Raw genomic sequence first — 72089 nt, 5'->3', positions numbered from 1 at the left:
GCTGGCCGTGCTTGCCGAGGCCGCCGCCGCCGCCGGTGTTGGCTGCTTTTCGCCTGGGTTTGGGGATTTGTTTTCTATTTTGCAGTTGTTGTTGTTGTTGGGGGGTAGGGGGTGCCCGAAGGTTCGGTGTGCGTTGGATTGGGGTGGTGGTTGGTGGTAAAATGCTTTTTCAAAAAAGGCGGGGAGGGGGGCGCAGGAGGGCGGGCAGGCGGGCGGGAGAGCGGGGAGAATGTGTCACCGCGCTGGGAAAGTTCAAGGTTACAGCCCCAAGCACTGCGGCAGGATCCCGGAGTGGTGATCGCAGGCGAAACTTTGCCGCGAGCCGACCATGTGTGTGCGCGAGGGGCAGCGTGAGCGAGTGCGCGCGGGTGGCGGAGCGCGCGCGGGAGAGGGCCGGGGTGGGGGCGGGGTGGGGTGGGGGAGAAGGGAGAGGCCGGGGTGAGGGAGGGGGCGCGAGCGCTGATCTCCGGGGCGGAGGAGGCTCGCGGCGCGTGGTCCCCGGCTGCAGCCGCCGCCGCTGCCGCCCGCACCGGGTCTTCGGCGCCCGGCCGCCCGCCCGCCCACCTCGCCCCGCGTCTGACCCGGCCGAGCGTGGAGGCTGCTGTTGCCGCCGCTGCCCAGAGCCCAGGGGTATCAAAACGATCTCCTGAAAAATTCCAAACGATAAATCCCGCTCTCCCGCTCGGCTCCAAACTCCTCTCTTTTCTGCTCTGAGCTCTTTTTTTTCCCTCCCTCTCTTGCTTTCTTTCGTTGCAAAACTTGGAAGTTGAAAAATTCACCGGTTCCACCCTCTGGACCCCGCTCGAGCTCTCTCCAAATCAGACTTAAGGATTGTTTTATTATTTAATTACACAATCATCGCTTTACTCCTCCTCCTGCAAACGCGCATTCCTTTTGCACCAGCCTCTCCACACCCCCCGCCCCCCACCTTCCTCCTCCTCCTCCTTCTTCTCCTTCTCTCCCCCCCCACCTCTCCCTCATTTGTTAAAGGTATCCTACCGGTGCCACAGAAACATGACTTTTTTTTTTCCAAAATAGCTCTTCTTTCCGCTGCCCTCCCCACACCGGCACACACATACACACCCCCGAAAACCCGCCCTGGAAGAGGTATTTCGGTGCTCGCTGCGGACTCTTTAAGCCGCGGGAACATCCGAGTGGGAGAAGCACTGAACCGGTCTGAGCCCTAGAAAGGAACGAGTGGAAAATTCCCTCACACCCAGGCCGCCCCCGGGCCGGGGCTGGGGCGCCGACACTCGCACCCGGGGCGGGCTCAGTCCGCAGAGCCTGCGGCTGCAGGGAAGAAGGGGAAGCGGAGCAGGCGGGGGCCTGAGCGAACTTGAGCCCAAGTAGTTGGGGCGCGCCGGCGCGGACCTGGGGGGCGCGGCGCCCAGCCCCCGACGGCCCCGCCCGGAGTCCGGGTTCGCGGGTAGGGAGGGGGTGCGGGGTCGTCCCGGGTCTCCCCACCACGGGCCCGCGCCCGAGGCAGTCGCGGCGTGCGGCGCTTCGCCGCGGTTTGCCGCCCTCTTCGGGGGTGCCCCGTGCACGTGGCCTCACTCTGAGCGGGAGGACCCGGCCGAGCCGCCGCCGCCTCCTGCTCCCTCCTCCTCCTCCCAGCGCCAGGCTTCGCTCTCCTCCTCCTCCTCCTGCAGTCCCGCTGGCTGGCTCCCAATCCCCACCCCCCGGGGCCCGGGGCGCCGGCGGAAAGCGTCTCCCTACCCGCCCGGGTGCAAGCGGGGCGGGGCCGCGGCGCGCCCGGGGCTGCGGGGCGGGCGGGCGGGCCGGCGGACGCGCGCGCGCGCGCGCAGGGTGCGTGTGCCGCTGCAGCCCTCCAGAGGCGGCCGGCCCGGAGCCGCTCGGCGCCCGCGCCGGCTCCCCACCGCGGCGCTGCCCCGCCCCCACCTCGCCGCCAGTGCAGGCTCCGAGTGAATGAACTTGATTCCGGGGATTTTGAAGGAGGCGGTTCGCGTTGCACCCTTTCTGCAACCCCCCCTCCTACACACACACACATACACACACCGCCCCCCCCAAATCTGGTTTTCTGCTTGGGGTGGATCGGGAAGAGGTGGAAGCAAAGGCCGCCCAGACAATGGAGGGAGGAAAAAGTGAGCGCCTGGGGCTCCGAGTCTACCTAGCTGGGGGCTGCGGGGGCGCTGGGGCTACCGGGTCCTCGCGGGTCCATCCCCAGGGCGGGGCCGCCCCGCTTCCATGGGTACTGCTGGGGCGTTTTGAGGCTCGCCCCCGATTGCCCTGTCCTTTTTCCACCGCTTCCCAGCTCTTGATTTGTCCCCTCAACTTTAGCCCCTCACACTCCCTCTGGTTTCTGCCCACCGTCCCCTCTTCCTTCCCCCAGCGGACCTGGAGGAACCAGTGACTTTTTCCTTCACCAAGCGGGAGTTATCCACATCAAGCATTTCACAACGACACATCAAGAAAAGTAGGCAGGTTCAAGTCAACCATGAAATGGTCACTTTTTAACCCCGTCCTGTCCTCATTAGGGAAATGCTCAAACACAGTCCGTTTTCAAAGAGCGCTCTTAATGAGGCGAGCTTGCCAAGTTTACCAGCTGCAGCCCCCGAAAACCCAGAGCCCAAAGAAGAAAGGCGCTGGGGGGTGGGGAGTTCGGGAGGCCGGGGAGGGGGTGCTGCTGGGGCTGGGGAAACAGGTAAAGTCGAGGAAATCGCGCGGACCCCTGCGAGTTAACCCTTTCGGCCACACGCTCTGGGAGCGGCCTCCCTGCGGTCCCCGCCCCTGCCCCTGCCCCGGCAAATCCTGGAGTCAGCGTTCTGACAACGTTAGTTTCCTTTGTGCGGGTCATTTCTTCTTTTTGAAAAGCTGGGATAAAGTTGGCAGTCTTTATGGATGAAAGAAATGAGGTGACTGTCAGGTTAATCCAGCAAATACTCATTTATCTCAGAAATTTTAGGCAACCTCATCTTACACACACACAAACCACCAGCACGAAAGCATCACTTTGTATTGCACATTACACTGCATCCCTTTTCTCACCCTCACCAGATTCTGAGGGGAGGAGGCGGGGAAGCTCTACTGATAATACCAGCTTTAACTACTGGAGTTTCCCTTTGAACAAATATTCAATTTAACTGGAGTTAATTTACCATAAAAGACATTCCCCTTGGCAGGAATGCACTAATGTCCTTGAACACACCTCTTTGAATGCCTGGACTCTCACAGAAGCCATTATTTCGGGGTCTCTTTAAAAATCGAGCGCCCATCTCTCCTTCTCTCCCTCCCTCCCTTCATCCCTCCCTCCTCACCACACCACCCCCAGTGAAATCCTGGCACCCAGAGAGCACTCCTTTCAGCCTGAGAGCCCAGAACCAGCCGTTGTCCCCTGGCAAAAAGAGGCCCAGTGCTGAGCCCTGGGCAAGTGTCTCCCGACATCGCCACCCCTCCTCCCTTTATTAGTTTCCCTTCCCAACAGAAACCATCTCCTTCTGCCACCAAAACTAGGTTGCATCCAAAAGTTTTTCACAAGCTTAAAAAAGAAAGAGGAAAAATTGACAAGTATTACACAGAAGAGCCCACAAAAGCTTCAGCAGCACCAGGGGCGAAGAAGCAGCGTCAGACCCAGGTAAGTCCCCAGAGAAGTGAAGATGTCTGGGGCCTCCCAGGCCCATCACTTAGGGGTTCAAATCTCTTTCTATTGCCCCACGTTTAAGGGTGCTTATGGCTGGTTGCACTTTGATGACCATGGAGGATGCTTGATAGTTTTTGCTTTTGATTTGTCTCCCAGAAAAAAGAAAATGAGATGGGAGTATGGTGAGGAGAGGAAAACCAAAAAGGAATGAAGAGTGAGCAACAGAGACTTCCTGAAAAAGAAGGTTTATGGGGGTGCTCAGTTTCTATGGCTTTGACTGTCTTCTCAGGCCTTGCAGCTATGTGCAGAATGGCTGACACCCCCCAAAACACTGCTGCTTGTCCAGCCAATGCCAAGGTCATTGCAGGCCTTCCCTGAAAGAACTCTAGGGAAGGGAATCCTTTGGAAAGAGGGGCTGGTGGATTTGGTTGCATGGGACACCTGGCTTCTCTTAGCACAACACTTGTCCATCACCTTTGGTTTGAAAATCTCAATCTTTTAAATCTGAGGTAGAAGGAGGAACTGAGAAAGTGCATGTATTGTATTCACTTTCCCTTTTTTGTAGCACGTCTGTGTCATGGTATTAAGAGTGGAAATATCTCTGAAAAGCTTCTGATAGTATCAAAGTGGGCCAAACACTTCTCAAACTTTGGTACTTACCACTCCTAAACTCCATCTCTCCCTCCTACACTGAGAGGGTTAAAAGCACTGGTGTGACAGGCCACTTTCATTCACCCCAAAACCTGGCTAAGGAGGTAAAGTGAATGATTCTCTCAGCAACAGGAAACTCTGTTATTTCATTATTCTTAAAGATCTCCTCAGTAGATCTCCTTGCTACCTTATAAGGGGGAAAAAAAAGTTTCCTTTCTAACTAACAGAAAGTTTATTGATTTCTAAATAGAATGCCAGTGCTTCAGCTCACTGGATTTTTCAAAACCCAGTTGTATATTTGAAATAAGCAATGCTACCACATTTGAGCCTTTCACTACAGATCTCCAGAGAGGAGCTTGACATCTCAAGTATCTAATATTGTTTTTCTTTTAACCATTTCCTTCCTAAAGAAACTGCAGCGACAGGTTGCAAATCCTGAGCAGTTTAATGAAAGATTTCTTGGAGCTTAACAAAGCTGTCATTTCCAATACACCCAATGACTTTTTTTTTTAGCTCTTGCATGTGATTTGCAAGAAGGTTCAACAGTTCCACACACCCTGGCTGCATCGCCAATATCAATATTTAAAAACTAAATACGAAAGAGACAGATGACCTCCTGACCCCAGAAAGCAGGCCTGCAAAACTGCAAGTATCTACTGCACCATGCCCAGGGATCTTTCCTTTTTCCAAATGAACCATAAAAATCATACATGTGTACTCTGGAAAATCAAATTTATATCCACAAGGAGAAACAGCAAAAATCCACTCATAAATGCAGATATAAACAACCAACAAGTATTGAAAGTGCCTGTACTTGATGAGAATTGCAAAATCAATTTTACCAGCTCAGGTAATCAAATTACTCAGCTCTTAAACTACTCCTGAGTACTACTACTACTGTCTACTACTCTTAAACAAAAAACAAAATCATACCCAGCCTTTAAAGTACTACTGTCAAATTAGAGAAGTAATTTTTTCCCCACCAGAGAATTCACAACTGGTTAGTTTCCCCACCCCCATTGCTAGCCCTTTGCCTTTCACTGAAATGAATAAATAAATATTCTTGGACCTTTTTCTCCTCCTCTGGGAGCTGTTTGGTGTCCCCTGAGGACAAAAGTAAATGAGAAAAATGACGTTGTTAATAATATCACTTCTGAAATGCCTCTAATCCATTGTTTTTTTAAAAAAAAAAGTGTCCCACTAAGTGTGTCTATATTTCTAGCATATTTACAAGTTATAATACAGTTCTGATCTCAACACCACCTGGGCCAGATTCCTCCATTAAGGTTAGCTGGTTTTCACTTCTCAACAGAGATGAGGCCAGTTCATCAACAGAGATTCCCAACATTGGAAGACATTTGCTCTACAGATTACAGAGTCAGCAGTTGCCCTGTAACTTTTGCACGATGTATTTTAAACTTTGAAAATAGAGGTAATAGTTGCCTCGCTTCATCCACAATGTTAACAAAGGTTCCATATACTCTCTCACACAATGTCTCTTGTCTGCTGATATTGAGAGTTGCAGTTACTGCTCTTTTTCAAAACAGCTGACCTATAAAGTAAAACTATATGATCATTTTATTTCTACATGTAAACTGGCTTCTATTACCCATATACACATGCCTTGTAACACAGGAAAACAGATGGGTTTTTAAGACAGGTATAGAAAGCTCTGTCCAAAATGGCTAAGTAGTCTTTACATTCTGTATTAAGTATAAAAAGTGCATAGCAGAACAACTCAAACTTTCTGCACCCCTTTCTCTCATTTCTTCTTTAAAAACTGCATAACAATGCATAAACAACAGAATTTCAAAATCAAAACAATGCATAACAACAGAATTGTGCATTTTAATTTTCAAATTAAAATTTAAGAAACAATTACATAATTACAACGAAAAAATACAAACAATTGGGCCTAAACAAAATATATGTTCAGTAAACTTTATCTCTGAATGTATCTGAAATTTTAACTATACAAGCCAATGAATCTCAAAGCGGTAATATCAAATTGTGTAATGTCAAAAACTCCAAAAACAAAGTTACAGATGTTCGTGACATCACATTCACTCAAAATTATGCTGCTGCCATATTAAAATTAAATGGATGCCTATGTCTGCTAAAGAATAAAAATTTATTTTGGACCTCAAACAATGAAACTGTCACCATTTATTATATGGAACACTCAGCTAATCAATTTCCTATTAAAATAGCTTTCAACAATACTTGGCTTTAAAATTCATCAGGGCCAGTAAAAACGTTTTCCCAGTGCACAAGAATGCAGTCCCAACCACCGATGATAATTACCGTTCTAATAATTTTATTGCCCAAGCACTTTTTCCTGTGTTCCTCATCACTTAGGCAGGAATCTGTAGTATATTGCATCAGTGAGTTGGAGTGCTTGACCTTTGCCCACATATGATTTAATAGGGACTTTTCAGCGCTAGAGCTTTCTCCATCTCTCATACCATTAAATGAAAACATCAAACCTCAAATGTAAAACTGGAAACCACAGCGTTTTGTGTTTCACAAACTCTTTGCAGTTTTTACTTAGGATGCTTAAAGGTCAGTTTCTTTGACTCACAATGCTTTTCTTCATATCGTAAATGCACTGGAAAGTCACACTAATTCTGATTTTGATTAAATCTTGAACTCCTCAGTCATATACACACATACACTCTGCTTATTTACACGTGCATTCTTTTCTAACCACATAAGCATGCGTATGTTACTTTCTGGACTTATTCCATTTTAGGGCTGATTTAAATGTCTGTTCAAGTGTGGGATCAAAAGTTAACTTTTTCCCACCTATTGGAAGTTAAAGTTACAAGGATGGTGCTATAAGATCCATTCAAAGAAAGTCAGAGTTAATCTTGTGTATTTTGGCGCCTTTTCCCTGCCAGCTACTGTACTGGGGGCGGGGCGGGGGGGAGAATACTTGGAGATCTTGTCTGTCCCGTCTCAAGTTCAATGGCAGTTCTTCCAACCCGAGCAGAAGATGGCCATGTTCACAGCCCTAATAATAATTCTGATCACGCCACTTCAGCATCTTGTGTCAAAGTCGAAACTGGCTTCCCCGCCCCCTTCAACCTGAAAGCTGCCAAGTCCTCACACACTTCACATTCAACCACAACTTAATGGATGGGATATTGTGCATTAAAATGTGTCCCAGACGTATTGGCGAAAAGAGGACACAGGGAACGAGAGATAGAGACACACACAGACTTAGGCAGAGGAAAAAAATCTGCAGCAAAAATAGCGGGGTTGCAGGGGGAAGTATTAACAGGAGTGGAAAGAAATCCATCATAATCTGTTGTAAAAAGTTGGTGGGGGGTGCGGAAGAAAGGCTAACAATACGATGCCACAAATTCAGGGATGAGGGATGGGAATTAGGACTAAACTTTAGAATGAATACTGATTTTAAACATTCCAACACACCAATCAGAGTTAAATAGTACTTCTTTCACTTAAAAATGTATTTTTAAATGAGAATATCTGTGAATTAAAATGGAGAAAAGAATGCTTCAAGAGGAGAGAATGGCCTACAAGGTAGAACTAAAGTACCATTTGAACAGTAATGTTTTTCCACCACTGAGGGGAGAGGGGGATAAAGTAGAGAGTTAAAGCAGAAAAAAAATGCTAGATTCTGTACCGTTTGGACTCACAATGTTACTCACTGATTTCCACCATAAGAGTGTGTCACATGTACTAAAGTTGCCAACGCTAAATAGTAAGAATACATATTTGCAAATTAGTTCTGCAAATGCAGCACTATAGCTCACAACCTGTAAAGCAGAAATGACATTTAGGAAAGGGGTAAAACAGCCACTTTGCAATCCACAAACAGGAAAAGAAAAACTGTGCCAGGGGTAGGAGGGGGTGCAAGGAACGAATAAAAGAAGCAAACAAAACCCATCATTTCAAAGCCACATACCATCGCACTGTATTGCATTAAATAAAAGAGATCTTGAGTCTGTAACAGAACCCTGGGCCGCTGACTTGACGTGTCTCAGGTACAGATTTGTGGATTTTCTCAGGGGTTGTTTTGGTGTCGCTTTTTGTTTAGTTTAAAAAAAAAAAAAAAAAAGCAAATCCGGGAGTAGTCTTATATATTTTTTAATTGTAATTTCTGCACTGCCACAATTCTTGACCCGAGAAGAAAAGGCGGTCAAAGTCAAGTTTAAAAGCAGGCAGCCCTTCGGTCTGTCTGGATTTCCAGCTTTCTTTCCTCTCCCTTGCAGAAGGCTGTTTCTCGTGGTTGACTTGAACGCCGTCCAGGATGGTGTGTGTGTGTCCGCCCGCGTGTGCGTGTGTGCATGTGTGTGTGTGTTTGGTGGGTTTTATTGTTGTTTTAGCAAGGCTGCTCCAGGAGTGGAGGCTGCGCCGGTCAGACGCAGCCGGCACGGCCCCGGGGTCGCGCGATCGCCCCTTCCCCGCCCTCGGATTGGCCTGGCCCGCGGCGGGGCTGCCCCGGAACCGCCACCCAGCAGCGCACCCTTCCGTGCCCGGCCCGCGCGCCTCCTGCAGTCGCCTCTCTGGCTTTCTCTTTCTCCGGCTCGCGGCCCGCCCCGCCCCGCCCCGCCCCACCCCACCCCGGCCGGCCTGGGCGCGCGGGAAGCGCGGCTCTTCGCTTCCGCCTGGCGGCGGGAAGGAAACCGAAAGGAGGAGCCGGGGGCGGGCGCGCGGCGATGCATATTCATCAGGGCGCCCGGGGCCGGGGAGGCGGGAGCGGGCCCGAGTGGGTGTGGCGGCCTGCGCCGCGCGGCGCCCCTCGCGAGCGTGGGGGGGTGCGTGGGTGGTCGTGGGGGTCTGGTCTTTGTGCGGCCGCGTGGGGCCGGAGAGCTGCGAGGGCGTGACCGTCTCGGGGGCTCCTGCCCGGGCTCCCGGCGCCTTTGTGCTCCCGGACTGTGTGTCTGCGGCGCGCCGCGGGCGTGGGGCCCCTCGCGGGCCTTCTGGAGCGGGAACCTGGCCGAAAACGCCGCGCAAAGACTCTAAAACAACAATAATGATAAAGAGTAAGGAATTGCTGTTACTTCCTCACTTCCCGCCACGTTGCTGGCTTTAACTTCTCCAGGCCACTTTTGTTTCCGTGTAAGAGGACTCCCGAAATATTCCTGGCTGTGCAGCGTTATCATTAAAGCAAAAAGGCCAAAAAGAGCGCACTTTGACTTATAGGTAGTCACGCGAATATCAAAAAAATAGATCAGTAATTTAGAAGTGGGTGAAACAACCAACACCAAAGAGATACACAACCCCGGAGTTCCCAGAAGTAAACACTCTAGAGGAGGTTGGATAGTGAGTTAATGTTCATAAAGAAAGCAGTTTTGATCAGCATTTTGGAAACAAATATATGTGGGGGGATTTTTTTTTCTTAGTTTTTGAGTAATCCAATTCTCTTCATGTTAAGTATCTGTAGTTAAGTGGGGAAATAATATTTAACAGTTGAAGTTGTTATGCAAGTATTAAAAGTAAAAATATAACACTAGCCCTAACATTTACTTAGTAGTAACCCACATACATTTAGAAAAGACTTTATTACAGTGATCCTGACTAATTATGTAATTGCACAACAGACTACAATAGCTTCAGATATTCTCTAAAAACCCTGTTGAATTATGTGATTACCAGTGAGACTAGAATAGCTACCGATGAATTATTCTTATCTCTCTACTAAATGTGAGCACGTCAGTATTTTAATCCCAATTATGTTTACCCTCAAAGTCTTAGAGAACTTAAACAACATAGTTCAGGTTCATACCTCCTGCGACACAGTATTTTTTAAAAAAGACATGGCCTCATTACAAAAAAAAGTATTTTTCCCCTTATATATATACACACATCATGCGTATGTTTGCCTGTGTATGAATAATATACATAGCTATTTTCAGTGATAATAAGTGCAAAACTAAAAATGAGATTGCCCAATTAGACCTTAGAAAATGCCCAACTTTAAAATAATTTGTTTAACTGCAAGTTTAACAGTTCCCAATTTCCCCTCCAAAAAAATTAGCACAGTATATATCTATGTAGCTATACAGCTTGGAGAAGGGGAATGAATGGACTGGGAGGGAAGGGATACACACATGTATCTATCTCTATACTCAGCTGTAACTTCCGAAGGAAAATTAATTTTTAATATCTATCTTGCTCCAAGTTATTTTAACCACTCAGCTAGTATATCTATAACTCAGTCTCCCCACTCAGGTCAAGTGGGTGACAAAACAGATGTTTTCATTCTAGGATTTCCAAATAGTAGTTTCATGGTCAAGTAAATCACATTTAGTACTGAGGAAACAAATATAAAATATAAAGATTCAATGCAGCTAAATAAAAAATGTAGAGTGAGAGGATAACACTTGACCAACCGAAGAATGATGGATATAGAAATAAGTAACACTTACATGGGCAGTGTTATCAAATACTAAAACTTTAATGTAAGTGTGCAACAGAGAGTCTACTCTGTTATTATTTGAAGTCCGCAGCAGAATTACCAATCCATCCCAACATCATTTCATGCAAAGGGGAAAGGACATTATGGAGAGAATCTAGATTTGTTTAGGAAATATTTTGAGACACAAAATAGGAAAAGGAACAGGGAAAGAAAAAGTATTCCATTCTCATGATGACTTGGAGGAATCTAGAGTTTGTGTCACCTGTCAGAGAATTTCTATCTGAGCATATTATTTAGTCATAAAATGTACCATTGTGTATCATGTTCAGGCTTTCATAGATTATCTTTTTTTATTTGCATGTCGTTCGTTTCTTTTGACATGCGAAGCTTATAATAATACTTATTCCTATATCCATAATTCTTCTGTTGGTCAAATATGTACACCTATCATCATTAGATGATACCTAAGGTTTATAAAATAAGGAGACTGATTTTCAAGCATGTCTTACAGAAATTGGTCTTGCTAATTTTTAGTCACCTCAACGTGTTGTTGCTTCTGAATTTTTTAATTGGTAAATAGTTATGGTCTTTTCATCTACGTCGCCTGATTTTCTGGTTTTCATATTTTGCAATGTAAATAAATATGCAAAAAATGAGAAGTGTTTTAAAATAGATGCTCCTTTTTAAATGAAAATTATCTTGGTCGAAAGCATTTCTAAGAATATAATTAAGGTCCAGTATCTTTTTATATTAATCTTTTGTTATAAATTATAACTGATTATTCATTTTTTTTAAATAAGCACTGTCCAACACTAGTTAAGCATTTTGGGCCTCTGGCACTGAAGTGATTCCAATGTTTTTAAATGTCATTTTTTTCTGCCTTAAGTTGCAGGCACAATTCATTCCATGGAACTTACCAGAAGCCTCACAAGTACACTTGCACTTAAGATTTTTCTGGTTCTTCCTAAAGCCAATTAACTGGTAATGCAGTTTCTGTATGTTTTCTTCAAATTAAGAATTTTAAAAATGTACTAGCAACATCTGTGTGTATTTATCTTTGAGAATAATCACTATATAATTATTTCTAAAAGGCCTGCATTATTACAATGCTTTATATCATAATTGAAGTAATTCTTCTACCCCATCTAAACCAGTAATTTTCAGTCATTACCCCAAAGGTGTTTATTTTGTCTTACTTTTCTATTTCTCAAAAATATAGAAAGTGTGTTTTAATTTCTATGATTTTTATATTATTAAAGGGTACACACTGATTTATTAGATTTTTATATTTAATCCATTATTATACCAGAATTTGTAGAAATTTAATGTATGTAATAAAGATAGTGGCATATTTAGGATGTAATACTAAATAAAACATATACTATCTTTTAAAACAATTGGATGATATTGAAAAATAATATTTTTAGAATTTAAAAAATACATATTTTTGAATATGAACATATAAACACTTCTTTTAAAACAATTGGATAACTATTTTTAGAATTTAAAAATGAATATTGTATTTTTTAACATAAATTTGGAAAGATTCATATTTCTTATTGCCTCCAATAGTTTTAAATATTTTCTAATTATATAAAAACAGGGAAGCTTAAATTAGGACATTTATAAAGTGCCAAATGTTGATGTTTTGTCAGATTTCAATAGATGAGAGCTGTCCCTGCACTACTTTCATTAAGGAGAGGAGAGTGCATGTCTAGTGTATTGTCCTATAAGAGGAAAACCCAGGCATAAATAACAAATCATGGTAATAATTTGTATTTTTCATTGGTTGTAACAGTCTTTCGCTGTAAATCCTTATGCTTCTTATTTAGATATTGATGGTAAAAACAAATGCAATATAATTCCTACAAGACATAGTCGCCCATCATAAAGAATTATGTTTGTGGAAAAGACTTCAAGAAATTACAAGATAGGCATCTGCAGTGGAGTTGAAACACCACACTGCCCAGGACAGACACACTGGGTCATTTTCTAACCATTGAGAGTATGGGTACAAAAATAAATATACACATGCAGTGTTCCTTCTTTCACTAACTACATGCTGCACCTGTGCACACACAGATCTGATGACATCTGCTAACATAATAAATCTCAAGTGGTTTGTGGTGTCATCAAAAACCTGAGATGGTGGTATGGCTCATAGCCTTACCAACCCCAGGCTATGGCCTTGTTAAATTTCACAGGCTAAATAGAGACAGACTCAGACTTATTCCATGCACCAACCAGAGGTTTTCAAGAGCAGGTTAAAGTGGTTTACAGGAAAAAAAAAAAAAAAAAAAGCCTGCAGTTATGACTCAATGTGTGAAAAATCTGCTCTCTGATTCAACAGTGGTAAATCCAGGATGCCTTCTAGCTTCAAAAAATAATGTTTATTGCAATTGTTATGAATTCTGAATTTGAAGTATCAACCATTTCTTAGCCTACTTATGTTTTTAAGACTTATAAAAATACTATGAGCAATTAATCTTCCTATCTTGCTTACTCACACTTTTGTGTAACTTTAGAATTTCAACCATCAAAATGCCCTTAAAAAGAAAACAATAAATTGGAATCAGTTTCAGCTATAATGATTAAATTGAACATAAAAAAGCAAGTGTTTTCTGAAAAAATCTTCAGGATATTTTATGCCATATGTAAGGTTTCTGAAACAACAGAATTACTAAGGTATTTTTTTAACCATTTTCAAAAAACAGAGGCATCTGGCAATCCAGAAATTAGTGAGGCAACAGGATGCACGAAAGCGCTAGACAGTCTACTGATCCTTCAGTATAGTCCTGGCAAAAGACCATCCTGCCTTTTGCTCAGTGGGTCCACGTTCAAAAGAAAGTCAATGTTAATTCCCCTGGATTCAAATCCTGTGGCCAAATGTCCCCAGTGTCACAGATTCCTGTTGGCATATCTAGAACATGTTGATATCATTTCAAGTTGCCTGTTACTTAAAGAAGATCAATAACTGTATTTTGTGTCTGCATTCCATAAGTAAGAAATTGTAGGTGCAGCCCAGGGAGTAGAGGAGGAATTCATTCCTACTACAAACACACATTGCATGCTTAGCATGGGTCTGGACCTTGGGCTGGGTGCTGCCATAAAGTATAGATAGGTTTTTGAGGATCTCTGCATTCATGATATGAAGGCCTTCTCCTTTGTGCTAGTATTTTCCTCCAAATTTGTTTAGAAAAGAGTAGCCTTCCCATGGGGTGTTTTGAAAACCTTCAAATAAACACTAAATAACAACCTGTGGTTTTCTGCTCACTGTGCAGGCAGCTGATGTGGGCTTATAGAATGAAAATAGTGTTAATACAGAAACCAAAGAAAAATGTAATTAAGGATGATAAGTCAGCTGCCCTTCCCGTCCCACTTCATCCACTAAAACAAAAGAAACCAAACAAAACCCTCCTATAATATATTCAAAAGCCAAACTAACAAAGTTGGGAAAATTTTGATGCCATTATGATTCTTGATGTGAGAAATATTTTGTAAACAGAAGAAGAGAGAAAGGAGCAGTGGTAGATGGAAAAATTCAGGCACATAGAATTTACCTAGCATGCAACCAGTACTGCCTTCTTTTACCAACTTTTTATTCAGGATGATTGACAAGCAAATACAGAGGTCAGAATAGAAATACAAGTTTCGAGAACACACCTAATGTCACTGCCTCTCCCTTTTTCTCTTCATATCTGGCACCATCTGAATTGCTCCCCACCTTTTTTTTCTTTTGTGATAAGGTCTTGCTCTGTCACCCAGCCTGGAGTGCAGTGGTGCTATCAGGGCTCACTAGATCCTTGACCTCCAGACCCAAGGGATCCTCCCACCTCAGCCTCCTGAGTAACTGGGACCACAGGTGTGCACCACCATGCCTGGCTAATTTTTTATATTTTTTTGTAGAGATGGGATGTCACCATGTTGACTAGTCTGGTTTCAAACTCCTGGGCTCAAGTGATCTTCCTGTCTCGGTCTCCCAAAGTGCTAGGATTATAGGCATGAGCCATAGCATGGAGCCCTGAGCTGCCCTCAACATATATATATATATTTTTTTACCATTATCTCTAATTTTTTTTGGTTATGTGAACAATAGTAGAGGTACTTTAAATGAACAATTAGCAAGATAAAAAAGATATCCACCCACAGTCCCATCACCTAAAAAATTTGTTTCATGTGCATATATTTTGATCTCCTATCTGCTTATATGTTATATATATATATATATATATATATGATTGCATAGTTATAATCTTTAAATGAATATAATTTCATTTTAAAATTTTTCCACTTAATTTTCTATTTGCATTGTCGATATTAGTGAATGGTCACAAAATTGTGAAATTAGTGACAAATGGTCACAGAATTGTAAAGTTGTTAAAACTAAAAGAGACTTTTGAGACCTGCAGATAAGAGATTAAGAAACAAAAGTGGAACCATCTTTTGTTTTTTCCCTCCTAAATTTGTAATGTTGATATTGACTGTTAACATTTAAAATTTGGTATATTTTGTTGAAAAATCTAGATGTTTTGCTTTTTTTGAACAAGTGGAAGGTGAGACTTTTTGGGCGAGTGTTGCGCACATAACACCAATAGTTTGGAGTGGAGTAGCAACTGCCCCCTTCAGCTGGGGCTTGGTCTCTATAGTCCCCTTTTGCCCCTTCTTGTATCATACTGGCCTGCTTTCCTCACTTAGATTTCTGACTTGCTTTCTATACCCCTAAGTGTACAGTTGTTGATCTAGATCAAATGCTCTTCTTACAGATGAAAAACAAAGTTCAGAGAGGTAAAGTGACTTACTTATGACTGCTAAGCTAGTTAGTTGCAATGCCAGCATCCTAAAAGACACCTCCTGACTCCAAACAAGCTCTCTTTGTATTAATGTTTTTTTCAGAGCATGTGGGGAAGGGGCTTCTGTGTGCCAATATGCACAGCGTCACCATAACTACTGTGACCACAAGCTCCTTAATAGACTGAAATGTCCTAGGATAGCCACTCATCACCTTTTATGCTCCAGGTCATAATTAACATTTGATGTCCGCATGCCAAACGCCTGACCCCCCTGCAAATCCTGGGCCCACTCACAGTGACTCCTGGTCTTTCTCTTTTTCTTTTCTTTTCTTTTTCTTTTCTTTTTTTTTTTTTTTTTTTTGAGATGGAGGCTGGAGTGCAGTGGCGCTATCTCGGCTCACTGTAACCTCTGCGTCCTGGGTTCAAGCAATTCTTCTGCCTCAACCCCCCGAGTAGCTGGGACTACAAGTGCGCACCACCATGCCTGGCCAATTTTTGTATTTTTAGTAGAGACGGAGTTTCACCATATTGGCCAGGCTAGTCTCGAACACCTGACCTCGTGATCTGCCCGCCTCGGCCTCCCAAAGTGCTGGGATTTTAGGCATGAGCCACTGCTCCCAGCCGTCTTTCTCTTATTACCCAGTAACAGGCCGGGCGCAGTGGCTCATGCCTGTAATCCCAGCACTTTGGGAGGCCAAAGTGGGTGGATCACAAGGTCAGGAGATCAAGACCATCCTGGCTAACATGGTAAAACCCCGTCTCTACTAAAAATACAAAAAATTAGCTGGGCATGGGTCGTGGCATGGGCCTGTAGTCCCAGCTACTCGGGAAGCTGAGGCAGGAGGATCACTCGAACCCGGGAGGTGGAGGTTGAAATAAGCCGAGATCGCACCACTGTGCTCCAGCCTGGGCGACAGAGCAAGTCTCTGTCTCAAAAAACGAAACAAACAAAAAAAGAAACAAAACAAAATTAAAACAAAAAACAGTAACAGAATGCAAGTGAGGGAGGATGATCACTTTATGGGGATAACATCAAATCTGCTCTAATTGATAAAGGAAGTACCTAACTAAAAAGTTAAATACTTTATAATATTCTTATCTGACATACCTCAAAGAAATGTGATCACGTGCTAATACCCTAGTAGATAACCATCATCCTAAAAAATATAAAGATTCCATCTCTGTACAGAGACCATATTTTCCGATCACTAAATCAGAACACATGATGCAACCAAGAACTGTTTTTAAAAATGATTTTAAGATTTTGAAAAGTTTTGCAAAAAGTTGTTTTAAAGGAATAGTTTTTAACTATGTTTTAATAAATCCATTCTATGAAAATAACAAATGTATACCATCTATGATGATCCACGTCTGTTGTACAATTCTTAGAAATTTGCCTAGAAAATGGGATTTGGTGACAATCACTGCCATTTTATCATCATAAGCATCCTGTGTAGTTTGTACTTGCAGTGCTTTGTTTTTTTAGACAGAACACCCACTCTCTAGGTTTTGCTCCCAAATGGAGATAGACCTAAGGATGTACATAGAGCGCCACAAAGTCAACACAGTGAATAATTGAGAAGCTCGTACATTATGTACACGTTGAGTCTACAGTTACTCTCTTGGTGGGTGAAGAAGAGGTCCATATGCAGTCAGTCTCCAGGCTCATTCATAGATGTGATCTTAATGGCCCTCATTCTAATGAAAGCACCCTGTTAATTTGGCAGCTCAGGCTATCTACTTCATACATAGGAGTCCAGCCCCTCTGTACTGAGTTTCCCCGAGGTCTAGATATGCAAGCTTTTTGGAGGGCATTTTAAGTGACTACCTACAAGCTGGATCTTCTCTTCTGTGACCAATTTAGGCCAATGGCAGCACCTTAATTAAGCAAGACCTCCCTGGGGCAATGGTTTCTCCCCACTTTAGATTAAAAGTAATATCAAGGCAAGTGATACCATTTACTGAGGTCTCACTATGCTTCCGCTCTGTGCTCAGTACTGTATGTCATCTAAGCTCTTTTAAAGATGAGGAACTGGAGGTTCGGAAAGACTGAGTAACCAATTGAAGGTCAGATTGTTCATGATCCAGGTCATTCTAATTCCCAAGCCCGTGGCCATAGCTTAATAGTTTATGCAGCAAGGACATGAAACTACTAAATGAGTGGGGCCCAGTCACAGGACTTGCCTTGGAGGCTTTCCACTATGCCTCAAAGCATTTTTATCACTCTTCTTTTGAAATTGCCTTTAAAACCCCAGGCACATTCTTTTAAATATTATCAATGGGGTAGATCTTCCTCCTTTGAATGTGGATTTAAGTTTTGGATATAGCCAGGATTCATTCAATACCCTGTGGGGATTAAAGAACTTATCAAGCTGGGTAAACCAGTTTGGGTTGAAAACGAGGCACGACAATGTAAAAAGGTTATATTCATTCTCCAGTATGTTCTGAAAGTAATGGAATATAGGCTTTCAACTTGGACCTGGAGGCATTGACTTTTTGGGTTGAAATCCTGACTTAGCCACCAGAAGGCTATGTGACTCTGGACAAGGCAGGTAATGATTCTTAACCACGGTTCCCCTACCTTCGAAAATCATGCCTGCTTCAGTGTGGTTGTTTGGGGATCAAAATTTTTCATTTGTCAAAATAGTATGTAGGACCGTTTCTGAAACATAGTCCTTTCTCAATAAATATTTTCTGAATCTATCAGATTATTACTTTTCTCTGTCCTTGTTCTTCAAATAGGGTGAGAGATGATAAATAAGAATAGATATGACTGCAAGCCTCTCTGAGTGCCGCTAGGCCTGTGATAGCATTTATTTGCAATTATAGTTTAAAAACCAAGAGGAAGCCAGGCGCGGGGGCAGTGGCTCATGCCTGTAATCCCAGCACTCTGGGAAACGAGGTGGGTGGGTCACTTGAAGTCTGGAATTAGAGACCAGCCTGGTCAACATGGTGAAACCCTGTCTCTACTAAAAATACAAACTAGCTGGGCGTGGTGGCGGGCGCCTGTAGTCCCAGCTACTCGGGAGGCTGAAGCAGGAGAATCACTTGAACCTGGAAGGCAGAGGTTGCAGTGAGTGGAGTTTGCACCACTGCACTCCAGACTGGGCAAAAGAGCAAGACTCCATCAAAAAAAAAAAAAACAAAACAAAACAAAACAAAACCACATACAGACACACACACACAGAGAAATCTCCCTAGCTCCCTGATGCCAAGAGAGATGGATTTAAAGTAGACTGTTTTACAGTTTGAAGTTTCTGGGGGACAGTTTTATCTCAAGGTTACTTTTAGGTTCTTCGTAGAAAGGTAAGAAATTTAACAGCATCTCAAGCAACAGCACCTTCATAAATATTTATGGAGCACCTCCCCTATGCCATGCCCTGTGCTCAAGGTGAGACGGGAGCAGTGAGGACAGGAGCAGTGTCCAAAAGGTGCTTTGGTAACAGGCATTGAATAATGCTGCCCAAATGCTAAGAATTGAGTACATATCAGAACCCACCAACACAAAGAGTGTCAGTCATCTATTGAAGAAGATGTTGCCACTTAATCAGACAACAAAGGGATGCCTGCTGTGCCCAGGAGATAGAGTATGAACAAAACCAGTGATATTCTAGTGTGGAGGAGAGAGATGGATGGGGAGTGGGAGGGGAAAATGAGGCGATAGCTAACAGAAACATAGAGCTTGTGTGCTGCTGTTCTGAGGCCATGAACTTGCCAGTCTGTTCAATGAGGTTGGAAGGGTGGTCTGATAATTCTAGAAGCCTTGCAGGAAGGCTTTTATCAAAAGAAGGAAATGAGGAGTGTGCAAACTTTTCTGTAGCCTAGAGTCAATCAGGGGTATTCAGGGGTATCTAGAGAGGAGAGGGGATGGAGCAGCCTCCAAGGAACGCTATTGTAGAGCTTTGGCAGCTGCTCTAGAACCACCTTGGTCTCTTCTTGGCAGCACCCTGCAAACCTGAATACTTTGAGAGATGTATGCCCTTTCAAGCTGGCTTGTGTTCACTTTCACAACACTTATGAAGCACATTAACTCATTTGATCCTCCTAATAATTCTATATTACAGGTGTCATCTTGTCTCTGTTTTACAGATGAGAAGACTTGTGTGCATAGAGAATAAATAAATCACCCAAGGTCAATAGCTTGCAAGTATCAGAGGTAGGATTTGAACCTAGGAAATGTGGTTCTAGAGCCTTAGCTCTTAGCCGTGAATTATATGCAGACTTTTTCTTCACCCGTCTTTCCTCATCCTCCTACTCAATAGAGTGGCTTGTACCCACCCTTAAAATCTCTCCTCCTTTCCTTAGGGCTCATTCTAGGCCCTACAGCTCCCTAATGGGAAGGCATATCGTGGGCACCTTTAAAGCTCAACTACTCCACACTAAAGCCTGATCAAGACTTAGTCACTGAAGAGAAAAGAGTCACTTCAGCAGCCTTGGCCTAAGTCTTTGGATCCCTAAAGAATAAGACCCAAGTGATTGCCTTGTCTCTCTTCTTGTGCTTAAAAAAAGAAATTGTCGTATGGTCATACCATTGAATATTATATAACACCGAAAAGAACAACCTTCTATATAATGTGTATCTAGGAAAGTATACATTATGAGTGTACAGCTAAATGTATTTTCCATGTCACCACCATCCATATTAAGAAATGAAAAATTATTGGCAATACAGAAACCATCTCCCAATCTCAGCAAATTACTGGCCCTAATATTCTTCCCAAAGACAACCACTGTACTGATTTCTAACAATACAAACTTGTATTGCCTTGTTTTGAACTTTATGTAAGAAAAAGCATACAATATTTACTGTGTTGTCTGAATTATTTTGTTCAGCCTTTCATGTGACATTCCTCTCTGCTGTTGCAGGTAACAGTGTTTTGTTTTGTTTTTTCTGCATTGCAGTATGGAACTCTATTGTATGCATACAACACAGTTTATTCTATATCCAGCAAACCTTGGGTTGTTTCCAGTTTGAGGCCAATATAAATAATGGAGATATGAACACTGTCTACATGTTTTCTGTTATACATACATATACATTATTTTGGGGTATAAGACTATGAGTAGAATTTCTGGGTTATAAAGTATGCCTGCGATAAATTTTGGTAGACAATGCCAAATGAATTTCCAAAGTGGATGTAGTAATTTATATTCCCACCAGAAGTATATCGGTTTTAATTGTTTCACATCTTCATCAAGACTGTTGTTTTTACTTCCAACATGTAGTAATATTTTCATGTGTTTTAATTTGCATTTTTCAAATGACTGATGAGGCTGAGCTCCTTTTCATCTGCTTATTAACCATTCAGATATCCTCTTTGAAATGTCTGTTCAAATATTTTTCCCATTTTTATTTACACTCTTCTATCTTTTTCTTGTTGATTTGTAGGAGTTCTTTGTATATTCTACATATAAGCCCTTTGCCAGTTTATATCTGTTGCAGATTTCTCTTCCTACTTTGAGGCTTACAGTTCCACTCTTTTAATGTTGCAATATTTTTTTTAAAACATGCTTATTGAGGTGTAACTGCCATACAATAAACTGCACATATTTAAAGTATACTAATTGATAAGTTTTGACATCCATATACACCCATGAAACCATTACCACCATCAAGATAGGCAACATTTCTATTACCTCCAAAATTTTTTAGATGCCTCTTGGTGATCCCTCTGTCCTCTCCCTCCCCTGCAACCACTGATCTGCTTTCTATCATTATAGCTTAATTTGTATTTTATAAAATTTTATGTAAATAGAATCAACAGTATGTACTCTTTTTCATCTGGCTTCTTTCTTTCAGCATAATTATTTTGATACTCATCCATGTTGTTGTAACAATAGTTCATTTCTTTTTATTACTGAGTAGTACTCCATTGTATTGTATAACACAATTTATCTGTCACCTGTTGATGGGCAATTAGGTTGTTTCCAATTTGGGGCTATTACAAATAAAGCTGCTGTGAACGTTCATGTACAAGTCTTTTTATGGACATATACTTTCAATTCTTTTGGGTAAATACCTAGCAATGGAACGTATGGGCATATGGCAGGTAATGTCAACACAATTTTCCAAAAGTGGCTGTATCACTTCACAATTCCACCAGCAATGTATGAGAGCTCCCATTCCTCCACATCCTCACCAGCACTTAGTATGATCAAGCCCTTTTATTTTTAGCCATTCTAGTAAGTATATACTGTATCCCATTATCACTGTAGTATTTGTCTCCTTAATAACTAATAGTGTTGAATGTCTTTTTATGTGCTTACTTGCCATTTCTTCTCTGATAAAATATGTATTCAAAGTTTTTGCCCATTTAGAAAATTGGGTTGTTTGTTTTCTTACTGAATTTCTACGTTTTTCGTATACTGTGAATACAAAGCCTTTATTAGATGTTTGATTTACAATGTTTTCTCCCACACTGTAGTTTTGCTTTTCAGTCTTTTAACAGGTTCTTGAGAAGAGCAGAATTTTAAAAGTTCAATGAAGTCAAAATTGTGGATTGAGCTTTTGGTTTCATATCTAAGACATTTTGCTTAATCCAACATCATGAAAGATTTTTCCCTCTGTTTTCTTTTGGAATTTTTATAGTTTTATGTTTTATATTGAGATCTATAATCCATTTTCAGTTAAACTTTGTGTTTAGTGCAAGGTATGAATCACAATTCATTATTTTTATATGGATATTTAATTGTTCCAACACCATCTATTGAAAAGACTTTTTTTCCCTACTGAATTGATTTCATACCTTTGTCCAAAGTCAGTTGTCCACATACATATGGGTCTATTCTGTTTTTCTATTCTGTTTCATTGATCTATTTGTCTTTATCGATGTCAATTCCACACTGTCTTAGTTATTATTGTGTCGTTATAATAAGTCTTGAGATCAGGTAGTGTTAGTTCTCCAGATTTGTGCTTTCAATATTATCTTTGGATGAACTCTTCTGGTATTTTGTCTTGTTCTTAAGTTTTCTCCAAGAAACCTTGAATCTGCTCAGACCATGTTACAACATGGAGCTGCAATTTGCACCTGTGGATTTTAATTCCTTCATTCCCTTGGGCCTAAAAGTCATTTTTATTCAAAGATATGTTTTTATAAATGTATGAGCCCTGAAGGGAGTGGGATTGTGGTGGTATTTAACCAAATTGTCATCAGCTATTATGGTAACTGACTACAAGCTGAGCAACTGACCTTTTTGGAAAAAGACTCTACAGACTGACCTCATGGGCCTGGGGAAACCCAGGTGGAAAGTGGGAAGGAAGAGAGCCACCTATTTATGGTAATGCTTACAAGTAACCAGGCATTGCTGGGTGTTTTGCATGTAGCAACTCACTTTTTCTAAGATGCTTATAATTTCACTTCTAAAGATATGCTCTGAAGCTGGGGTCCATAAGCCTTTTCTGTAAAGGACTAGATATTTTAAGCAGGACCAGCTTCATGGGCGTGGACCTGCACAGTGGCCCAGAGCCTGTGCTTAGAAAGCTCCTGTGCTTGGTTTAATGCTCTGCAGTCACTACATTGAAACACTTGATTTTTTTTTCTTTTTTTTTTTTTGCCTTTTTCCCTTTTTATTTAAGGAAGAGGTGCTGCTGAATTTTTCAGTTTAAACTGGGCATTATGTAGCCATAATGCCCAGATTTTAGATTTTGAAGGTCATACAGTGTCCGTTGCAACTACTCAACTCTGCCAATGTTACACAAAAGGAGCCACAGACAATATATAAACAATGAGCCTGGCTGTGTTTCCATAAAACTTTATTTATGGATACTGAAATTTGAATTTCATATAATTTTTACATGTCATGGGATATTATTATTCTTTGTTTTTGTTCTTTCAACCATTTAAGAATGTAAAAACCATTAGTAGCTCTCAACCCATACAAGAGCAGTTAACAGGTTCTGTTTGGCTTGTGGGTGATAGTTTTCTGGCCCCTACCCTAGGGAGACTCGTGCACATGTGCAGAAGGTAACATATACAAGAAGTTCTCAGTAGAATTGTTCATAAATGCTCCAGAGGAGAAACAACCAAAAGTTCCCTCAACCGTATAATGGATAAATGCATTGTATTTATTTATATACAACACATGGTTGAAAGAAAGAAGCAAGACATAAAAGGATACATACAGTATGATTTTATTTATATAAAGTTCAAAAACAGGCATACAGAAGTGCTGAAATCAAAATAAAAAAGTAAAAGCAAGGAAATGATGGTTAGAAAAATAATCATGGTTACCTTTCAGGAGAGAGAGGTGATGGGGTGGGGACCTGGCAATGTTGTATTTCTTGACTTGGGGTCATTATTGCACTGGTGTTTACTCTATATCCTTTGAATTAGACATTTTATGTGTATACTCAGAAGTGCACTGAGTGCACTCCTCACTTTAAAATTTCAGTTCTCATTTTCTAGCCCTGAATTGGCATTTGGAGCCCCACTGGTGTGGCGGGAGACACATGCCCAGGCCACACGTTTCCAACTTCCTAAAGCTCCTTTGATGTCATTTTGAAGACCTTTGGCATCCATCTGGCCTCAGGCTCCACATTTCCCAAGAAGAGTCTTGGCTTTTATACATTCAACTGTTTTTCTTTTCAGTTTACTTTTGTTTCAGACACTGATGCTGTCTGCCAAATTCCCTCAAGGTCATATCCATATTATTATGGGCTCCATTGTCTTGAAACCTTTCTTGTTTGTAAATTCTATTTTTTGTAATTTCAAAATGTAATTATAAATAATTCAATTACATTAGACTGGGCAGTAAATGCATGTACTGGCCACTTTCCCTTTGTCCCTCTGTTCCTCAGTGTTGATTTTCTTCTTAATATTTCTACCTTCTGGCTCTCTATGTGTAGCTGTATGTTGCCATTAACCCAGGCAGGGCTAAATTGAAAGAAAAGAAAATATGTAGTGGGGTGTGGTGACTCACACCTGTAATCCCAGCACTTTGGGAGGCCAAGGCAGGTGGATCACGAAGTCAGGAGATCGAGACCATCCTGGCTAACATGGTGAAACCCTGTCTCTACTAAAAATACAAAAAGTTAGCTGGGCGTGGTGGCGGGTGCCTGTAGTCCCAGCTACTTGGGAGGCTGAGGCAGGAGAATGGCATGAACCCGGGAGGCGGAGGTTGCAGTGAGCCGAGACTGCACTCCAGCCTGGATACATACAAATAAATAAAAAGAAGAGAAAAGAAAAGAAAATATGTATTTGTGGTTGGAAAGGAAATGAGTTTGGGAGTAGAACAACTAGAGTTTGAACTCTAGGCAACCTATCAGCTGTGTGTTCATAGCCAGTGTACCTAACCTCTGAGCTTCCCTTTCTTTTATCTACAGAAGTGAAAGCTAATAATGAATACTGCAGAGAGTCATTGTGGGAAGTAGATCAGCAAAGATTAAACCAGAAAACATGTGAAATATATCCAGCTCATCACCTTGGCTACCATGTGACCTGTGGTAGACACACAGTAATACATCAGGGTTTTCTCTTCTTTTCTTTATTTCTTCCTTCCTTTCTTCCCTCCTTCCCTCATTCTTGTTTCTTTCCCTTTCTTTTATGTTATTACTTTTTTCCTTCATCCATCCATCTATCTATCCATCTCCCTCTCCTCCTTTCTCCTGCCCCTCCTTTCCCCCCCTTGGATCCCACTCCCTTCTTTCCTCCCCTTGGATCCCCCTCCCTTCTTTCCTTTCTTTCTGAACATTTGCAAAAGTTTTCCATCTACCATCACCAACCATGTTAACCCACCAATTGCCTAAATCGAGAAAAGATGTTAGGCAGGTTGGGGACAGGAAAAATCAAAGATGGAAACATTCTGCTCATGAGCCTGGGAAAATAGGACACACCACATTCTCCACTTTACTTGGCCATCCCATTTTAAACTTCTTGTTTCCCCTAAAACTCACAGGTTTGTTCAAATCTAGAAATTCCAGATCAGTAGCAAGTCTCCTGACAGAAAATATAAAAAGCCTAGAAGAACCAAATCATGATTTTAGGGACAAAAATTGCTTCCATGTAAATCACTTGGAACCCTGTCTGACCTATTGTAAGCACTCAAAAATGTTGGCTATTATTACTATTATTGTTGTTGCTGTGATTATTATTGTTGTTCAGGACAATATCCCAGTGTGTGCAACAGAAGTTGTAAGGCTATTAGCTGCCTCGTTTGCTAAATGCACACCCAGGTTACAAAGAATGGCGATAGTTGATTCTTTTATCATATCCCAATTTGCCCTGTCATTTTCCCCGTAAACATTTCATTCTGCCTTTTCCAGAACAAACATCATTATAATCACTTCTTGTTCACATCTCTGATATCCCTATGGCTCTTGCTGCTCTCACTGGTAGTAGCAACACCTCTAAATTTACTACCATCTGCAAATATCATTAGCTGTTGTTTATTCCCTCTCCCACACTATTAATGAAGATGTTAATTAAGACCAGAACTAACACTGACCCCAGCAGCAATCCACTAGACATTTATCCAACTGGATAAACTTCTGTTAGTCATTACCCACTGCTCATAGACATTACCACTACTCCATTCTCTTCATCTGCTAATTTGTAAGAGACTAGGGGAGAGAATTAAGGGAGCCCAGGATTATTTAAAAATTAACACCCTGATACTCGGGGTTTTGGAAAGGGATTTGGTAGAACATCAGAAAGATGGTTGTCAGTGGCATGCAGGAGTAAGTGAGCCAGCCTCCCAAAGTATTTGGTAATTGCCTGGCTAAGCTTATGGGTTTCTGAGAATTTAGGAAGGCACCGTAAGGCTGGAGTATATAGAGTTTTCAGTTCAGCCACTTCTTTTTACAGATGACCAGACTGAGGCCCAAAGAGGTCAAGTGAGTTGTTCAAAGTTCATCTTTCTAGTTAGTGACAGAACCTGAATTGGAACTTGGGGCTCTAACTTTCAGTCCTATGCTGTTTGTAAGAACTTAGAAGCACTCGATCTTGCGTCTAGAGGTTCTGATCTGCATATTAGCATTTTTCTACTAAATTTTAACTTAAGGAGCCCAGTGCCTACCGACTTCATCTTTTTGTCTTCAGAAAACTGTCTCCCATAATAGGAGTTCATTGCATACTTAGTAAAAGAACGGGCGTTCTTCACCAAGAGGCACTATTCTCTTAAACTATAAATTAGAGTTCTCAACCCTAGCTAAACATTAGAATCACCCAGGGGAACTTGTAAAATAGAATACTGATGCCCACACCACACTCCTAGCAATTCTAATTTAATTGGATTGAGGAGAGGCCCAGGCACTGGTAACTTTTTAGAACTCCCCAGATGATTCTAATGTGCAGTGGGGTTGGGAGCCGATCAGAGGATAAAATGTTTTTCCAAAGACTCCTAAATTGAGAAGTTTCTCGTTCTATAGAAGGGGTTCATACAGAATGGCTGTAACTTAGCAAGTAGACGCAAACTTTTCTCTCAAACAGGAAACTGACGACTCTTCAAACCTTTTCGTTGTGCAGAATGTGAATTACATTGTCAGGTCAGAATGACATGGTTTGGACTCTATTAATCTGGTCATGGTATTTATGCCTGGCATTTTTTCCAAACTTAACTTTAGTTCTGTAGGCAGTTGTGGCAACTTAAGAGTAGTGCTACCTCTCAGGTGGTCTGGAAATGAGTTACTGACTTAGTATAAAAACTGGCCTACTAGAAGTAAAGTCATGGAAAGAACAGAGGACCGACCAGTGTTGGGGTTGGGTGGGAGGGGGTGGGCGGTGACGGTGGTGGTTCTTATTTATACGTTAATACTCATTGTACCCATTGCAGTAACAAATACCTTCCTGCCATTGGTATGCCAATGAAGCCTTAGTAGATGAAGAATGTAGGTGAAAGATAAGATAAAGAAACACAGTCTCAAGCTTCTTCCTGAACAAGAGCCCAAGAAGAATGCAAGACGGGGCTTTGGAAGGCTTCAGAATCTGCCAGTGTTCTGGCATCACACCTTGTGGTCTTTTCCATTTGAGGGAGACATCCCTAAATGACTAAGTGCCCACCAGTACTCACAGCTGTCAGAACTGGGGAACTTAGAGTACCCATGCTTGGTTGTGCAGGTTGTGGACTGCCCATGGGTACCTAGTGCATGGGAGTTGAAATCTGCAATAAAAAGGGGTGATTCCAGGAAGGATGGACAGCTCTCTTTGTAGTTTACAGAAAGATGCCACATGGAAACTGGAATACCTAAGGAGGGAAAAAGATGAAACAGGTTTCCACATCTGTGTCATAAGTAGCAGAGGCCCTTAGTGAAAACAGGTAGGTAGCAAGACAAGCAAAGAGAAGGATCAGAAATGCTGGGAAGGGACTGTGAGGGACTGGCCACCTCCCCAGCACAGACTCCAGAGTCAGTGCCGCTCACTGGTTGCCAAGGCTCCGATAAAACAGGAAAATAGGACAGGAAGCCAGTGAAATGTGGAAATGGGGTATCTGTAGAACAGACAATAAGACCCATGAAAAAAGGAAGTCTGAGGTGGGAACATTTTTTATGTGTTCATTCTCCCACCAATTGAAGCTGGGGGCTCATCCATGGCTCACGGGCTTGCCAGTTGCTGTTACAACCTGGTTCTGCTTCTGGGGAAGACAAAGAAAGAGAGGGAATCTCAGCAACAGTCCGGCCAGGACAGGCATCTCCATCAGTGAGTGCTTCCAGATGCACTGATGTCTCAGCCCAAAATCCCACTCAAGAAACATTGCTTAGCTAGAGAGTGACTCCTTGGGAGGAAAAAAAAAAAAAAAAAAATCAGTCATTTTGACAAGGTCAAAATACCAAGAAAACAGCATTCCCAATTGGGAAGTTATGGGTCAGGACAACAGTTCATTGGAACATACTCTTTTCTGTTTCTCCCTTCTTAAGCTTTTTAGCCATGGGGCAATTTTTAATACGTCCCCAAGAGCAAAAGCTCTCTGGGCATGTAAAAACATATAAATGGCTGGATTTTGTGTAAGGGTCTCTCTCATTAACCATTTGAAAATACAGAACCTAGGTAAGGGGGTAGAATAAAGGAGCCAAATAATCCCACCCAAGAAAAAATGATCTCAGGCAGTATTTGGCTTAGAAAGAGTAGACTACTATAGGGTCTGCAGTGTTTCAATACTGGGACTCAAGGAGCAACAAAGTTTCCCTTAGGAACTGAAAATTGGGGCAGTGTGCATGAGTTCCCTTTGCTTACGCCTTTGGAAAGATCAGGGGAAAAGCCAGTGAAATGAGAAGGAAGGAAGAAAGATGGGAGGAAGGGAGGAGAGGAGGGAAGGAACAAAGGAAGAAAGGAAAGAAGGAAATAAGGGAAAAAAGAAAGAAGGGAGGAAGAAAGAAAAAGAGGGAAGGAGGGCTCATTTATTGAACACAGGCTGCATGCCAGACATTGCTTTTGGCTTTTTCATATATGCAATGCCACTTCGTCTTTAGAACCCCAACTGTGAGGAAGGTGTAGTGGGCTACCCATAGTCACCTAGCTAATAAGTGGCCAATTATGTTCAAACCATGTGTGTCTGATTTTAAAACTCCTCCCGTCCTCTCTTGACAAGTTGTCACTACCAACTAAATATGCATACATATACACATGTGTATATGCATGTGCATATGTGTGTTTTATAACATCAATGCTTCTTCATACTGCCCTTATCACCAAGCAACCAAACAATGAGGGTACATTTCCTATTTCTGTTTTTCATACTCTTCTCAGACTAAATGAGTTTTCTCCCTTCAAAGTTGCCCCTTATGTTGTTTTCATATGTTTTTGTCTGTATATTATTAAAGAAAGGAGGGAAAGAAAAGGGGGTGAGGCCAACGGAAATAATTTGTCCTGTTTCTGTTGCCTAGTGAGCATGGCTGGGGGATGGGGGGTGGGTGGCAAGGGGATGACACCATTTTGCCAACCCTGTACCACCTGACTGTGGGAATTCTCAGATCTGCTTTAGATAAACAGTTTAGTCCTGTTTTTCCCACAATCTTCTGACAGTTGAAATTTCCCCTGTTACTGTAAGTCAACCATCCTTGGAGAAGTTTCTTTTCAAGTAAGCAAGCTATACTTCTCTTGAAGAGGAGTTGAAGACCTCTGCCCCGGTGCCAGAGAACCCCCTACTTTCCCATTTTTCTCTAAGAGGAGGTGGAAATAGGCTGGGGGTGAGAGTGCTTGTGACTGAGGCTGCAGCTGCCCTCCCCATTGGACACTCAGCCTCACCCTTGCAGCCCAGTAGAGAGACATGGCCAGGTTTTCCGTGTAGCAGACACAGATGCTTCAGAAGGAGTTGCTATCACAAAGGGTTTATTAAAAAAAAAAAGTGTGAAAGGGATGTGGTTGTTGGCAGGGATGCTGGTTCCATGCTACAGCCTCTGCTGGCTGCAGTCTCGATTCTTGCCTTTCCTCCCTTCCCGCTTTACAAAGGTTTAGGTTCACTTTAAAAAGAAAAGCAATCCCCAGGCAAAAATGTGTACAGTATTTTATTAAACTTTGGTGGAGGAGGGAAAAGGAAGAAAAAGGCTGGATTGAGAGACAGGGAGGAGGGGGCTGGCCACAAGAGAGAGGGAGAGGGAGAGAAAGAGGGCAGGCATGCATGAGAGTCCCAAGCAGTGCCAAGAAGCAGAGAAAGGGCTGCTTGGGGACAAGGCGGGTGGGGCGGGGGGGGGGAGAAGTGTGCCAGAAACCTTATAGAAAGAGAGCAAAGAACTGAACATGAAGAATGGTTAAAAACTGAAGTGCAAATGGACTTCAGCATCTTCCTGGCAGAGAGTGCTGCAAACAAAATACAAAACAGGCCACCGTGACAACTGGAAGAAACAGAAGTTTTGAGGAGGCAGTTAGGAGATAGCTACAGAAATGGCCTAGCAAATAAGTAAATAAATGCCAGAGTATGCTAATATGCTGAGGACCTTTAAAGAGAGGGAGAGAGACAGAGAGAGAGAGAGAGAGACAGAGACAGAGAGAGAGAGAGAGAGAGAGAGAGAAACACTAAGGTGCCTGAGACACAGAGCGACATCAAGTGAAAGCAAAAACAACAGAGACAGACACACACATACATAGCCAGACCCCAAGAGAGGCACACACAGCGAGAGTCACACAGAGAGAAAGACAGAAAGGGCTGAGAGAGGGGGATGATGGCGGGGGGCGAGAGTGGGGTGAGAGAGAAAGTCTCCAGCCAAATGCAGGAGACTTGGCAGGTCGACAGGAGCAGCGGGCCAGGCAGTAACTGCACTTGCTGTGTCTAGTCTATTGTTGTCTCAGAAGGGGGGGGGATAGAGGGAGTTGTTTGTTTGTTTTGTTGTTTGGCCTCTTTGTCTCTTTTGTTCCAAGCAGTTAGTTTGCTTCTTTCCCAGACACTGGGCTGATGGAAGAGCTTTATGGATTTTTTCTTAAAGAGACAGAATTAGCTAGTTCACCAGTATTATCGATTTCTCAGTCCTAACCAGTTCTATCTAAATGACTGTTTTTTTTAATAGAAGGATCCTATTAATAATTGAGAGTCAGTGTTTATACTGTTTTGTGTGTGATTAACAAGAATAAACGGGTCGATTTCATCCTCCCCACAGAACCTCCTCCTCCAGCGTTGCCAAGACTGCAGGGTAAAGAAAGGAAAGACAAAAAGGAGAACAAAAATCCTACAAACAAAAGCAAATGAAGGACATACATACTAAAAGAACTACCAACATACATTGCTACCTTCAAAAAAGAACAACATAGCCATCAAGATTAGAAATACAAACTTGAGGTTTTAAATAACCAGCAAGAAGAGGGGCTTTGAAGGAAGAGGGGTGGTTGGGGGCATTCTTCCCACACCCCTACAGCCTAGGCACTGCAGCTTCCACCTTCGGCCCTTCCCAGGATCCATCCTAGAGAATAAAAAGCCCAGATCCAGGGGTTCTGGGAGCCTGTCTTGGGCCACTGTCCTGAGCTTGGCCTCCCTGGGGGAACTGGCCATTAACACACTTTCCCTGCGAAGGTGAGCGTGTTGAAGGGTACAGTCACTAAATTGAAAGGAGAGCTGCTTTTTATTTATTTGAGTAGAGATAAGAGAAAGGGGCATTTCCAAAGCCTTTGACTTTTTGTTCCCACGGAGACCCCCAGCTTCCTCCTGTCTCAATAATTTAAATAGGTTTTAGTGTAAAGCAAGTAGCTTCTGTGGGAAATGAAATTTTAAAACCCCCCCAAATTCATCTACCCTCAATTTTCAATTCTTCTCTAACCTTGCCCTAGAACACAGCCAGCTCTTTTTCTTAATCCCATCTTTCTCCATTCTTGCCTTAAAATCTCCCAGTGAAATCCAGGGTGCCGGAGCTCAAAAATAAATAAATGCAATCAAAGGGCCTGAGGCTATGCGAAAGGTGCAGAGGGGTGGAGTAGGGAAAGGGAAGCTGGGGGCTCCTTTGTGAACGGGATCCTTTATATTCGAAGCAAAAGCAAATTAGAGCCGCGCTTGTGCCCTCCGAAGTGTGGCCGCCACATTCGGAGAGAGCGAGCAGCGGCTAGCTCTGCGAGTTTGGGGGTGCTTCTCCTCTGCCCTATCTCCGTGGAGTTTGGTACTTAAAAGTCCAATGCGTCAACCGCTCAGACTTGAAGGTGGTCAGGTAAAGAGTTAAGAAGCCAAGCGGCTTATACCCATAACTTTATCCTCCCCTTCACCTGAATTTTTCTCCCCTCACACCCCTCCCTCTTCAAACGGCCTTTCAAAGACGACTTAGGGGTTCTACGAATGTCGCTGCATGGTTTTGCTTCTCCTCGGGTGCCATTTGGAGGAGCCTAGAAACTTCCTGTCTTTCTATTTGACCCTCTGCAGGGCTTTCTCTGACACCGCCGTGGTGGCAACGTGGGCCAAGCGGTACAGGGACCAGCCTAGAGGGTGGGAGGCCTCTCCTGTGGGCTGAGGAGGCGCGACCCTGATCCCTGGCGTGCACAGCAGAAGCGGGGCCTGTGCCTAAGCCACGGGAAGGAGGGAGAGCCACGGGCGCGTGGGGTGGTGGGGCATGTGTTCACCCCAGCACTGGAAAGAGACTTGTGGTGGGGGCCGGAGTAAGTCTCCTGATGTTCATGGGGAGGGGAGAGGATTTGTAGCCATCTTTGCTTTGGGTAGAGATTTCATATCCGCAGTCACACGAGGTAACCGACATCCCCCCGCCCCCCAAACCTTGAGCTAAAGGCAAAGGTGATCCTGAAACCGCTTGCCCCTGGGAACGTCGCTCCTGATGGGCGTCGTCTGCGACGTGCGATAGGAGCCCTCTGGCCATGTGGAAAAATCTAGGCTAAGTGCAGACCACAACCCTGGCAGGGTCAAGTCCAATTTCAAGCCCAACCCGATGGGATTCAGAAAAGCCTGCCCAGCGTCCCCAGGCCCAGCAGTCCGCGCCACACCATCGGCGATGGATTTCGTTTCTATTCCCCGCACGCGTCCCAGCAACGCACAAGGAGATCCAGTTTCGCCGGAACGTTCCCGTTGGCTTGCTGGTTTGAAAGTTGAAGCCCCGGGGTAGTAAATTTGGCTACAATATCTCAAATCTCGTTAATCCTAGACAAAATGAAAACATAATAGGCCACAAATTAACCAGCTTGGGGCGCTGTCTGTGATGGTCACCTGGCCGTGCGCAAGGAGTTATAGAACCTTGAAGGGGAGATCTTTTCTATCTCTAATTACCTGTATGTGTAAAGAACTCAAGGAAGGCGTTAGAACAGGGTCTTCTATCAACTGCTACCTATTGCTGTCTCGCAAACATCCCCCTAAAACCGCCGCATCGACAGCTTTGGGTGAGGGTGGGGTAAGAGGCACTTGCTGTGAGGCCGAGCTCCCGCATGAATTAGTCTCAAAACAGGACCTAGGTCTCCTAGGGAGACGAAACTAGGCCAGCGAAATCGCAGCCAGGGAGCCCCTGGCCCCCACTCAGGAGACAACCCGCCCGGCGCGAAGGGTGCATCTCCTGAGCCCCACGCCGGGAGCTGGAAGGCAGGCAGACGCGCGAGGCTTGGGAAGGGTGGGATCTTAAAAAAAATCTTAAAAAAAGAGAAATAAACTTGAACAAAACTAAACTACAAGCCCGCAGTTCCCCGCCGAAAGCGAGGTGGGGGAGGAGGGGGCGGGAACGGCCGAGGCACTGAGAGTGGGGGATGAGAAACGAACTCTGTCCCCTGCACAGTCAGTGCCTTCGGGGTCTCCATGGCCGCGCGCTCCCACCCTCAAGGTTTGGACTCCTAGGGGAGGGAGAGGACGGGAGGGAGAGGAGGATAGGTGGAGGGGGAAAAGGGACTTCTTTTCTCCTCCTGCCAGCGCCAGCTGGGGCAAACTTGAGCTGGCAAAGCACGAGAAAACTTTTCTTTGGAAAGTTTAGGTAGCGTAGTTAGTGGCGGAGGCGCAGGGCAAGCTAACAGTGCTGCGGTGGGTGTGGAGGGAGCGAGCTGGGTGCGATTAAGAGAGCGGAGAAGGGAGAGGGTGGCCAGGTCCCTAGGCAGTTAAAGATCCAAGTCTCTTCGGTCAGGTCTGTCCAAGGTCCCAGAGGCTTTGGGGGATCGGGTGACTGTGCGGAGTGTAAAAGACATTTCTTTAGGAAACAGACAAGGCAGGGCCAGGAGTTCCGCGGTTTTTTTTTTTTTTTTTTTTTTTTCTGTGCAGAAATCGCTACCCGGCGAAGGCTCAGAGCGGTAGAGGGAAAGTCTTATCTGCCAAGGCGGGATTAGATCCGCCCGCCGAGGGTCCTAGTATCCCCCCGCCCAGCAAGGGCCGTGCGCGCGCCAGGGAACTTTGGAGCGACGAGTAGTTTCGCGTCGTACGCGGTGTCTGGTCTCCACGCATCACGTGCGCCCGCGGCCCTTGGCGGGGACTTTAGTGCTAGCGATCCGACAGAGCAGCCAGGACTCGGTTTTGCGATGCCCTAACCTGGGCATTTATGCTGGGGGCGGAACGAAGTCGCCCAACCCAAGTTCTCCCTGCATCCTGGGAAGGAAATGTGGTGCGCCCACTGGGGCGTGAGGCCGGCCGCCACGGCCCATTCTACACACCTACTGGCATTCCGCTTTTCCTTACTGTGTGCCAGGGGAAAGCATAATTCAATTATATCATCCAACTGCAGCGCACCCTTTTCCTCTTTTGCTTTGAGGGGAATTTTCCAATTCCCAAATAAATACCTATGGCTCTAAAGCCGAGTTGAGTTCTGTAGTAACTACCCGGGGTGACAAAAAAAAAAAAAAAAAAAAAAAAAGACCCCAAATTGGCTGTGAGTTTACAGCCTGAAGCAGCTTATTTAGGCTCGCTGAGCGCCGTTCCAAACGGCAGGACTCACGCTATTTCGGGAGAAGTTGGAGGGTGGAGAGAAAACAAGGTTATTTAAAGTGACTCCCAGAACGCAGCTTTCATTCCTTGACTCTTTAGGTGTCAGTGCCTCGGCTCCGTTTTAGCACGGCACAGGCAGCCCAGCCTTTGATATTTAAGCCAGGCCAGCCACCGGGTGAAACTACCTGTTGGGGGATTCCGCTGCCTAGAGCCCTTCTTCTTCTGCGCAATACTGGCAGCAGTGGGATGGCTCTGGGGGTGGCGTGAGAAGGGAGAGGGCGGAAGAGCCGGGAGCAGCGGACAGTCAGTTGCATGTGGCAGTGCCTAGCGAAGCTGCTCCCGCGCCTCTACTCGCTCTTTGAAAACTGGAAACAGCCCCCTGTGCTCTGTGCTGGGCCCCTGGCTGCAGAGATGGGCCCAAACTCGGCACGATTCTCTAAGTTCGGAAACCACGAAGCTTGCGCCTTCATGCGTGTCTAACATTAAAAAACAAAAAGCCTCCTGGCGGCTTCCTGGGCTCCCGCCCCCACCTTGCGCTCCAACACCCGGCACTTTTCCCTGTACCAAAATTCACTTTACTACTTCTTGAAATTCGGAAAACTCCACCGACGCTTGGACTCGCTGCAACCCAGGGGCTGCCTAAAGCTCTCGCACGAGTTGCTTGAGGGAAATCACTCTGCTCTTGCGAGCAAACAGATCTCTGTATTTTTAAACAATCTAACTGAATGGGGGAGCGAAGCTAGCGAGGACAATTTGAGCAGTCTTTGTAGCCTGTTGGGAGAATTTTTGGAAGCTAGCGGGGTGGGGGTTTGGTCTCTCGCAAGAACCTGTGGGAAGGACAGTTCAGGCCGGACCCTGGGGCTGGAAGGCTCATTTGAGGAGAACATAGCCCAAGACTGGCACGTATTTAACAACCTTCTTTAGGGCAAACTCTGCAACGGAGCCCGCCCGACATTAAATTTAGGGGGTGTGGAGGCGTAGACTGGGCTTAACCGGGAAATTTTCCCCGAGACGCCAAAGGCACTCCGCGTCGTTTCCCATGCGGGTTTCTGCGTTTTGATAGGGAACCCCACTCCGTTTTGGGAGCAGCGAAATTTTGAAGAGCCCCAAAGCGGGGCTCGTTTGGGGTCCAAAGGGAAGAAAAGACTTGATCTGTGGCTGGGGAACAGCGGCACTTTATTTCCTGGGGCATGAGCTCACATCCCCTACGGCCACAAAGCACCCGGCTGAAAACGAAATGTCGGCAAATATGAGGTAACTACGGAGAAGGAGGGAAGTTAGCCTCATCTTGTTTAGGATACTCCCTTTAACAGCGAGGACTAACGGGCTACGCGGAAAAAAGAATTTATTAGTGAGAATTTTTTGCATAGGGGTGAGGGTTGAGACTTCGAGCTAAAAGACGGCTCAGAACGCTTCCCGAGCAGCAGTCTCACCCGCCCTTAAAAAACCATCCTGTCATTATTAGCCTGTTCGGCCCTTAAGTCACACCCCCATTACCGGTCATCAGTGGCATTTCCCTTCCCTGTGTGCCCCTTTCCTATACCCACTCATTTGGGCTTTGGATTGCCCACGATCTCTCCCCGCCTGGAAAAAGTCGTGCAAACTTGCCCTTCATCAGGCGCGCACGCACGGGTGGGCTTTCCCCAGGCGGGTCGTTTGGCGGCCCCGGGGACCCTCCTGGGCCTGGGAAACCGGGAGTATTTTCCAGCGCTCAGCCTCGGCGCTTCTGCATTATTTCGGTTCAGTCCCAGGGGCCCCGACCCAAGGATAATAAACAATGCCGCTTATTAGAGATACAAACCGGCACAGAAAAGAAGCACACGGAAAAGCAAGCACAGAGGCATTTTAACAAGTGGCTAGGCATTCAGGGCTGCCTAGGAAAGTGACGCGTCACGTAAAACGAAGCGCATTTCTCTAAGAAAAAAAAACAGACTTTCACAGAATGCAGATTTTGTTAAAATATGATGGTTGGAACTATGTTTAGTTTGGTTTTGCCTCTGGAGATCAGTCGGAGTTGTTGCTACCTGCCCTTGCCTCACTGCAAATTGCCACCCCCGCTGCTCCCAACTCCTAAACCTCCTTAGGGCGAAAGACCTGGGTGGGGGGTCTTCCAGGTGTTGGCGTGCTCTGATACCGTTATTCCAGATCTCTCAAGAACTGAAAACACGACCTCCTCTTTAGGGAGGGACAACACGGGCTTTAGGGGGAGATGGATAATATCAGGCGCTGCCTGATGATTCAGAGATACAAAAAAATTCCTCTTTCTTTTTAAAATGTAAATGCAGATACCTTATGGGCGCTGACCCTGAGAGTGGGGGCTAGGGATTCCTCCCCGGGTGCGGGTGTAACCAATTTCTGGTCTGCCCATGGCCTTGGGAAAGGGCCTCCCATCTGCTTCCAACACCCCCCTTACAACGTCAGAAAATCTTTCTGCCTGCAAATATTGGCACGAAGCTGTTACGACAGGCGGTGCTGCTTTAAATAGGAAGGAGACCGCGGGGCAAAAAGAAAGTGGCAACCTTCCTACCCACTAGACTACCTGCCTCCCATCCCCCAAAGGCCAAGCTTTGACCAAGGAGACTTGGAGGAAAATCTCCTGTTCTGAGTAGGGTAGGAAATGAATCAGCTATGTGTTCCAGGAACAAATCTTTAGTTGGTTTTCAGGAGCTGGAGTGCATAAAAACAGGTATCCCCAGACCAGCTGCTAAGCAGGGAGGGGATCATGTCTGGGCATCTGCACCTCCTATGGTCCAGTATCCCCACTTTGTTTGGTTGCTGTTAAGATAAAATTTATGCTGGAAGAAACTTCAGAGGTGCTTTAGCCCAATTCTTGTGGGCAGTGGGTTCCTTCTGAACTTTGCCGGAAGTAATTTGTCCAAAGGGCAGCTCTGCTCCTGGATGTGCCTACGGAGGCCTGGTCTCAGCAGCGCCAACCCTGTGCCCCATACAGAACTGTCATCCTAGGGAACTCGGCTAGGGCTGGCTGTGTCTGGGCCAGGGATGCCTGGACCTTGAATCACACCTATTCTGCCTACCAAGGGCATCTCTCCTGTTAGGAAATGATCATGGTGCCAACTGCACTCAAGGAACAGCTCAAACCTTCTTTTCCCACCTCCCACCCTAAGCTGATGGCCTTACACAGTGTTCACATATTATTTGTTTCCTGATTTCATTTCTGAACTTGCTTTAGAACTTATTCAGCTATCTCCAGCCCTTGCTGTCTATCCAAGATGACAACTCCTAGAAAGAGTTTCTGTCTAATGAACTCAAAGTTAAGAAGCCTCCTCTTGCAAAGACTGTGACTGAATTTTAGAAGGTATCTCAGGCATTTTGGGTGGTGAGCATGTTGTCCTGCCCTTCTCACCATTTTTCAAATCAATTGGCTTGTGTCTCATTGCTTTACAGATAAAGAAACTGAGGCACAGGTTCCTTCCTATGCAGGCCTTTGAAAAGCAGCTAGTATGTTTACATAGATTCCAAGGGGCTTGACTTACTAAAAGGCATACAAGGATATGAGAACAGAGTGTGCAGCAGACCCTGGGTCTCTTGATTTGAGGTCCCATTTGCCCACAGTTCTGAGGGAAGTATATAGCTAACAATAAACTACTGTTGAGTGAGCATCAACTGTGTGCCAGACCACGTACCATGCCAGACATGTTACATAAGTCATCTTTGCAGCAATGCTAAAGAGCATCATTAGCTCCAATAAAATTTTAAAAAATAAAATTATAAAAGGAATACATGCATACATCAAGGTACTTCAAATAATATAAAACAGCATAAAATGAAAGTAAAAGCCTCCTACCCTGCTCCGTCTCCTGGAATTACACTGATATTTTTCATTTCTTTGCTGGTGTATTTGTATATAGAATAGATGTTATCATTATTTTATGAGTGTGGAGTTGGGAGGCTCACCACCAAGATAACAAACCATGGCTACCTGTCTCCAGGCTCAACACTCCCCAGTACTCTACATTAGCTAAGATGAATGTGGAAACAAAGAAGTGAGTGAGACCACAGGTAAAAAGAAGAGTCAGGTCAGAATTGACATCACCCCTTCTTTTCCACTGTTCCTCCTGCCCCTGCCTGGCTCCTGAGACCACAGGCTCCCTCAGTGTATGTAATCTGATGATCTTTTGTGGTGGCTGCATTTCTTCCAGGCCTTGGTGCAATTGGACAAGCAAGTGTTTCCATGCTCTGTCACCTGGGCCCTCAGTGCTGTTTCTGCGCTGTACTATGTCTGGTCCTGAGGCAAGCCTCTAAGCTTTAGATTTCACTGCTTATCTCTCAGGGTTGTTGAGAGGCTCCAATGACAGACAGGGAAAGGACTGTGCAAACTTGGAATCTCTCTATGTAAACATATAGCTGCTTTTCAAAGGCCTGCATAGGGAAGGACCCTGTAGCCTTTCCCTTTGGAACAGAGGAGTCTCAGGAGTCTTTGCGAAAGAGTACGTTTTTGACATCTGAGGGTTTGCATTGTGTCCATCTGTGTCTATAGGGGCAGGGTTAGGAGTATGTCTTAAAGTAGAAAAGGATGCTCATTTATTACTGAATCTTTGGAGTCGGGAGACTTTGGCAAGGGTAAAGTGGATTTCTTTCTGCTGGAGGGAACACAGAGCCAAACTGGTGAGGTTACAAGGAGACAGTTATCCTGCTTGGGGTGCACCGTGGGTTGGTGAGAATATGGCAGAGGTATGGTGAAGGTGCTGAAGGCTGTCCCTTTGGCTAGGTAGCTACTACCAAAAGCTGTCCTTAGACTGTAGGGGCAGGCAGAGGGTGGTAAGGGATAGGTCCTCGCCGCATGAGCTTCCTAGAACATGTTATTTAATCTGTTTCTGATTGTTTTTGTGCGTGGAAAGGGGAGGGATATTAAAGGATGAATGTGACAGTTCTTCTGGGAAGCTGGTCCTGTTGTATAGGGGTTCTTCATTCAGGAAGAATGGCTGAAAACATCTTGAGTTCAGAGGCCTGCAAGTGAGAACAAATGGTAGACCAGTGCTAGGGTCTCCTCGGCAGAGCAGGGGAGCTCCTGGAGAGGGGTCTCTGAACTGCTGCATCCCTGCACCCTGAGAATCTGAGCATGAGGAGGAAGCAGAAAATGGCTTTAAGGCAAATGAAGGGGTCTGGGGTCTGGTTCCAGTGAGAGAAACTGAAAGGAGGTAAGTCAGATTTTTCTTGACGGCCCAGTCAGGCTTCGTTCTTCAATGCCTGCCAGGACTAAGGCTGCTGCGCCCCCTGGTGTCCGACTGGCCGCCGATGCCAGCGAGCTGCCGTGGAGACCCGCCCGCTGCGGGACCCGGGGACCAGCTGGGAGGAGTCCACGGGTCAGATGCCTTTTCTTCCGTTTGCTAAGGGAGTTGAAGTTGAAATAGCCGTTGTTTTCTCAACTCTAGAGTCCAAATAGAGACTCTAGTGGAGAGCGAGAGGGGTTTTGTCTTTTTTTTTTTTTTTTGCATGCAATTGAGGCAGACAGGACAATGCCTGTTTAGAAGTAGCCTGGTGCGGTGGGAAGTACGCTGATCTGAAAGAAAAGACCTGCATTTTAGGTGGAGAGCTGGTCTGGGGCAAATCAATTAAAAATTTCCAACCTCCCCTTCTTTGTCTAAAAGCCAAAGGGGTTACAGTAAGATGTCTGTAAGGTCTTTTCTGAACTCTAATGTTGATTGGGATTTACTAGATCACCAATACACTGCACCCTATTTTCTCAGAGCCTTGCAAATTTGACATTATTTTTTCAATCTACATGCAGGTGCAAATGTTATGTTTCAGCATCATGAGTTCCCTAATTGTGAGCAAAGATTTTAGTGTCTCCTTTCCTTTTCAAAATGAAAATATACCTCTTTCCAGCACAGACCCTCCCTCACCACCACCTTTTGTGGAGCCTCCTGCAAGAAAGCTGCAGAGTGAACAGGGCTTCAGTCTCTGCTCTGTTTCTTTTAAAAATAAAGTACTAAAGTATTGTGCTGGAAATTCTGCTACTAAGTGTTACATGTGGTAGGTGTGAATATATGCTTCAACAGTTCCAGGCATAAGACCAAAATCTTCCCCAGAATTAGCAGAGTTTTCAGTTATAATCTGGCTAACATTTTTCTACAAATAGGTACATAGACCAATTTGAGAGTACGTTCTCTCTAAGGGGCTACATGGTTGGGTTTCCATTGAAATTTAGGGCCATCCCTTGTACAGTCAGGTGATTTTTTTTAAGTGGGATCAGCCCTGGGGAATAATTATGTAGTCACTGAGGGTTTTTCTCTCCTAAAACCTCCAAGTCTAGTTTCTGAGGTAAGCAGTCTGTTATATCTCATGGCAGTTTCTTCCTTCAGCATTGCATTTAAATGGTTATCTCTATGTAATGGGTATAGTGTGTGTATGTGTGTGTGTGTAGAAATGGATTGTCCCATGAAGGATCACTTGAACAGCAACCTTAGTTTTACAGATGTGGAGGGAGTGTGTAGCACTTGTCCTGTTGTGAACACTATCACTATTCCCTGTGTGGCAGGGGAGGAGCAGGTCCCTCTAAATGAGAGAAGTGAACCAGAGGAAGAACAGCAGCACAAATGAGATGACCTGTAGCAACCAACCCCTGCCTCAGGGATGGGGAGATGCTGTGTGTGTGTGAGCATATGTTGGGTTGGAGTAAGCACAGTGATTTGGAACACTGCACCCCTCCCCAAAGGGAGGGGCTATGTTACAGGCTGAACTGTGCCACTTCAAAATCACCCTTGCTGCCTCAGAATGTGACTGTATTTGGAGATATGGCCTTAAGGGGGTACTTAAGTTATAATGAAGTGGGCCCGAATCCAGTATGACTGGTGGAGTCCCTGTAAGAAGTGATTAGGACACAGACATGTATAGAGGGAAGGCCACACGAAGACGGAGAAAGTGGCCATCTACAAAGAAAGAGGCCTCGGAAGAAACCAACCCTGCTGACAACCTGATCTCAGACTTGAGCCCCTAGAATTGTGAGAAAATAAATTTCTGCTGTTTAAGTCACCCAATCTGCAGTATTTTGTAATGGCAAGCACAGCAAACCAACACAAGATGATACTCTGCACCAACCCATTATGTACAGCCATTTGAAGATGCAGACCCAGGATTGCCAGATTCTCTAGTTTAAGAATCTTTTGCTTTTTAAATATCGGCAGCAGGGCTGGTTTCCTGGGTGTGTGTCCTTTGCAGTCACACGGGATCCCATACTTAGAAGTGCCCCACGTTGGCTTAAATGCCCTGCTTGCAATTCCTAAACTTTCAATAAGGAGCCTGCATTTTTGCATTGCACTGGTCCCTCAAAAACTGTGTGGCCAATCCTAGCTGACAACTAGTACACATTTTAAATAATGTGAATATTAAGATTATGGGGGCCCAAAGAAAATATGCCTGAGGCTGGGGCAATGTGAGACACTAGTACGAACTTTTTGTCACCAGCTGGATTAAAACTTCCCACTCTCTGGTAATCACTAGGAGGGAACTTATGGGTCCCAGTGGTTTTCTTGAAGTGGGAAAAAAAAGGCACAGATACTCCCCAGGATGTTATTTCCCAGGATTCCACATGAGCTAGTGTGGCTCAGACCAAGATTTTCTTTTCTCAGGGATGGATACTGAGGATGTCACAATAAGAATATCTTGAGAAAAGGCCCCACAAGAGGAACTAGTGTTTGGGGTTGAGGGCTAAGTTTAGCCCTGCATGTGGCTGATGCTGGTGGGCTTTGGGAAGCTGGGGCTGAATATGCTACCCAGGATGGTCGGCAAGGCCCTGAGGGGCAGTGCAGTCCCATGTAAAAACAGCACCGAGACACAGCAAGAAACAACAGTGAGAGCAGGACTGATTTCATCTGCCATTTTTTGCCTGGGGTATACAAGCAGGACTCCTCTTTTGCACTGAGCCAGTTTCAGGATTATTAAGGGGTCCTCAGCTGACGTGAGTGAGGAGGTCTGAGCTAGAGAGTAAAACTGGATGGTCTGAGGGTCTGGGCAACCCTGAGCACTTAATTATGAATAATGATATACTTCAGTTTTATAGTGCATGCCATACCAGTGGATTCTAATTTGGAAGGGAAACTTTTGCTCTTGCTGAAAGGAATGTCAGTCACCAGTGAGTGGTCATGGGGCTATTATGGGGAGATTCTGTTTTTAAGGATATGCACTGATTTATAGAAGCTCACTGAAAATATTATAGCGGAATGTTTGGTCAGGAGGTCTGCTTTTCTAGTTCTATTTCTGCTCAGTATTGGCTAACTGAAGAGTGTAAATTTTAAAAGAAGTAATTTCTTATGCACACTATGCAAACTCCCTCAGGGAAATGAGTGAAAGACTGTTTGAAATGCTCTGAATTTCCTGGAAAAGAGTTGCTATATAAATTAATATAGGGCCTTCTTTTTCATTGCAGGTCTGCAGGACACACCAAAGAACTCCTCCAAGTCACACAAGGGAGAAAATTAACTTCGTTGGCTTCTATCAGGAAAGCTATTTTTTTCCTCTTCCTTCCTGCAAGTTTCCCAAACCCCATGACTCTGATTTCCAGGTCAGAGACTAAAGTTTTATTTTTCTTACCTGTATACTTTACATATGGAGAGTCCCCGAAGGAACATTGTGATGGGCTGATTATTGTGAGCCAGTTGTGGGCCAGACCTGGCTTCAGGTGCTGCAAAGGGAATTCAGTCACCCCTGCGCAGTGATCTGTGGGCCCCAAGTCAGCTCCTACTTTTTCCTGATAGACACACCCTCTTCCTCCCTAACAAGAAATAGCAGGGTTGGGGGTAGTGACCCAATATTTAAGAGGTTTGAAATTCTGCATGAGATATTTCTGAGTGAACTCCTAAATAACAGTTTCCTTAATCATGGAAAATAAGAACACTTCCTAACAATTTTACCTTAAAGACCATTGGTTTAAGAGAAATGGAAACTTATGTCCACATAAAAACTTGTAAATGAACGTTCACAGCAGCCTTTTCAGAATATCCAAAAAAAGAAAGCAATCCAAATGTCCATCAACCAATGAATGGATAAACTTTATGTGGGATATATATGTAATAGAATGCTATTTGGTGATGAAAGAAATGAAATATTAATACATGCCTTAATAAAGATGGACTTAAAATGTCATGCTAAGTAAGAGAAGCCAAGGAATATGTATTGTATCATTCTACTTATATGAAATTCCTAGAACAGGCAATTCTATGGGGACAGAAACTAAACTAGTGATTGCCTAGAACTTGGGGACAGTTTGGGGAACCTGGAGGATGACAGCAAAGTGGTGCAGAGTTTCTTTTTAGGTTGATGAAAATGTTGTAAAATTAATTGTAGTGATGGTTGTGCAACTTTGTGATTTTGTTAAAAACCATTGCATTTTTCCCTTTAAATGGATGAATTGCACAATGTGTGAATTAGATATAAATAAGTTTATTTATATAATTAAGACCTATTTATTGACATATAATTAATATATCAATAAATATGTACTATATAAAAGTAAATTTATAGTTATATAAAATGTGAATTATATGTAAATACATAAATAAAACTGCTAAAACTAAAAAAAAAAAAAAATACTTAAAAAAAAGACTGTTGGTTTCTCTCGCATTTTCTGAGCCCAATCACTTTGGGATAAATGCGTCCAGGCTTAAAAAGCACAGATTTTATGAGCTAACTAAAATGAAAATGTGAAAAATTGTGTTTTTTCCATAGGAGGAGAGTGTCTGATTTGCAGGTACACGCATACCCACAGTAGTCATATGTGTAATTCTTTTAAACTTTGCTGAAATTTTTCCCTAGCCTAAAATCATTAAAATATGTTTAAACAATGACACTGAGTTAGGTTGGTTGTTTTTGTCTGCCTAATGTTACTTTCCCCTTCTTTAGGAAGTAGCACCCCAGTTTTCTCTAAAAGAAACCACACACCCTATTTCCAGTTCATGTGGTTTGGCTATTGCTGACCTTACGCCCTAGGCTCTGTGACTCAGACCCCATCAGTCAGCATATTTTATCCAGTGGTCTGCTGGAGCCAACTCATACCAACTCGTCCAAAGCAACTGGTAAATGTTCAGAAATTCCATGTGCCAGTTGTTAAACACTCACCATTAAAATTTAAAGTTCATAACCTTATAATTAAATTATGTTAAAAATGAAGGTAATGATACATCAACCTTATCATCACTTCCTAATCATTTGACTGCATTTTACTATTATTTATGCTCTTGAGGTTACTTACATCTATTGGATCCAGTAGTAGAAATACTGGAAATACTGGATAATGGTGTGCTGCTATACATCTCCTCCTAACTCCATGTTCATTGACTTCCCTTTGATAGCCTGAAGTTGGCCATGGTAGCAGTATTTACGCTACAGAACTGGGCAAATGCTACAAGATCAGGGTATACCCTTTCTTGCCAACGAGATTGTTAAACATTTGGCAGCTGTAGTGGGTTGAATGGTGGCCCCTAAAAAGATATGTCCAAATCCTAACCTGTAGAACTTGTGAATGTGACCTTATCTGAAAAAAGGCCTTTGCAGGTGTGACTAGGTTAAGGATCTTGAGATGAAATCCTCCTGGGTTATCCATGTGGGCTCTAAATACAATCATGTGTGCCCTTGTAGGATAAAGGCGGAAGGAATTTGACACAGACACACCAAAGAGACATAAAGATAAGATGAGGAGGCAATGGCCACACAGGCAGAGATTGCAGTGATGTGGCCAAAAACCAAGGAATACCTGGAGGCACCAGAAGCTGGATGAGACAGAAACAAAATCTCCCCCAGAGCTTCCAGAGGTAGCATGATCCTGCTGACACCTTGACTTTGGATTGGTGGCCTCCAAACATGTGAGAGAATAAATTTGTTGTTTTAAGCCACCGGTTTTTGGTAATTTGTTATGGGAGCCACAGGAAACTATTAATAATACACCAGCTCACCACTGCAGCACTAGTGTATGGTTCAGGGATGGGCATGTGGTACAAGCTAGGGCAATGGGAACTCAGCTTCTATCGTAAAACAAACCCTCTCCTTGGCCCTGGGGTTGCTGAGTGGTTCCACCTTTGCTACTATACATACCAATGAATGGAAGCAGCACAGAAGGTAGTAAAGTTTAGATTTAAAGAGAGACATTTCTGTCAACATTGTTTAAGAAACTGGATCTACTCTACCACTGGATTTTTAAATATTACATATTATATGAGAAAATTAATTGTTTTCTTTTTAAGCCAAATTCCTAACCAATATAGAGATGTTAATTTTTGGAGAACTTTTAAAATTGCTCATCTGCACAGAGAGCATTTTAAATATATATGGTTGTTATCACTTGATCAGCTACTATTTAAATGAGGTATAACTGAGAAAGACAATCAGGAAAATATGTACCAAACAGTGAACAATTTAAGACCTACCTGAATTCAATCATGTTCATTTGTGCTACAAACACTTATATTAAGCCCAACCCTTATCTAAAGCATTCGATTCAGGACAGATATCCATCTATTTAAGAACTTACAATTTATTTGCCAGTAAAGGAATTTGGTATAGCCCACATATTGAGGTCACTAGCAGTATTAACTTTTCATTATATAGTCTATAATTTTCTGAATAGTTCTAAATTCAAGTAATTTTATTATTTTTCCTAAACAGAATTTGGTTAATGCACAATTAAAATACTTCAAATTCTTTATGAGATTACATTTAACTACATCCACAAATTATAACAAAAAATCTTTTGGCAAATTGAATGGTTTGGGTGGGAAAATATTCTTATGGTGATTTTCAATGATGTTGTACCTTTGGTTAATTTTGTACCTTCCAATAATTTTTATTTGTTAGTGTGGAAGAGCACTTTTCTGAAAGGAACATGTCACAGAAAACCCCAGGGATAGACATATTGTATTAATTATTTTTAAAACAAAAATAAAAGGCTTTTACATTCAGCATTTCTATCTTTAATGATTTTTCCAGGTTTAAGAGGTTTCAAATTAATTTTGTCACCCATAATCCTGTTTCTTTCCCTCCACTTTCAAATACCTTTGTTTTTTGATGAGCACATTTTGGATGAATTCCCAGTCAACTTTTTAATCTAATTAAATTCAGATAAGTTTAACTCAGATAACATTTACAGTCAGCTCCTTGATAGTTGATTAGCTGGGAGCCCATCTTTCAGAATTCTTAAAAAAAAAAAAAAAGACTTTTGAGGATTGCTTTTTGTTAAAAGAGCCTATTACTAATGCTGATGTCACTGGCAACAATAAACTAACACCCACTTGTCTTGGTTTAAAATGACAATAGGCTTTCAAATGCAAATATTCAAATATTATATCATTCTTTAGCACTTCTGTATTTGCTAGTAGCATTACTTATCAAAAAGAATTGTTTTGAATATTTTCATGAGCAAGCAAGCAAACCACATCACATCACACACATGCACACACACACACACACACACATGCATGCATGCAAAGCACATAAATGATTTCACTAATGACATATAGCATACATTAGTCAAGCAATTGTATTAATTCAAGTCTACACTCCCTGTAGTCTAGAACAGTCTCCGTCTTTGCTACACAACAGTAGCCACTAAAATCTTTTGGAAGATTAGGATCACTCAATATGAAGTTAAAAGAAAACATGAAAAAATGAAAGCTTAGTTTTAGGATTTCCCATTTTTTTAGCCCTATAATAGCCTAAAATAAAACTTGGGAACAAATGAGGTTTACCAATGACAGGAGTAAACAGACTCAAAGTAAGTGTTTACAGGCAAGGCAAGGAAGCTACTTCCTTTCCATTAACAAAAAGGAGCTTTTAAATCTTACTCATTCTTGATAATGCTGGCTAAGGAGAAGCCCAGCAAGTTTGCTTTTTCCTTAAAGCTAAAACAAAACTCAACACAAGAGTTGAAATACAAGGAACCAAAGAAAATCATTAATTTGTTCTTTGATGACAACTCTATGCCAGAGGTACAAGGGCATCTCTACATTAATTGTTTTCTTCATAAGGAAACCACTATAGAAATTTAGGTGAATGAATATAATTAAGTGGTTCTGTGGCTCCAACTGTAACACGTCATTTTAAAAAAGAAAAAATCAAACAACCCAACATTTGCCCAGGAACCAGAGGAGAAAAATAGCCTTCTAAGAGTTAGGTCCTCAAGATATTTCAAAGCTGCCTGGACAATGACTTGGAATGACTACAATGGTGAACCATTCTGCCTTGGACCCGAATCTAGATTTATGACCTAATATATCTTTCCCAACTCTGCCTGCCATAGTTTTATGAACATCAAGAACTGGGTGTCTGCCACTGTCAACAAATAGAGCTTCTCCAGAGCATTTCCATCCACAGAAACTCAAGTATCCCCAAAAGAACATAGATCTCAGTCTTCCAAGGCTGCCTTGGGATGCCTCAGGATGCCTCTAGCTTTCACCACAAATTGTAGGGAAACTGTTTTGGCACAATAATTCTTCAAGAAAAGGAAGAGCACCTGTTAATGCCCTGTGTTTTCTTGGTTTAACAATGTTTGGTGAGGCTAGGTCCAGTGGTTCATGTCTATAATCCCACACTTCAGGAGGCCAACACAGGGAAGATCTCTTAAGGCCGGGAATTTGAGCCCAGCCTGGGCAACATAGAGAGACACATCTCTACAATAAATTTAAAAATTATCCAGGTATGGTGCTGTGTGCCTGTAGTCCCAGCTACTTGGGAAGGCTGAGGTGGGAGGATTGTTTGGGCCCAGGACGTTGAGGCTGCAGTGAGCTGTGATCCTGTCACTGCACTCCAGTCTGGTTGACAGAGTGAGACTCTTTCAAAACAAAACAAAACAAAACAAAAACAAAACAAAACAAACAAAAAAGGACTTTGGGTCAGAGTAGCAAGAATGCACTGAGAAGCTAACGAAGCTTAGCTTAAGGGCTTCTCGTTTTTAGGGTCCTCTTCCAAACTCTTGTGCCTAATTTTATATTTGTAATTTTGCATTCATTTTATTAAGAGTCCTTTTAATTTAAGTATACATGCTACAAAATGGGGATCTGCTAGAGAAATTGCACCAAACTGAGCTAGAGAAGTTGCACCAAACTGAGCTAGAGAAGTTGCACCAAATTTTAGCTCAATAAAAGTGTAAAAATTAAACACAAACTCTTTGTCTTTTATGGACACTCCCTCACCCCCACTCCTGGCAAATCACCACTGGGACTGAGACTACTCAGTTTGAAGCCCTGGTTGTCAGTTGTCCTTTCTTAACTGTGGCAGTGATTCAAAAACTGGCTACAGTTTTCAGTTTTGTCCCCTCCTTGGAAGAACACTCCACTGTGGGCTAATTATTACAATGGCTTATAGACTCTAGAGACCCAGACGGGTTTCCAAGTGTGGTCCTCCTTTTGGTTAAGTGGTATCATTGTTCCAATGTCAACTAAGTTTTTGTTTTACAGTCAAGTTGATGGATTTGGACTAGGCTTCCACACTTTCCTAAGAGGTCTCTCTGAAGACCCAGCCATACGAACATTTATTTTTTTCTGATTATAAAAGTAATGGCATGTATACGTGTGTACATATACATATACACACACACATATATATGAACACATAAACATCTTTAAACTTTATAATATGTAGCATAGAAAGTGGAAATCCCCCATAATCCCACACAGCTGAGAAAAGCAGTTAAAATTTTTTCAAGGCATATATTAACATTTCACTTATTATTTTACAAAAAAATGGGATTATACTCAACTCAAAAGCATGCTGTTTTCTATCTAGCAGTATGTCTTAGACATCTTTCCATGTCAGTTGGTAAAAAGTTATCATCTTTTTAATCTATTAAATAGCTCCATGAAATTGTATTGTATGGCTGAACCATACTCTCCTTAACCAATTGCCTGTTAATTCACCTTTGAGTTCTTTCCAGTTTTTCCTGTAATAAATATTCTTGCAAACATCATTTTACTCTTAAACATCTTTGAGCAGTTGTAGAGTCTTTCTCTATGGTGAATTCCTAGGAGGTGAATTATTATTGGGTCAAAGGGTATGAGTATTTCATTTTTAATAGCTATTGCCAAATGGCCCTCCAATAATTTTATACCCATTTACACTCACAACCACACTGTAAGAAATTGTCTGTTTTCCCACCCTCTTAGCAACCCTAAAATCATGCAATTTTGGAATGTCTGATGTGAGTTAGGAGTTAACAGGTTCAGCCTGTGGAGTTTTTTTCCTTTGTGAAAAGCCAACAAAGAGATCAAAAGTCTCTCCCTTTCCTTGATGAACTCCCTGCTCTGGGAGAGCCAGCTGCCCAGACAGTCATCTAGTTAATGCGAGAGGTGAAAATTCTAATGCTTAATACTAGCGTCTGGCTGGATTTATTAGAAACAGTTTGTCTGTGAGTGTCTAAGAAAACGTGTCAGTGAGAAAATACCTAATAACTTAATTATTAAAGAAATAGAAATTGGTTCTTACGTTTTACTATAAACAACACATTTCATCTTATAGCATCAGAATGTTTAAATCTGCACAATTATTTGATTTCATTCCTACGTTTATTGGAACAAAATAGTTTTAAAAATCCAGTCTTCAAAGGTGTGTGAAAAGTGACCCTGATCCAGCCCTTGAAGGAAGGGCAAGGTTTGCCAATATCCAGTCTTAAAGAGCATGTTTTCGACAGTTACTATGGTTTACATCTCCAGAATGAGGATCACTGGGCATTAGAATAAAAAGAAATTTTAGGAGGTTTCTAGTAAAAACATTACCAAACTCTGCTCCCCATAAAGCCTCAGGGTTGCTTCAGAGAGATGAGAGGGTAGTGGAGGAACAAGACAGCGGGGGGATTTAGGAGTCCTTGGTAATCTAACCGTAATTCAACCACATCAGCCCCATTTTGATCTGTGTCACATAGTGGGGTTGTGTATTGTGTTATCTGAGGCATGTAGATTTCTCATTTTCCTTGTCTGTAAAATAGACATAATAATAGTGCCTATTTTAGAGTAGTGAAGATTAAATTAAATAACACTACACATGTAAAGTGTTTAACCCAGTGTCCTGCACATGCCAAGGACTCAGTAAATGTTGGCTATTTTATCTAAGATTTTGCTCTGAAACAGAATTCTGCTGCTAAAAAATAAATTTCGAGATCATCATTTATGTTTGTCATCTCTAAAATAAGATGATTATTTCTGATGTAATGGTTTTACATTTTATTTGTTTCCTGCTTCCCAGTGCAATGGTCATTTTCAGACCCTCTCATTCTCGGACCCCAGTCCAATTTTGCTGAGAAAGCTAAAGGCTCTGAGGATAACGTGTCTTCCCACACCCCAGGAGACTCCACTCACCACCAAGTGTGGCCAGACCATGGCTATTCTGTCCGTGTTCCTGTTGATTTGTAGAAGAAAGATGGTAGTATAAAAGTTTTCCCTGCCCTGTGGGACAAGATTCCTGCAGATAGACCAGGAGGAATAAACATGAAAGCTGTAAAATCTTAGAAATATTACTTAGTTTCCATCTTTTCCATAATGATGAGTTCATTTGAAGGAGTTCAGAAATAGATGCTTATACCTTCTAAGACTGGCTGGATTTTCTATTCTTGGCCAGACGTTTGTTCCAGGAAGAATTCATCCAACAAACATATGCTCTTATCAATTATTTTCTTAGGAAAGCTTGTCTTAGTGCACGGGAAGTTTTTAAGTTTTTCTAATGAATCACAGACATGAGGCAGGAGGGAGAGAGTATCAAGCGTGTTCCTTTCTGACTGGTCTAATGTGAGACCAAAAACTATGGAGTAAGAGCAAAACCTTGCAAACTGTACATCTTTTCTACCCAGGAACTCCTTCCATGCCAGTCACTGCTGATGCCTGAGAGCCAGATGTGGGCTTAGGGAACAGTTTCTCTATGTCAGGGCCATTCAGAGTCTGTAGCTGACTTAGGAACAAGTAGATGTAAAACCTAGAATTAAAGGCTGAAAACAGCATTTAGTGAAACCCCTCCCTCCAGACGCTCCTGATCAAAGTCTACCCTTGCACTAAGACAATTGATCTATAGTTGCATATATAAAATTTTGGCAACACTCTGTCCTCATTGCTTTCAACAGAGGCTTTAGGCCCCTGAATCTGGGCATCGTCCCAGAATTGAGATCCAGTTGCATTACGCATACCAGAAGACACACCACCACAGCCGAGGCCCGTGCAACCACTTTCTTTTAACCCCGCGTCTGTGAAAAATTACTTTCCAAAAAAATAAGTGAAACCCGATGTCTTCTCTGGGTGGTTATTTTTGCGCCTATGAAGTCAATAAAACTCCCCAGATTTATTAGACAGCCCTGCTGCTGAAGACAAGACCACTTCCTATTCCCTAGCGGATATGTGTGTCTTTCCTTTCTGTAATCTTCTGACCACAGATTTTAATTTTCTTTTTTTTTTTCTTGAGACAGTCTTGCTTTGTCGCCCAGGCTGGAGTGCAGCGGTGTAATCTCAGCTCACTGCAATCTCCGCCTCCCAGGTTTAAGTGATTCTCCTGCCGCAGCCTCCCGAGTAGCTGGGATAACAGGTGCGTGCCACCACACCTGGCTAATTTTTTGTATTTTTAGTAGAGATGGGTTTCACCATGTTGGCCAGGCTGGTCTCGAACTCCTGACCTCTTAATCTGCCTGCCTCAGCCTCCCAAAGTGTTGGGATTACAGGCGTGAGCCACTGTGCCTGGCTGAATTTTATTCTTTTTAAAAATTTTCCCAGAAAATCTGTCAGAACCCTCTAGGACAAGTGGTTTGGCCTGCACTAAAATTCCAATCTCTTGCACTGAAGAGTGATAAAATGAACATATTTCAGGCTCCTCTAACTTTTCTTCTTTACCTCCTATTTTAGAGGGCCCTCTTTTCTTTGCACCAGAATTAACAAGAGTTTTGGCTGTCTCTCCTTCCACCACTCTAAATGCTAAATGTAACACTTATCAACAAATTATACTCCTGTAAGAGTCCACTAACCCTGAGTTGATGACCATGATAATGAAAATTGGATGGGATTCTACTCAGTGCAACAGTATTTACTGGGCCCTCACCCTTTGCAGGTGCTCTACTGGGTATGGGAATGCAAAACTACAGAACATAATATGTATTCTTTCAAGGAGTGTTGGGTCTACTAGGGGACACAAATATGTTAACAATTGTTATTTAATTGTGACAGTTTCCATAATGAACTCAGAATGTTGTGTGGGTACAAAGACTAAATTTGGAAAGGCCAGGAAAGGCTTTTCAGAGGAGATGTCTCTTGAGCTGTGCGTTTAAAGATGAGTAGGGATTCATCAGGTGATCCTGGGGAAGACATGCCAAGCAGAGGGACTAGCAAGTGCAGAGGGATCAGAGGTGTGAAACAGAAGGGCACATTTGAGATCTAAGAAGTTGTGAATTGGGAATGAGGGTCAAAAGGTTGTAAGCAACCTGTGTTCCTCCATGAATATGGGTGTGTATTTTCACTGATGGGGAAATGCTGAGGGGATTTAAGCCCTAGAGCAATTGTGATATTATGATAAATGAGAGGGCAAAGACTTGGAACCAACTCATCAACTTTATCCATCAATGATAGACTGGATAAAGAAAATGTGGCACATATACACCATGGAATACTATGCAGCCATAAAAAGAATGAGTTCATGTCTTTTGCAGGGACATGGATGAAGCTGGAAACCATCATTTTCAGCAAACTAACACAGGAACAGAAAACCAAACACCTACCAGAGTCTTCAGAAGGTGCTTCAGCTTTAACATCTCCAAGCCAGAACTCATCAATCAGCCCCACCTCTCCCTTCCCCACACTCACTCTCCCAAAGCTCTGCTTTCCCTCATGTCTTGATAGAAGGCATTTTCATATATCTGGCACTCAAGTTAGAAATTTTGGACTCAACTTCTACTCCTTCTTTTCTCCTAGTCACCAAGTTTTATTGTTTCTACCTCAAAAAAGGTTTTCAAATCTAGCTTTTCCTTTTCATCACAGCTTCTACTCCTTAGTTTGGTACTTCACCATCTTTGGCCTGATGTATTTGGACAGCTTCCTAATTGACCTCCTTACCTTCAGTCCCTTCCATCACCAGCCCACTGTAGACAAAATTAGATTCTCATAACCTAGAGCAGATCAGACATTCTCCATCTCTGAAACCTTTGGGGGCTATCTCTTTACCTCCTGGGTAAGAAAAGCTTATGTCCTACTGTGTATGACTATACTTAAAACCAATCCCAGGCAGATTTTCCTGTCACTCACCTTGTGTGTTGTTGGCTTTAGCTATTTTGAACCATTCACCATCTCCAAAAACCCAGCATATTTTAGGACTTTGGGCCTCTCTTCAAGCAGCTTTCTCTGCCTAGAATAACCTTCACCTCCTTATTGGCCCATTCCTGAAAGCCCAGCTCAATATCACATTCTAGGTGAAGCTTTTCCACTCTTACCCCCATCTGACTCAAGGACAATTAATGGCTCCCTCTTCGCATTTATCATAGCACTTTCAATGTTATCAAAGCTAGTTATTTGTATATTAATGGTCCATGGAATCATAAGGTCAAGGACTACTTAATTCATTGATGTAATCCCAACCCCAACACAAGGATAGTTAACTGTTTTTTTAAAATCAAGAAAAAAATGGTACTCTGGCTTTTTAAAAATTAAATGAATAAGAGTGTTAGTGATAAGAGGAAGCCAAATCACGTAGAAGGTGGGATAATAACAGATGTTTGAGAATGCTGGTCTAGCCCATAGTGTAAATATGTGTCAAATTTGTGAACATATCTACTATATAAACACTTGACTTCACTTTAGGCACAATCTGGCTCCATAACAAAGGTAAGAAATAACCATGAAAAGGACAGATTCATCTCAGATCACAAGACACTGGAACTCCATAAAAATCAGATCACTCCTAATAGTCAGGTTCCTTCAGACTTGGAGACTTTCTTACCCTGTTATGGGTCACCTTTGCCATAGGGCTTTTTTGACCCCTGCTCTTCTGGAAATGCTATCAGTTTCTTTGTTTAAATACTAATGTCCAAGCAGGGCACAGTGGCTCATGCCTGTAATCTCAGCATTTTGGGAGGCCGAGGTGGGTGGATCACTTGAGGTCAGGAATTTGAGACCAGCCTGGCCAACATGGTGAAACCCCGTCTCTACAAAAAATACAAAAATTAGCCAGGCATGATGGTGGGCACCTATAATCCCAGCTATTCAGGAGGCTGAGGCAGGAGAATCATTTGAACCCAGGAGGCAGAGGTTGCAGTGAGCCGAGATTGTACCACTGCACTGCAGCCTGGGTGATAGAGGGAGACCCTGTCTCAAAACAAAACAAACAAACAAAAACAAAAACATACACACACAAAAACTATATGTCCAGCCTGCCAGAGGACCAGCCTTTTCTTATAGCTGTGCAAGGCCTCAGTCATATCTGGAACTTTTCATATCTTTTCCATCATTGTATGTCAACTTTGGAAATGAGATTTTACTTTTATATTGTGGGAGAAAACACTAGTATAAAGAACTGTAATAGTAAAAATAATCTAAGTTCCTGCTTCTCAGGGTAGGCAGTCTAGAAATCCTTCTTGGAGGGTTTTCAGTGGTATTACAGGATTTGTTTTGAAGAAAGTCAGATCTCACTGGCTGAGGAGTCAGGGGCTATAGGATCTCATTCTGGCTCTGCCACTAGTTAGTTGGTGATCTCTGGGGAAGTCACTTAGACTTTAGCCCTCTCCTATGTCTCAGAAATAAAAAAGATTGCAAATTGGGAACACCTAGGCTACATTTCGCCCACAGAAACACTTAGTTTGCCCCTAACAGTATTTAAATGAGTTGATACTTTAGTTGCAAAACTTTACGTAAGAACATAGGTTTTTGCTTTCCCTTGAAAAATCAGAAGATCTGGCCACAGGAGTCTTACATTCCTATTCATTTGGTAGTAGCTACCCCCTTTAACAGGGAAGGGGCTCTCCAGGACTCCAGTGACCCCATCAATTCATATTGCCCTTTTGGTTTGCCCTAAACAGAGACAAAATACCAATTACTATTTATCAATGTACTTGTTCTCAGCAATATTAAAAATATTTAACTACTAAGGCATGGGAACTGACCAACTGGAATGGGCACTGACCTTTGTGCTAGAGCAGCTCCTGGATGCTCCCTGCTCTGCTCCAATTGGTAATGGGGAGGTCCAAGAACTCTTGGAGGAGAAGCTGAGGATGGGCCTCACTCAGTGAGCTTAGAGCACCATCTATACATGAGTTGGTAAGGACCATCCCAACCTCAGGTGCTCACCATCTGAATGTCAGCCCTGCCAAAACTGTTGTTTTCTCAGAGTGGAGATAGATATTTCCATACCCATGGCTCTTACTGAAAGCAAGAAAATGAAATAAAAATAGAAAGAAAAAGCAGAATGATTTTTCTTGCTCTTGCTTGCTTTGTTCATTTATGAACTGGCCTCTATAAACATCTGAGTTTGATTTCCTGGTACTAACCAACCTAAAAGTCTCTTCCAGCTTAAGCATAAGGAGCCTCTAATTTTATCCATTTTATAAATGGAGTGAAAATTTTGCAAAACATGTTGAAGAGAGGGCATCATACAGAATTTATATAAGATCTAAAACACTGATCGAAATAATAAATCACCAATAAATTATCTGTTTTCTTATTAAGCTTTTCAATTTTAAAAGAACTTTGATGTTCTTTTTTTTCATTTTTAATTTAGCTGTGGCTATTTTTCAAATGGAATTAATGACCAAAAGCTAGCCTCATTCTCTAATTACAGTAAGAGACACTAGACAGGAGTTGTTCCAGACACTGACCCATCTTGGCTCAGGGAGAGGCTCTGGGCAGTTTTACTGTGTGCTGGCTTAGTACCTGGGGCCAGGAAACATCTGTTATAACATGCGGTCCAGCGGGTGCCCTGCTTAATTATAAAATGGCATTGCAGTGTCCCTTTGAGTTGGCTGGCTGTAGCTTCTAATGCTATGCTATCAAGCAAAATGTAATTCTGGATGTCCTGTGAACTGAATCTCTAACTCAAGTGTTGAATCATTCAGAGAAGACTAAAAAAAGTTAAACCTTTGCCCTCAGGAAAAAGGTATAGGGAAAGACAAAACAAAGAAATGCTTTCTAACAGCAATTGAGAAGCTTAGATATAAACGGGCATCCCTTATATAGGGAACAGGGGAACTGATTCCAGAATGACTCACACTTCTAGAATGAGCTGTTTATATAGTGCTTCCTCCTCTTCATTCCAGGGATCCTGTTAGGAAGGTCAGGGACAATGACAATCAAGAAGCAAAGGGACCACTGGAGAAGGGTGGAGGGAATGCTTGGAACACCAAAAGATTCATTCACCTTGAATAAGAGGACAGATTTCTGTAATGGGTTATGCAATCAGCTATGACCCAGGACTTACGATTTATTATTGGAACATGTACACCCGGGAATTCTTTTTACAGTGGTGTGAATCTCTTATTAGCATTTATGAGAACTTACCTTCCCAAATCCTCTTATATGCGGATGGGAGTATAAAGCCCATTGCCAGCAGTGTCTGCTTAGGAATATCTTTTGTCTTATAGCCTGTTGTAATCACTTCCAGACCAGTGGTATATTTATGATTTACATCATGTTACAGAGGAATAAGTCTTAAGGATTCTTTTCTCTAAGTCTTTTTGAATTATTATTTTAGACTCATTGCCAGGTTTTTTTTAAAGGGGGAAGTTGATGAACTTTTAAACATGTCATTACATGCTCCAAAATGGCAACTCTTTGTTCTTTTAGAGTTTCTCGTAGAAAGACATTTAAAGGGCTGTGTGTGTCCGCGTGTGTGTGTGTGTGTGTGTGTGTGTGCATGTGTGTGTGCGTGTGGTGTTTAGACACAGGTAGATAAACAAAATGAGTGAAAAGGAACACTTGAAGTTCATATATTTTGTGTTTTTGTTAGAATAAAATTTGGCAGGTTTGGGGGAATCTTACCTAACATTGGGGGAGAGTTTAGGAAGGGCAGATCAACATTCATTTTAATCATATTTCAATAACCAGGGGCAGCAACTGAAAGGTTAAGCCCTAAAGCAAGGAAATATCTCTAAGTCAGAAAACAAAGGGAAACTTGAATATTTCTGAAGATGACATCGGATCAGCTTGTGGATTTCAAGCAATTATGCGATATGATGATTCCCACTGAGTATGCATTAGTTGGAATACTGTTCTTTTTATTTCTCCATGTCCTGGGGTTGTACACTGAAAGAACCCTGTTCAACTTCGAATGTCAGGGTTTTGAAGGCAAAATTACAGTAAAATATGTTTTAAAACAGTGGGGCCTTATGTGAGTGAATATAACATTTTCCAAGGCTTTCAAAAATCCTTTTGTTAAAAATACGGTTCTTATTTTGTTTCTTCTTTCCTTTCTTTCTTTTTAAATTATTTTCTTTTACTCAGGCTTTCGCCTCCCCTCCTTCCCAAAGAAAAGAAGAGAGAAGTTTCAAAGGATATTTATAATCCAGTCTACATTTAGGGCCTGGGGACATATAATGGAATTATTTTAAATGGGATACCCCACATGGAAAATAAACAAGTGAGGAAAGTTCATCTGTGTCTATTACTTCAGTACCAGCAGCAATGGTGACAGTCATAGTACCTGAGTAAATGTGTTCTAGAGTCATCTTGTGAGAAAAATAATTATTAATTGAGGTTTCTGTGAGTTGATACATGTGTTGTTTACAAAGGAAAGAAACTTTTTTACAGTACAAGGAACTGAAATCTCAGCTCAGGAGTTGTTCTAAAAGTAGAAATGTCTTTTAAAAATTGAATTAATTAAAATCAAGGCCAGGCACAGTGGCTCACACCTGTAATCCCAGCACTTTGCAAGGCCGAAGCAGGTGGATCACTTGAGGTCAGGAATTCGAGACCAGCCTGACCAATATGGTGAAACCCTGTCTCTACTAAAAATACAAAAATTAGACGGGAATGGTGGCATATGCTTGTAGTTCCAGTTACTCAGGAGGCTGAGGCAGGAAAATCGCTTGAACCGGGGAGGCATAGGTTGCAGTGAGACAAGACTGCGCCACTGCACTCCAGCCTGGGCAACAGAGCTAGACTCTGTCTCAAAATAAATAAATAAATAAATAAATAATTGAATAAATAAAGGAATTAATTAAAAACAAAACAAAAAGCAGGCATAGCAAAAGGCATAGTTTAAGAATGATGATGAATGAATGTTACGTTTATTTTATTACATGCTATGCTTCCTCCCAAAGGAGAGAAGTAGTTTGTTCAGTTAGGACTTGTATTTAACTGGCAGTAACAGAGACCAGACTTCAATGTCTTAAACATCCAAGACTTATTTCCAACATAAAAGAAACTCTACCTCTGGATGCACAGGACTCATATGGTGGTTCCTCAAAGTCATCAGAGCCCTAGGCTCTTTCTTTCTCTCTTCTCTTCCAGGCTTAGGCCATGATATTCCTCTAGCTATCATTTATTCTCTTGAATTATGAAAAAGGAAAAGAGGAAGGCAAAATGAGAACCCCTCCTAGCTTAGTTAGTTCCTTTTAAGGAGCTTCTCCACAAGTACCTGAGGACAGGGCTGCGTGCGGTGGCTCACGCCTGTAATCCCAGCACTTTGGGAGGCCAAGGTGGGTGGATCTCAAGGTCAGCAGTTCAAGACCAGCCTGACCAACATGTTGAAATCCCGTCTCTACTAAAAATACAAAAAAATTAGCTGGGCATGGTGGCAGGTGCCTGTAATCCCAGCGACTTGGAAGGCTGAGGCAGGAGAATCACTTGAAACCGGAAGGTGGTGGTTGCAGTGAGCCAAGATTGCACCACTGCACTCTAGCCTAGGCAATAAGAGCAAAGACTCTGTCTCAAAAAAAAAAAAAAAAAAAAAGAAGTACCTCGGAACATTTTCACTTATAACTCATTGACCAGACCTTTGACACATGGTCACGGCCACACTTAGCTGTAAGGCAATCTTTTAAGAGGAAAAATTACTGTCCCAAATGAAGTCAGGATTCTGTTACTAGTAATAACAGAAGAGCAAGTATGGGATGGGAAATTAAAAGTCCTTGTCATAGTCACATATAACATCCTTAGAGCTAATACATCATCCAAGTCTTACTCATTGCTTCCATTTCAATTATGTAGTATTTAAAGCACTAGCTTGAGAACCCAGTCTGCTGTGCATTATCTCAAAGTACGTGGCCAAAATACATACTTTCGCACATCACTGATTGTTTCCTCATTTGAGTAGTTGAAGCTATGGAACTTTTTTAAAAAAGACATGGGTCTTGCTAAGTTGTCCAGGCTGGAATGCACTGGCTAAGCATGGGCATGACTATAGCACACCACAGTCTCAAACTCCTGAGCTCAAGTGATCCTCCCACCTCAGCTTGCCAAATGGCTAGGACTACAGGAAAGCCACTGTGTCTTATACACATGTGTGGACTTATAAATGAAAAAAGGAAGAAATAGTAAAGAGTAGCTTCAACTTAGAAGGCGTTATTTCCTGCAGGGATGACCACTCTACCCTCAAATATCTTCACTGCTTGAATATCTTCACTTCTGTCTTTCCTACTGCTTACCATTCCTTACCTATTGCTTACCATTCCACTTCTGAAAGTGTCATTTTTTTTTGGATACGGGATTTCACTCTGTCATCCAGGGTGGAGTGCAGTGGCATGATCTCTGCTCATTGCAATGTCCGCCTCCCAGGTTCAAGTGATTCTCCTGCCTCAACCTCCCTAGTAGCTGGGATTAAGGTGGATGCTACCACGCCCAGCTAATTTTTGTATTTCTTGGTAGAGATGGGGTTTTACCATGTTGGCCAGGCTGGTCTCAAACACTTGACTTCAGGTGATCCACTTGCCTCAGCCTCCCAAAGTGCTGGGATTACAGGCATGAGCCACCTTGCCTGGCTTAAAAGTGCCGTTTGTTTAAAAAAAGAGATACAGTTATTACTCACTCAAAAATCTGTGCCAATTACTCTAATCAGATTGCCTTCCTACTATGATACAACTTCACTGCATGGAAGGTGTTCATCTGTCTGGGTTTTCTTCTTATTTGAGAAATAAAATACACTCAAGGCCAAAACTTCAATCTGACCAAAAAGATACATTGTATAAAATGAATTGCCTTTCACCCCAAATTCTGAGATTCTTTCCCTCCGTGAAGCAATAATAAGTAAACACTTTGTGTGTATTATTTAAGAGATATACTCTGCATGCTTAAGTATACACAAGTGTTAACACACGTACACATACACACAATGCAAATATATAAAACTTCTTTTGTTTCACCCAAATGAGCATGTACTGTGTATATTATTGTGTGCCATTTAAAGACAGAGTCTCACTCTTTTCCCAAGACTGGGGTGAAATGGGATGATCAAAACTCACTCCGGTCTCAAACTCCTGGGCTGATCCTTCCGCCTCAGCCTTCTGAGTAGCTAGGGCTACAGGTGCACGCACCATGCCTGGCTATTTTTTCTTTTATTTTTCATAGAAATGGGGTCTTGCTATATTGTCTATGATGGTCTCTATTCCTGACCTTAAGTATCTCCTGCCTCAGTCTCCCAAAGTGCTAGGATTACAGGAATGAGCCACCATGCCTGGCCTGGAGAATGCTTTTTATCAGCACATATACCTGGTACATTTTTTTTTTTTTTTTTTTTTTTTTTGAGACGGAGTCTCGCTCTGTAGCCCGGGCTAGAGTACAGTGGCCGGATCTCAGCTCACTGCAAGCTCCGCCTCCCGGGTTTACGCCATTCTCCTGCCTCAGCCTCCCGAGTAGCTGGGACTGCAGGCGCCCGCCACCTCGCCCGGCTAGTTTTTTGTATTTTTTAGTAGAGACGGGGTTTCACGGTGTTCACCAGGATGGTCTCGATCTCCTGACCTCGTGATCCACCCGTCTCGGCCTCCCAAAGTGCTGGGATTACAGGCTTGAGCCACCGCGCCCGGCCTACCTGGTACATTAAAAGAAAAGACTTTGTTAAAGTAGAAGCTTTTGGGAAGGGAAGAGAATAGTATATTTTTGAAAGATTAAGCATTTTGCTTCAATATTTTATTGTGAAGGTTACAGCAGCCTAGGGCTTATAAAGGAAAATTTTAAGAGGAAGGAAAAGGGTGGATTGACCTGGAACTCTATTGACCCAATAGCTAGCTGTCCCCAGGCCCTAAATGTAGACTGGGTTATAGATATCCTTTGAAACTTCTCTCTTTTCTTTGGGAAGGAGGGAAGGTGAAAGCCTAAATAAAAGAAAATAACTTAAAAAGAACATCTGAATTTCCCTAAGACAATCCCCATTTATGCCTATTTTCTTACGATAGTTTTTAATAGTCCCTGCTTTCATCCTCAAAGTGGTCCCAGTTTGGATGACAAATCTGTGATCACTCTAGTAGTGATCACTCTAGTAGTAACTAATGGACAGATTAACTAGCTAGGATCAGCTGAAAGGATTAAAAAGGTGCTCCACACCACCTGAGAGTAGGGGATTGTCTGGATGGGACATTGGCTCACATTTTTATGAGTGGCATGATCTGATTAAGTTAATTAACTACTGTTTTCCTCTGCTTTCTGAAGGGAATAATAATTGCCTCAGAATGGTATTATAAACATTTCATAAACAAATGTATGTGAGGGATTTATCTGGTTCATATTTAGGCTCAATGTCTGGTTCATATGTAGGGCTCAATAAGTGCAGCTATTTATATTACTTATTATTTTTACATCCCTCCTTCCAACTACTTTATTCTTTTCTTTTCTTTTTTTGAGACAGAGTCTCGCACAGTTGCCGGGGCTGGAGTGCAGTGGCAAGATCTTGGTTCACTGCAACCCTCCCCTTCCAGGTTCAGGCGATTCTCCTGCTTCAGCCTCCCAAGTAGCTGGGATTACAGGTGCCCACCACCGTGCCAGGCTAATTTTTTGTATTTTTAGTAGAGATGGGGTTTCCCTATGTTGGCCAGGCTTGTCTCGAATGCCTGACCTCATGATCCACCCGCCTCGGCCTCCCAAAGTGCTGGGATTACAGGCATGAGCCACCACGCCTGGCCCAACTACTTTATTCTTTGCTTTCTTTTTTTTTTTCTTTTTCTTTTCTTTCTTTCTTTCTTTCTTTTTTTTTTTTGAGATGGAGTCTCCCTCTGTCGCCAGGCTGGAGTATAGTGGCACAATCTTGGCTCACTGCAACCACCGCCTCCCAGGTTCAAGCGATTCTCCTGCCTCAGCCTCCTGAGTAGCTGGGACTACAGGCAAGTGCCACAACGCCCTGCTAATTTTTGTATTTTTACTAGAGAAGGGGTTTCACCATATTGGCCAGGATGGTCTCGATTTCCTGACCTCGTAATCTGTCCGCATGGGCCTCCCAAAGTGCTCGTATCACAGGCGTGAGCCACCATGCCCAGTCCCAACTACTTTATTCTTACACAGCATAAAATGTTATTGATTAGGATTTGTTTAGGTGAACAGGCATCATCTGCAAAAACGGGTCATGGTACAGCCACTTAAGAAGAAAAAAATGAGGCAAGTGTAGGGCGTTGTTATTAGCTGGAGGGACCCCCTCCGGCCCTACAGAAGAGAAATCAGGGTGTAGTTTGAAAACACAGCACCATCTTGTACTTTTTTTTTTTTTTTTTTTTTTTTTTGAGACTGAGTCTGGCTCTGTCACCAGGCTGGAGTGCAGTGGCGGGCGTGATCTCGGCTCACTGTAAGCTCTGCCTCCCGGGTTCACGCCATTCTCCTGCCTCAGCCTCCCGAGTAGCTGGGACTACAGGCGCCCGCCACCACACCCTGCTAATTTTTTGTATTTTTAGTAGAGACGGGGTTTCACCGTGTTAGCCAGGGTGGTCTCGATCTCCTGACCTTGTGATCCACCCGCCGCGGCCTCCCAAAGTGCTGGGATTACAGGCGTGAGTCACCACACCCGACAGCACCTTGTACTTCTGATTTGATTTGACGTTGGTTTTGATGTGAAAAATTCTTTTTTTTTTTTGAGACGGAGTTTTGCTCTTTTTGCCCAGGCTGGAGTGCAATGATATGATCTCGGCTCACCGCAACCTCTGCCTCCTGGGTTCAAGCGATTCTCCTGCCTCAGCCTCCTGAGTAGCTGGGATTACAGGCATGTGCCACCATGCCTGGCTAATTTTGTATTTTTAGTAGAGACGGGGTTTCTCCATGTTGGTCAGGCTGGTCTTGAACTCCTGACCTCAGGTGATCCACCCGCCTCGGCCTCCCAAAGTGCTGGGATTACAGAAGTGAGCCACCGCGCCCTGCCAAATGTGAAAAATTCTTAACGTTCAGCGTCATTAAGAAGGATGCAAGCCTCCCACAATTAACAAAGAAGAAAGGCATTTGAGATGATAGAGAGGCATACATTGTTGCTATCTGTATTACACAAGCAGAGTTCACAAGTATTCATAACCTGTTGATGATAGAATTACTTCAAAGAGAGGGCTCAGAACTTATAACCAATCACCTCTCAGTATATCTCACCATCTGGTGTATCTCTCTCCGTACATTTATTACTTCACCCCATGTCGTCCCTTCATGACTCTCTCTCTAATATCAAACAATGAATGACAATTGTTTGCTGAGACAAGCTGAAACTCCTGAGGCCTTTTATAGGGAAGGATAAAGGAAGTTTGAGCAGGATGGGAGTGGGAAGACAGAGCTATTGAAAGAGCAGGAACAGGTATTTTATTTCATATTCATTTTCTTAAAATTGAATTATGTTTCTGTGAAAAGCTGTTCTGTAAAATAACAACCTCTTTATGGTTTCACCAGCTGAGACATAAAAGACTATTTGTGGTGTGCTGTAAGATCTGAATGCAGGTGAAAATTCCCCACTTACTGGCTATTTTAATGAAAATAAGAATAATGTTTTGTAAATAACCTGACTCATTAAGGGTCTCAAAATCCTTATGTCACTGTGGTATTATATCATCACTTTGGCTCTGCATGAGAGGGTTGCCAGAGAGCTTAATTTACATTCACACTGCAGAATTTCCTTCTTTTTCTTCTTAGGTTGTCAGATTTTAATTATTTCTTTATTTTTGGAGACGGAGTTTTGCTTTTGTCACCCAGGTTGGAGTGCAATGGCACAATCTTGGCTCACTGCAACATCCGCCTCCCAGGTTCAAGCAATTCTCCTACCTCAGCCTCCCAAGTAGCTGGAATTACAGGTGCCTGCCACCACGCACAGCTAGTTTTTGTATTTTTAGTAGAGACAGGGTTTCACCATGTTGGCCACGCTGTTCTTGAACTCCTAACCTCAGGTGATCTGCCCACCTCGGCCTCCCAAAGTACTGGGATTACAGGCATGAGCCACCACACCTAATCAGAATTTTTTTTTTTTTAATTAAAAAAAACAAAGTCTCATTTGACCCATTGGGAACAGGATATAGGAATATTTCTGGCTTCTGCCATTACTTCTTATTCAAATAATGTACAATTTTCTAAACATATTTAAAATAATGGACTCAATCCAATAAATAGACTCACCTCTGCTACTACAAGTTAGTGGAAAATTTTGAATGATAGGCAGCACCACAAAACTCCCTTTTACCAAGGTCTGCAATGCTTCTGGGTCTTCCACCATGAGAAGCCCCATGGAAGCAAGGGAAAGCCAGTTCAACCACAATCACTGAGGAGATGAAGGGGGTTACAAAAGGGGAATTCAGAGCTGAGGGCTAAAGGCAAAATGTAAAAACAAACTAGGGACTGATGCTTGCCTGATACTTTTGCCAGATTTTGGTCCAATAAAATGGTGATGTAAATAGAAAAATGTATCGGCACAGGTTAAAACCAAAGGGAAATGTCTTCATTCACTTTGCATCAATTCCGAATTTATCCATATAGAAAACAAGGAAGTCACGTAATCCTCCTAGAGTCAAGAACACTGAGGATACGTGGGAAATGATTAGAGCGAGCTCTTCATTTATGATAACAAATTACAGGAAGCAGCTGTCTAATAAATTTTAAAAAATGCTGTTCTTATCTTTCCTGGACCACCCCTGCCTCTATCCTTTTGCCCACATATTAAACTATTTTGGAGAGTAGCAATGACCGGGAGCATGGTGCTTTTTTACACATGATCTCTCATCCACACAATCACTCTGCAGAGGAGGTATTGCCATCCCTGTTTCTTTGAAAAAGAATCTCAGTGACTGCACAAAGCCACACAACCAGGAAGGGGCCAAGCAGGGATTTGAACTCAAAGTGGTGGAAGTTAGGTGCTGTTACTAATTCACCTCATCTGTTCTTCTAGCACCCAAATCTCCTCCACACTGAGTGGAGGCCCCTGTTCCCTAACCTTAGATTTTCCTCCTTCATTATTCATCTGATTTCCTGTGCCAGGAGGCAGAGGTTGCAGTGAGCCGAGATCGCGCCACTGCACTCTAGCCTGGGCAACAGAGCGAGACTCCGTCTCAGGAAAAAAAAAAAAAAAAAAGATAATTGTAATAACGCCTATTTGTATACCTTCTATATTTGGTGTGAATCTGTACACAATTATGGATGCAAAAACATATTTTCTTGCATTTCTTTTTCTTTTTTCTTTTTGAGACAGAGTCTCCCTCTGTCATCCAGGCTGGAGTGCAGTGATGCAATCTTGACTCATTGCAACCTCCACCTCCTGGGCTCAAGCAATCCCCCCACCTCAGCCTCCTGAATAGCTGAGACCATAGGCATACACCACCATGCCCAGCTAATTTTTTAATTTTTGTAGAGATGGGGTTTTGCCATGGGGGGTTTGCCATGTTGCCTAGGTTGGTCTGGAACTCCTGGACTCACGTGATCTGGTTGTCTTAGCCTCCTAAAGTGCTAAGATTACAGGTGTGAGCCACCACACTTGGCTTGAAAAGCATTTTCTAAACTGTAACTATTTTTTAAATAGCAATTATCATTACTTTGGACCAATGTCTGGGAGATCTAAGGAAGTCATAGACATACATGGTACAAATACATCCAGGCAGCTGGTGTCATTTTGTGACTAAAAGTAAGTGTGCACTGTGTGGAAGAGGAAATTTTTCATCTAGGGCCTAGGACAGGCCAATAATGTAATTGGGACCTGGGGCAATTAAGGCAACATCAGGCAAGAACAGTATCTGGAGAAGCAATGAGAGAACCCAGTGGAAATTCATGTTTACTAGAATGTAAGCTCTGAAAGGGCAGGGTACTACAACAGTGCCTTGCGCATAGCAGCCACTCACAAAAATATCAATTGAATGAATGAATGAATAAGGGTGAAACATTTTGAGTGCTCCTAATTCAAGTCCCTTGCAGAGGGCAACTAAGAGAGTGGTACCAAGATGTTTTGCATGGAGCACCAACCTTTCATGCCTGGCTTAGCTGGAAAAAAGGCTAAAAACCTGAGGATTTGTTCGTTGGTTTTTTAAAAGGGAAGTTAAAATAGGCCCTTGTAGTTTGCTTTTGACTAACTTGTCTCTCCCATTAAAATCTAAAGTTCCTGAGGGCAGAGAAAAAGGCAACTGGCCTCTAGTAGGTACCCAGTCACTACTAGCTGAATTGTTGAGTTAGCTTCCTAAAGGAGTTATAAAGTCTTGGAGATACCCTCCGGAAGGCAATCCTTTTCAAAGCAAAGAAGAGGCTTCTTGAGGAGTGGATGAATAACTATCTCATGTTTGAGAACACAGCAAGGAATGTGCAGCTTCTGTACAATTGTTGACCGCAGCAGGGAGGCAGAAAATGATAGAGAGAGAGAGATAGAGAGAGAGAAGATAGGAGTCTCTCCATTTGTGGTTCTTAGGTTCTTATTTATTTGGAAGATGACCAATCCACTCTTTCCAGCAGAATATAAATAAGCACTGTTGCACTGTCAGGGGAGAGAGGTGAGTATATTTTGCTGGCCACAGGGCCAGCTCAGAGCCTGACATGCAGCCTGGCTCAATAGGGAATTGTTTGGAACTACCATTTTGGAAAATAGTTTGGCATTATGTACTAAGACAGGCACACCCTCAGTAAAAATCCTCAATAAACTCTTGCATGAGGGTAGTACATTACATGTGCAAGGAAGTTCTTAGCAGCACTGTTTGTAAGAGCCCCCAAATGGAACCAATCTGTGTCTATCAATAGGATAACAACAACAACAACAACAACAGAAAGTCATATATTCACCCAAGGGACTATTACACATCAAGAAAGATTATTGGAATAAATGAACTGTAGCTGTGCTACTAGAGAAATGCAAAAAATAGAGAATGAAAGCCCAGGAAGAAAAAGCAAGCAAGTAAAGCAAGGGATGGTAGAAGCTTTTGCAGAAAAAAACATCCTGATGATACTAGATGTCTTGAATGTTTAGTTTCTCAGGCTGAGTATCTGGAAGCCTCCCAACAGTATATGGCACAATTTGGAGAGAAGTAGCTAAGTAATATCAGCTTAGCCTTGGCCTTAATAAAACCAATGTGGAACTCTCAAGAAGGGGATTATTAGGCAAAAGGAATATGACAAAAAAATAGAAAATGAAAGGTAATAGGTTCACTCTGTCTCTGAAACTCTTACCTACAGTTTAATAAAGAAAGCTCAGTAGCAAATTCAATGAGGAATAGCTGCAACTTATCTAATTTGTGAAGTTTAATTGCTTAGTAAATCTGTTCACAGTTTTATTCATAGGATAGTTACTGAGTAACTCTCAAATTAATCTCCTTTTTTGAGGGCCCTGATACTGAAATACAGGTATATCCTAGTATACTATTGATTATGTTTTTGGTGCCTGGAAAGGGTGGATCTGTTTGCCTCCTGGATTGAAAGGAAGGAGGTATTCTAGAATTAATAATTCAAATAGGGCTGTTACACTGGGAGGAGAGAAAAGAGTGTCAAGGCGGTGCTAAGAATCTGGGAAAGCTGCCAGCATGGTTTGCATGATGAGTGTGGGTAAAAATATAAAGAGAAACATGGTCCAGTGGTTGATTTGTTTCTTCTTCCTTTATAAGGGTGGTTTACTTTTAAACAAAATTATGTGATTCTTTTTCAACTTCCATTAAGAACATAGTTGATAACAGATCTCTTTTAAGACCAGAGTTTCTGCAAACATCATGCCCGACCGTAAGAGAATTTGATCACTTTGCATTTTCCTGCACCTTTCATCATGGCAGAGAGTGTACCCTGAAGATTTACATGGCATCATCTATTCTCTGGCCACCTTGTGAATGCGACCTATATTGCCATATCTAAAGGGGAGCCCATTACAATTTACAAATTAAAAGTCAGTGGGAAAGAACATAATCTTGGCAACTGTCTCTTGGGAAATCTTACAACTGCAAGAGCGCCATGGAAGAGCGCTTTAAATACCATCGTGTTTCATCCAATCTCCTCACAATTGTATAGGAGGGCATGTGGCCAAGGCCTTGCAGAGAAAAGGCCGGGGTGCCCAGGCTTGTGATTGGCTAGGGGGCGTGATGCTAAGCGAGCCACTTAGCCCGCTCTTGCTTCATGAGGAGCACGCCACATGCTTCTTTGCACATTCTTTTAAATCCTTGTGTGGTTGGCATTTGGAAAAATATCGACTGCAACCAGAAGTCGCAATCCTGATGACAGCTCCCGAAATCTCATCTTTCTCGCAGCAACATCTACTGTCAGCTCCCCACCCCTGTTACAAGAGAGCCTTCCCCACCCAAGTTGTGCTCCAAATAGAAAGAATTTCAGATGTACATATTTGGCTCCCTCCTCTAGAGGCCTTGACAAATATTCAGGTAGTAAATAGCCTAAGAGAAATGCTGCTGATAAAATTAGTTCAAATATTTCCCAGAAAACAAACCTGACACCACCATGATACTTGATAGCTCAGCCTCAGCGCTTTCGAACCTTTCCAAACCCCTTTGCTTTCAAAGCCCAAATGTCCTGTTTTAAATTGCTTTTATTTTTCTCCTTTCCAAACCTGATCCTTGCCACTTCCTCTCCTCAAAAAAAGAACCATATGGTAATAGAGTAGTCCAACCAGGGATTTTACATTACAAATGACTACGTTGAAGGTTAATATCCAAGGTCAGGTGTCATTAATATCTATTTGAATTTTGTTCTTCTGGTTTATGATATCATCTCAGTCACCTCATTGATTTATAACATGGTAATCCCATATCATCATTCATTTTCCTGAAATTCTATTCATGGCCTGGTATCAAACCCTCTCTTTCATACCCTTTTTGTTTTGTCTGATCAGTAGCTTTACACTCCTTGCATTTATCTCCTTCCCATAGGTCACACTACCCCTCGTGTCCAAGATCGTTTGATTGATTTTCACCCTGTCACCTTCTCTTTTTCCTAAATCTTATTGTAGAAAAAAAAAAAGTTAACCCTTCTCTTGAGTATTTTACAGTACTTTGCTCTCCAAAGCCAGTTCACATCTTGATTTTCAGGTAAGTAGCCTCTCTAAGTACGTAGGCATGCTGATTTGTCGGTATCAAATACGAGGCATTCGCTCCAACTTAGCTGAAGGTCTTGGACTCAAACTCCTAGTAAGAGCTAACAATCCCCAGGGCTAGCCACTGGGCTCACGGCTTTGATGAATTCTTATCTCATCCTCACAAAACTCCTATGGGGGTTGGTGTCATTATTTTACCCACTCAGCAGATGAGGAAACTAAAGCTCAGAGAGGCTAAGGAACTTAACCAAGGTCAGGCAGCATAGTAACTGGCAAACTTGGGACCCAAGCCTCACAGTCTATCTATTTACAAACCTTGTGGATATCACTAACTTTCAAACCGCCTTCTTCTGACTATGATAGTGAAAATTTGTGGCCAGTTATTATAGATGATGCAGCCATCATACAGAGGGGGTTGGAAGGCCTTTGCAAAACACATATGATTTGTAAAATTATCTCTGCATCTGGCATACTTACATAAAAATATTTTTCTTATACATCTAAAAATAAAATTAACTTTTAAAAATTATTTGAAATGTCACATATGTTAATATGAATAATATAGACAATTCTTAATTAGAAGGAAGGAAAAAAAAACCCACCAATATTCCTAGCAATTTAGAGACCAACACAGTTAACATTTAGGTATATGTTATTGCCATTTTTCTAAGCATCAGTACAATTTATATATTTGTCTATATATATCTTTTGTAAATCACTTCTTCACAGGCATTTTCTACTTTCATGGTTGTCATCATTTCTAATATGGGATCAGAGACACAGTGGAATCTTTTCGTTTTTTTTTTTTTTTTTTTTTTTTGAAACAGAGTCTTTCTTCTGTCACCCAGGCTGGAGTGCAGTGCTGCAATCTCGGCTCACTGAAACCTCCATCTCCTGAGTTCAAGTGATTCTTCTGTCTCAGCCTTTTGAGTAGTTAGGATTACAGGCATGTTCCAAGGCACCCGGCTAATTTTTGTATGTTTAGTAGAGATAGGGTTTCGCCATGTTATCCAGGTTGGTCTCAAACTCCTGACCTCAGGTGATCTACCCACCTTGGCCTCCCAAAGTGCTGGGATTACAGGCGTGACCACCACACTCAGTGAAACAGTGGAATTCTGATAAATGTGCTGAATCAGTAGATGAAATCTAGTCATTCATTAATAATTTCACTGATTAAGTTTTTGAGTATATATTACATATACTTGTCCAAAATTTAAATGTAGAGAAATATATGTAGCAAAGATCTGCCTCCTACTCCTGACTCATGAGGATACCTTGCTCTCCAGACCTTGAAAGCCTAAGTTCCCAAATATCTTAGTACCCACTACTTAGGAGCATATGCTTGGATGAGTTAGTTTCTTAAATTCTGAACTCAAAAGAACAGAGTCCAGCAAGAAACTCTGCCCCTAGCAAAAGTCCAACTTCCGAGTTCCTATCTCCTGCCTTAGGACTCTAGGTCCTCAGGTGAGTGACACACCCTTCTGAAGAGCCCTATCTTACCCTACGGGCCCCAAGAATTGATCATAATACCATGCACCACAATAATTTCCACATTTTTAAAGAGATGCTCATAAAGGGGGCAGAAATATTTTTATCATGCATTCTCACAGAGTAACTCATGACAGCCTATTAGGGGACAAAATCAGTGTTATTATTTCTACTTTAAGCCAGTGGAATCTCTTTACTATACACCAGTGTTTAAAGTTCAGTATGATGAATGTTAGTGCTTCTATTTTTATATATTTATTAGATTGTATAGACAAAGTACCAGCCCAGGGGAAGACAGCTTTGGAGACTGGAGGGGAATATTTTTAAATGTAGAAATTCTCGAAATCCGTTCCACAGAATATCAGTTCCTTGGTGTGTTATCAGGTGCTCCATAGCAAAGGAGGGTTCCACAGACAAATATGTTTAGAAAATGCTCATTAAAGGAAAGTCGGTTGCGTTTTAATTGCAAGACTTAACACAACTTTTAATATCACACTGTAAACTCTGAAGTTTTAAGAGGAGACAAAATGTAAATAAAATTGACCACGGAATGCTTTTCAAGGACTAGGGTTCCACAGAACAAACTTTGGGAAATGGTGTGAGATTC

General features: G+C 42.5%; 1 protein-coding gene and 1 long non-coding RNA gene across 29 annotated transcripts in view; one reads left to right on the top strand and one right to left on the bottom strand.

Annotated features, from left to right (window-relative positions):
* Positions 1 to 8768, bottom strand: part of NFIB (nuclear factor I B) — a 241181-nt gene extending 232413 nt beyond the window's left edge. For 19 of the 28 annotated variants that reach the window (XM_015117684.3, XM_015117687.3, XM_001111171.5 and 16 more), the window contains exon 1: positions 1 to 362. This exon is cut by the window's left edge and continues 284 nt beyond it. Coding sequence is in view for 9 of the 28 variants with exons in the window: in XM_015117686.3 (XP_014973172.1) it covers positions 8181 to 8198 (18 nt within the window). In the remaining 19 variants the exon portion in view is untranslated. Of the gene's footprint in view, positions 363 to 8180 lie in introns of those variants that run through there. The other 9 variants (XM_015117686.3, XM_077966082.1, XM_077966089.1 and 6 more) reach the window with 2 other exon arrangements.
* Positions 8769 to 33458: 24690 nt separating this feature from the next.
* Positions 33459 to 45519, top strand: LOC144334696 (uncharacterized). Its single transcript, XR_013404835.1, has 3 exons — positions 33459 to 33587; positions 43059 to 43193; positions 45266 to 45519. It is a non-coding gene; the product is annotated as an uncharacterized LOC144334696 (long non-coding RNA).
* The last annotated feature ends 26570 nt before the right edge of the window (positions 45520 to 72089 follow it).

Source organism: Macaca mulatta, chromosome 15, assembly GCF_049350105.2.
Source record: "Macaca mulatta isolate MMU2019108-1 chromosome 15, T2T-MMU8v2.0, whole genome shotgun sequence".
NCBI classification, from domain to species: Eukaryota; Metazoa; Chordata; class Mammalia; order Primates; family Cercopithecidae; genus Macaca; species Macaca mulatta.
The sequence above is the reverse complement of the archived record's forward strand: the minus strand, read 5'-3'. Positions and strand labels throughout refer to the sequence as shown.